The 68,167-nt window shown below is 51.7% G+C and overlaps 4 protein-coding genes across 8 annotated transcripts; 2 read left to right on the forward strand and 2 right to left on the reverse strand.

Annotated features, from left to right (window-relative positions):
* Positions 1-2,349: 2,349 nt before the first annotated feature.
* On the reverse strand, positions 2,350-5,934 carry AEN (apoptosis enhancing nuclease). Of its 4 annotated transcripts, none has more exons than XM_069026050.1 (4): positions 5,883-5,934; positions 4,735-5,405; positions 4,244-4,444; positions 2,350-3,864 (listed from the first exon to the last, which is right to left on the reverse strand). In XM_069026050.1, exons 1-4 carry the CDS (start codon positions 5,932-5,934, stop codon positions 3,661-3,663), a joined length of 1,128 nt encoding a protein of 375 aa, XP_068882151.1. In that variant the 3' UTR covers positions 2,350-3,660. The 4 variants fall into 4 exon arrangements, with proteins under 4 accessions (XP_068882151.1, XP_068882152.1, XP_068882153.1 ...); XM_069026051.1 differs by having other exon boundaries at positions 4,735-5,402; positions 5,883-5,910; XM_069026052.1 differs by lacking the exon at positions 5,883-5,934 and adding an exon at positions 5,701-5,767 and having other exon boundaries at positions 4,735-5,402.
* A 20,366-nt stretch (positions 5,935-26,300) lies between these two features.
* On the forward strand, positions 26,301-39,842 carry DET1 (DET1 partner of COP1 E3 ubiquitin ligase). Of its 2 annotated transcripts, none has more exons than XM_069025755.1 (5): positions 26,301-26,376; positions 27,044-28,152; positions 31,226-31,416; positions 33,049-33,240; positions 37,001-39,842. In XM_069025755.1, the coding sequence occupies exons 2-5, from the start codon at positions 27,070-27,072 to the stop codon at positions 37,188-37,190; spliced, it is 1,656 nt and encodes a 551-aa protein (XP_068881856.1). In that variant the 5' UTR covers positions 26,301-26,376; positions 27,044-27,069; the 3' UTR covers positions 37,191-39,842. The 2 variants fall into 2 exon arrangements, with proteins under 2 accessions (XP_068881856.1, XP_068881857.1); XM_069025756.1 differs by lacking the exon at positions 37,001-39,842 and adding an exon at positions 32,063-32,145 and having other exon boundaries at positions 33,049-33,105.
* A 7,967-nt stretch (positions 39,843-47,809) lies between these two features.
* MRPS11 (mitochondrial ribosomal protein S11) lies at positions 47,810-51,561 on the reverse strand. The gene is made up of 6 exons (XM_069025542.1): positions 51,481-51,561; positions 51,204-51,314; positions 50,878-50,967; positions 50,029-50,158; positions 48,619-48,684; positions 47,810-48,171 (listed from the first exon to the last, which is right to left on the reverse strand). Exons 1-6 carry the CDS (start codon positions 51,525-51,527, stop codon positions 48,064-48,066), a joined length of 552 nt encoding a protein of 183 aa, XP_068881643.1. The 5' UTR covers positions 51,528-51,561; the 3' UTR covers positions 47,810-48,063.
* A 4-nt stretch (positions 51,562-51,565) lies between these two features.
* Positions 51,566-54,062, forward strand: MRPL46 (mitochondrial ribosomal protein L46). Its single transcript, XM_069025541.1, has 4 exons — positions 51,566-51,787; positions 52,152-52,344; positions 52,872-53,045; positions 53,621-54,062. Exons 1-4 carry the CDS (start codon positions 51,593-51,595, stop codon positions 53,869-53,871), a joined length of 813 nt encoding a protein of 270 aa, XP_068881642.1. The 5' UTR covers positions 51,566-51,592; the 3' UTR covers positions 53,872-54,062.
* Positions 54,063-68,167: the final 14,105 nt, after the last annotated feature.

Here is a 68,167-nt window from a genome sequence, read left to right on the forward strand (position 1 = left end):
GGCTGGAAAAAACTCATTTGACAATGTTTTCCCTCTGATAAAAAAGCCCAATGCTGGATTCATGGGTTTGGGTTAATCATTGTTCAGGGGTTGTTGAGATAGCAGCTGAGTTTTCTGCAGATTCTTCAATTATCACAAAATTTAGTGTAAATGGCGAGCCAGCCCAGCTCTCCTTCTCCCTCCTAAAGATGCTCAGCCTCCTGACACAAGCTCCAGCAGGCTGCTCCTGAGATGAGCCGGAGCGTGTGATGAGCTGGAGTTTGTTCAGCCATGGCAACTCCGAGCTGGCATGGAGGTGAATATTCACAAACACCTGTGAAAATCCTGACTAGCTCTCAGAGGGTGAAAATGGGGCAAATGTTGCCATTTCAATTATTCAGAGCAAACACTGTTGGCAGGGAGCGGTTGCCGCCACCTCTAATCTTTTGCGTGGGGTTTGCTCAGCAGCAGCCCTATTTTGGGGGCCTGCAGTGCACAGTGTTGGGGTTTTCCAAGCCCTTCAAATCTGATGCAAATAGGGATTTACCCTCAAATTTGTTTCTCACCTTCCCCGAGAGCTGGAGATTGTGGCATAGAAGCAAAGCTTGCAGGGCACGTCATCATCAGAACAGCTGGCCTTTGGCTGCCTGTCTGCCTCCAAATTTGCCTCCAAAGCAGGGAGGGTATTTCAGCAGGAGAGTTAAATCAGTGGATGGCCAAGATTTCGGAAATGCTTTTTTTTTCTTTAATTATGCCTTAGGCTAATGGCAAGGCAGGCTGAGTCACAGCCTGATAAAGCCTTCTCCAGGTTCATCCCAACACACCCGTCTCACATCGACCACCACAGGGCTTAGCAAAAGGCAGTGAGACAGGGGAGCTGGAGGGGCAACAGGTTGGGGCTCAGGTGGACAAATAATTTGGGAGCCATGGGGTGCCCCATACACCCCAAGGGGATGTGGTTGCATGGGCCAGGTTATATGGTCGTGAGCAAAGCTCTGCTGTGTCCTTCCTCCAGGTCTGCTTTCCCAGGAGCAAAGACAGCACTGCTGCATCACCTTTGGAATGCCACCATCTACTGACAGTGGGATGCAGAGCTTTCACCTTTCCTACAGCTCCGCTTCCCTCCTGGCCACCCTGCAGGAGGTGGAGATGGCAGAGAGGAGGAAACAGAGCTGCACCAGCTGTGCTCCTCCTGCACCCCTCTGAGTGCCCCGTGGGGTTCAGTGCCCACCATGCTGTGCCAGGCCCTGCTGACACTGCACAGCTCAGCCAAGCTGCACCCTGAGGCTGGTACAGAGGGTGGTGCTGGCCCTGTTTTACAGCTTGCTGTGTCAGGAACACACCTGGAACAGACTGGAACAAGCAGGATTTAAAGGCCTACCATGGGGCCACGTTTCCTTTCCTTTCCTGTCCAGACCATGAGCCCACGGCAGAGCCCAGGTTATTGTATCTGTCGAAGGATGGTTTTGTTTGGGCCACTGTGAGGACAAAGATTTTTAGATGTGCCTGACACATTTCAAAGCATTTCTGAGCTGTTCCTGGCTTCCTCTGCCAGGCAGGGAGGAGTTAAGATGGGAAGTGCAAGATGCGTCTGGTAATGGCACTGATGTGTGCGTCAGGTGTGCCTACGTCACACGGCTGCCTTGGCCGCTTCCCAAGGCTGGGGCTGAGCTCTCCTTACCATCCACCAGCTGCTGGGAAAAGCCTGGGACAGTCTGGCCTGGCTGATGGGGTCACACACTCCGTTCCAGTGCTGGCTGTTGTACCCCACCGTGCTGCACGAGGCTCCCCAAAGCCCCCAGGGTGCTGGCAGCCCTCCAGCCCCATCTCATCTCACAGCCCAGGCAGTGGGACTGTGCTAAAGGGCTGCCCCCAAGAGCTGCCCTTGAGGCACATAGCAAAAAAAAAAAAAAAAAAAAAAAAAAAAAAAAAATCAGTTTTCTATAACCACGGCTGGTCAGTTCCCTGGGGAAACAGGCAACTCCCTGTGTCCAGCCCCAAACCCCTCTCTGGTGCTCACACCCCCATCTGGGGCATATCTCTGCAGCCACAGGTCACCTACATGTCACCTGCAGGCAGAGTCACTGCAGATGAGCAGCACCTTATTCCCACACCATGACAGCAGCCCATGCCACAGCTCACCAACATTCCCACAGCGAGCTTGCTCCCAGTCTCTGGGCTCTGGCTGAGCCCATCCCCTGCTCCTGCTGCCTTCACAGGGGTGTCCCCAGAGCAAAGGGGACAAGCCTGTACCCCAGAGGAGCTCCTTACTCCAGCCACTCAAAGCACCTTTTCCAGTTGCAGGTGGGTTTTAAGCCCTAGAACATGGCACGGTGCTTGGGCAGCTGTTTGCCAACCTCATCCCTGCCCTCTCACTCCTGGAGAACTGCCAGATCAAATCATGCAGAATATACACAAGGGTTTTAGCCAGAACAGTATTTAATTCAGATTTGGACAATTATGTGAATCATTTATTTGAAATGAAGTGCGTTCTATGCTCTTGTCCAGGCTGGACCCTGATTAGACCCAGACTTTCCTCTTGAACTTCATTGTGCAGTTGGATCCCTATAAATCTATGGGGCCTGGATGGGTCTAATCCCATCCTTGGATGGGATTCATCCAAGAATCTTTAAAGAGCTGCTGATGTCATTGCAAAGCTGCTCAACTATTTTTGAGCAGTCTTGGGAATCCAGAGAGGTCCCAGCTGACTGAAAGTTGGCAAATGTTGCCCTGATTTTGAAGAAGGGCAAGAAGGACCCTGGAAACTTCAGCCTGTCAGTCTCACTTCGCTGACAGGTAAAATCATGGAAAATATTTTTCTGGGAGCTGTTGAAGAACACCTGCAGGACAATGCAGTGATGGGTCATAGCCAGCATGGCTTCATGAGGGCAAAGTCCTGCTCATTGAACCTGATTTCCTTCTACAACAGGGTACCCACCTAACTCATCAAGGGACACCAGGTGATGCAATCTTTTTGGACTTTTAAGCGAAGCTTTTGATACCGTCTCTCACAGTATCCTTCTGGACAAGCTGTTCAGCACACAGCTGGAGCTGAGCCCTGGAACAGGCTCCCCAGGGAAGTGATCACAGCACCAAGCCTGTCTGAGCACAAGGTGTGTCTGGACAAAGCTCTCAGGCACATGGTGGGATCCTTTGGGTGTCCTGCGCAGGGCCAGGTGTTGGACTCAATGATCCTGATGGATCCCTTCCAACTCAGCATATTCTGTGATTCTATGAAAGAAAGTAGGGAGCAAACTGGTTGTTTACTGTTCCCAGATGGTTTGCAGCCTTTGGGCATCAGGGAAACACCTCAGTCCCTCCACAGGAAAGCTTGCCCCTTGCTGTCTGGGAGGAGGACAACCCCACAGAAGGCATGGAGGGTGTTGGTAGCCCCCATTACATGCCCACGGGGGCTCTTCCAGGCTGACACTGGACGCTGCTCATCCCCAAGTGGCAGATGAACACAGCACAGTCACAGCCCTGATTTCTGTGCAACAGCTCGAGGCTGCAGACAGCATTTTTGGGAGATTGCTGGTGTCCAGGTGTCACCATGTCTCCATCCCTGAGCAGGGCTGGGTACTGGGCACAAGCCCCAGGGAAGGAGGTCAGCAGTCACCTCCACCTTTAACAGCTGAAGGCACCAGGATGGCCCAAAACACGTGGAGGAGACGCTGTCCCCCATCACAGGCCGCTTGCCATCAGGTCTGTGGGCCAGTACTGGTCATCCAGGTACTGGCTGCTGTCTGCAGTGGGGTCTGTGACAGGGCTGGGGGGCCGAGGGGGCAGGCTGTGGGCCAGCTCCTTCTCCCACTGCACCTCCACCAGTCTGTACAGCTCCATGGCTGTCTGAGCGTCCTCCACTGATGAGTGTCCTCTGCAGCCAACCTGAGAAAAGGGGGAAAAGCCTCGTTAGATAAAAGGGGCAGCAAAAATCCCACAGGTCACGTTGTTTGCTTGCTTGGAAGGACACAAGTGCTGTGGGTTTTGGAGACAGCAAAGGTTTGATGTAGCCAAGGCCATACAGGTATCTCTTCAACACCTTCTGGAGGGCACAGATCCTGTCCCTGTGATTTTACTGAGATGCTTAATGGTCAGCTTGGGAGGTCCTGGGCTCTTCCAGCTTATTTATAGCTAGGAGCACTGGGTGAACAAGGTTCATCTCCACCTCACAGAGAACACACATGGAGGTGGGAGGACCAGGCTGACCACAGAGGTTCATAGCTAACCCAGGGTTGTTTCCCATCTCAGGGTTCCTGCTGCTTACCTGGATCTTTTTATGGAGCAGGTGCCTGGCCAAGTTCTTGAGGGAGACATTGGCTCTGACGGGCAACCCTGCCCTCTTCTTCAGGGCAGGGATCTGGCTGGTGTCTCGAGTCCTGTCTTTCGGGTGGAAGTACTTCAGGGCTTGGAAGTCATTGTGGATGGCGTGTCCTACCACAATCTTGTCTTTCAAGATCTTCAGGATCTGAAAGAGTCAGAGAGGGTTAGACAGACACCACAGCAGAAGAAACACCAATTAGGTATAAAATAAGCCATTCTGTATTAAATTCAGCTCCTTGACTTCTCATTTTTACGTTCCCAGAAAGAATAACAAGCAAGCAAATCAACCCACTGCACAGCTTCAGAAGCTCCCTATCCTGTTTTGTGTCTGCCTCAGAGCAGCCCAGCAAAGGCCACAAATAATCCCAATTTGTGTCTGACAGAAAACACAAAGGCTTTCTGGAATATTTTTTTAATCTCTTTTTATTTCCTCACCTCTGCCTGGGCAGTCTTGAAGGGAATTGCATTCTTCATGTGCTGCTTGGTGATGCCACTCCAGCGCGTCCGGTAGTCCACGATGGGGAGCTCGGGCTGGACATATTTGTCATAGATGACATCCCCCTCGTAGTTCACCACAGAACAACGTGCCAGCTCACTCAGCCTGCCCTGAGGACCGGTGCCCACCATCTCACAGTCGATGGCCACGTACTTGCCCGGGCGCAGGACTAGGGAGGACATCCGCACCCTCTTGGAGCTGCCATTCCCCTGCGACAGCAGCACGGAGTGGTGCCTGGCTATGCTGTCCGGAGAGGCAGATGGAGACGGGGATGCAGATACGATCCGTTTGGGCTTGGGGACCTTGTCACAGCGCGGTGCCGTGGTGCCATTTGCCTTGGTGAGTGCCTCCAGCCCCGCCTCGGGGCTCTGACTGCCCAGGCGCCCACGGGGGCTCAGCAGCCCCTTCTGCTCCAGCAGCGCCCGGCGCTCCATGAACCGCTGGTGCTTACGGCTCTTCTTCTTGCTGCGACCCTGCGGCGAGCTGGGACCCTTCGGGGCCTGAGCGCAGCCCCCCGCGGTGGGGCCATGGGTGCCCTGCAGGGTGGGCGCGGAGACCTTCGGGGCGGGCAGCAGCGGGGTCATCTGCCCTTTGCCTGGTGGCATTCCTGCTGGAGCGTGCACAGGGGGGCATGAGCGCCATGCGGACCCCATGCTCCCCTGTCAAAAAAGGTCGCACGTACCCCACGGCAACCCGCCCCCGCGGGGTGACACAGGCAGGGCAAGGAGGGGGGGGGGGGGGAAAGGGGACACGGACACACTGTCACACCCCATCCCCACACCTTTGCACCCTCATTGCCCGGTCCCACACCGCCCCATTCCCGGTCCCACGGCGCTGACCACCCCCTCGCCGATCCGCAGGCCCCCGCCCACCCCACTACCCCCTGTGTTCCCCCCATTACGTACCCCCTAGGGCCCTGTCTGCCCATTAGCCGGGCCCTCTCTAGCTCGCTCCAGGCCCCAGCCCCCTGCCCGCACCGTTACCCATCCCCAGGCCCCTGCCGACCCCTGGCGGCCCCTGTGGCCACCCCCGGCCCGCGGTAGCCCCGCGGTAGCCCCGCGGTAGCCCCGCTGTCCCCGCTGCTGACCGCTCCCGGCGCGGCTCACACGTGTCCGGCCCGGAAGCGGCCGCGCGCACATGCCCGGGCAAGTCCCACCGTGACCACGCCCCCCTGCTTCCCCATTGGCTGATACCGACTGTTAATTTGCATATGGGCGGGGCTTCGACCGCCCCCGAGGGCAGCGGTGTTGGGGGGTTTTTATGGGAATTCCGGAGCTCCACGTCTGGAGCTTCCAGCCCAGAATGGGCGATGCTCAGGGCTTCAAGCCCGTCCTACCTCTGCCCCTGGTGGAAAGGGATCCTCCGTGGTGGTGGGTTTGGGGTGGGATGCACGCTGTGGTGCCCAGCTCCACGCCCTGCAGCGCAGCCTGGCATTGGTGTGCTGCAGTTTTCCTGTGTGTTTGCTGACCCTGTGGGCATCCCTTTGTCCTGCAAGTGGGGTGGGCTGAAGCACGGCAGCTTGGGGTTTGCATTCTCCAGGCTGTCCTAGGGTGCTCCCCAGGGTTGTGGGGGGCAGCTCCGGCTGGGGCATGGTTGAAGGGGGAGTTTCAGACCGGCCTCTCGTTGCTTCACTCTTAAGGCTCACAAAAGCAATGTCCGAGGTGGTCAGAAGAGGAGAAGAGCCTCAGGCAGCCCCAGCCAGCAGCTTATCCCTATGCATTCAGCATCGCTGCAGAGGCCGTGTGCCCTAGGGCAGACTGTGACTTGTTGTGGTGGGATGAGCCATACAACAACAAAATCACTAGTCTTCCACAGGGAACCAGGCACCGTGTCCATCCTCATCCCTCTGGGCCTTGCTGGGAGCATTCCCTCTCCCTGCTACCGATGGGGCTCACAGGGATGCAGGACAAGTGCTTTTGCACTCCACTGTTCTCCCTTTCCACCACTCATTAGCTTCCCTAGCCTGGTCAGAAAGGAAGGGTTTAGATTACCCTGCGATTTATCTTTTCATATTTCTGTTCTGTTTTTCTTTTGGTCAGTACGCCTCTTCCTTAAATCAGTTGCTCTGTGTTCTGCATCTATTGCTTCCATCCCTGCTGTTCAGCTAATTAATCTCCCTTTAATGAGAGTCATTCAAGTGTCTCACAATATCTTGCTAGGGAGTCCTGTCAGGTCTCTATGTAGAAATTTATACTCTTTTCTGGTATTTTTGGTAAAACTGTGCATTACAGGTCTCAGGGATGGTTCATTTGGTATTCCTGGGCCTCTTCACTCTGTTTTTCTCCCCCTAAATGAGGTGTGAGCTGACCATCACCACACAAGTGGGAGCAAACTCGAGCCTTGCTGTGAGGGACATGGGCTTGCATTTCTGCTCCAGCTCTGGGTGGATAAGAAGGTGGTGTCACTGGCTGCTCTTCTCCCTCACACCCTGCATTATGATGAGAGATTCAAGTGCCTGGCTGAGAGCTTCTCCCTGGACACATTGCTGTTCCACTCATGGGGCTGATCACTCTTGGCTTGTCCACAACAAACCCATCCATCTTCCTTCCTTTCTTCCCAGGATGTAGTTTGCATTCTCTTTTAGAATGCAAGGTTTTAGCTGTACCCTCATGATTACAAAGAAACCTCGACAGAAGAAATTATTACATGTGGGGAGGAAGGAAAAAGCTTTTTCTGGCTTTCCAAAGTGACCAGGCTTGGGAAGCCAGATAGTCCAGGGTGCAAGGGAACAGTGCTATCATTTTTTTCCCCTACCCCATGTGCAAAGATGGGGGTGAAAGAAAGTCAAAATATCCTTGAAAGATAAGTCAAAATAACTTTGAAAGTCTGCTGTGGCCTCCTGTGATCCCACTGACCCCTGGGTCCTCAGTAGATGGTTCTCCCTTTGGTAAAAGCCTTGTGTTGAACACGGATTCTACTCACCTCCCCAAGGTGCTGGGGATGGAGGGTTGGGCACCAGATGGTAGAAATCCTGTTTCAGATGTGGCAGATGAGCTGAGATGAAGGCAGAGCGCGCCAGAGCCCAGGAGAGGTTTCTGTGGTGTTTGCACAATTTGAAATAATAACGAAATCTGTAAAACTCTGGAAAGAGCACGACTAGAATAACAGGCTAAATTTGTCAGATGAATAATTTACTAGAAGTGATTGGCTGTGCTCCAAGTGAGATGAGCACCAGCCTGGTTTCAGGCTGAGCAGCCTGGGTGTCTCTGTCCTCAGCTGGGAGCTGGTCCCTCTTCTGCCACCTGGTCATTGCTCTGCCATAAAAGCTGCTCTCTAGACAGGTGCCTTTCCCCAGGTCATCACTGCCCGAGGCTGTAGGGATTCCTGCAGAGCTCCTGGTGCCCTCCAGAAGGTGTCTGCTGATTATTTTCAAGGCGCTGCTTTGCAGAGCGGAGGCGGTGGAAGTGGGTGTCTGTCACTGGCTCCAGGCTCGTGGACTCACCCATCCTCTGCCTCTCTCCCTTCTCCAACCACTTCTCTGTCCTCGGCCATGGTGCTGAGCGGATGGAAGAACAGGCACATCTTGACATTTGGGATGGGAAGGGAGATGAAGTCCCAGTGCTGAGAGGAGACAGCGACTGCAGCCTCAGCAACCAATTAACGTGATCATGTTTATGGATGCGGATCAGTAATTCCAGGTAAACTCCCCAAGAGCAGTGCTGCAGGCGAACAAAGCCTCCTGCCCACTCGGGAGCCTGCCAGTGGGCCCTGCCAGTGCCAGCACATTCCTGCTGTGACTCTAAACTGCTTCATTTCCTCGTGCCAGCCTGGACACGCATCATTTTGTCTCATATTACCTCGATGCCAGAGCTCCTCTTTGCAGTGTTGGTTGCACCATGTCCTCCTGGGCCTCTCTGTTCCCTCCCTGCCAAGGAGGATGATTGGTGGGAATGGGATAGGTTAACTCAGAGAAGGCAGCAAGGACCCAGCTTTGCCTCCAGGGGTGATGAGGGATCACTTAATGATCCTGGGCTCTGCAGGCTGCCTGGTGCCTGCTCATCACCCAGCTGTGGTTGGGGAGCCTCACCAGGGCTCCCTGAGCTGCTCCCATCACTCTGAGCAGGCTTGTGGCAGGGCTGGTTTGCACCCACCAGCATCCAGGAGATCAAACAGAAGCTGGGAAGCTACAGAAATAGGTTGGGGCAGCTGACCAATTGCTGAACCTGATTTCCTTTAGAGAAAGAAAGTCTCATCATGATGGAGCACCTGGAAACACCAGCAGCATCCTTTGGTGCAAGGGACCAGCTGGGGCAGCCGGTGCCACCTGGCTGAGGTGTCACCAGCCAGCAGTCTGAGGTGTCACCAGCCAGCAGTCTGAGGCCACCAGCACGAGGATGTCAGAACAGACAGGCACCATGTCACTCCCTGGCCTTTGCTGCGATGCATCTCGGAGCACTGCAGCCCTCTTGGTCCCTAGCAGAGGCCCAGCACAGGGATTCCTGTGGGACCCCTCTGCTGCCATGCTGAGATCCCCATCCTGAGCAAAACCTCCGGGAGACTGTATCCCGGCTGGCTAAGGATGGGGATGGACTGTGTGTGAGAGCACCTGCTCAGCCTTGAAGACTACTCAGTGCTGGGAAGTTGTGCTTGGAAGGCAGAAAACCTTTTCCTTTCCCTTGGAGCACCAAGAGCCTCCCTATTCCTCTGACATCTCCTGCAACACTCCATGGGAATTGCCTGTATCCCTCCAGCATGGACAGATCTCCTCTTCAGGCATGTCCTGGAGGGTGTCAGTGCTCCAGGGATGCTGCCAGGGATAAGGAGGGATGGATGCTCCCAGAGCAGGAGGTGAGGGAGGATGATGCTGCCATCCATCTCCCCCCTCACTCCCCATTTTCTGGCTCGCCCCCAGGAGAGCAGTGAGCAATTACGGTCCATGCGGAAGCTTCATTATTGCCCTGTCGTGGCCTCGTTTGATGAGATGTTTTATTGCCAAACTTATTAAAAGTGAAACGTGCGGTTTCTGCGCAGCAATTTCCTGTCTGCAGTGATAAGCTGGGCTCTGCCCGCTGTGTAATAAACAGTTATTTTTATGTACAGCTCTGGCTGGGGTGACAAGGAAGGGAGAGGGCCTGGCTCGTGTTAATTGCGATGGTTAATGGGATCTATACTGGGAGCTATGTGTGAGGAGGTGCGTGCCCTTCCCTGCCACATTCTGTGACAGGGGTGGCCTCCGGCGGTTTTGTGCTCTGGGTGTTGGCAGTGGGGACTGTGCAGGGTCTCCTCCCCACAGTGCATGGGAACAAGAAGGATCAGTCTGAAAGCTCCTCACCTGCCTCCTCTCAGCCCTTCGTCGCAGCCTGAACAAACGAGGGACCTGCTGCCCACCCCCCTGGAGTGAGACCCCGTCCCCTGCAAGGGCTGCCCCTGAGCTCCATTGATTCCACCCCTGCAGGAGGCCAGAGGGAGCTCCAAAACCTGGGAGCTTCGTTTCATTTTCCCCAGATCCTCCCTCTGCCCGAGAACCTCTCTGTCTGCAGCGGCATTTGCAGGTGATGCTGGTGGCCAAAGCCTGGAGCACCCACCACAGCACCTCCCACCATCCCTCCTTGGATGCCCGCAGCAGACTGGTGCTGGAGACGAGACAGTAAATTCAGGAGCAGTAAATTTGACAGGCACACTAATGTCACAGAAAACCTGTACCACTGCTGAGCTTGGAGCAGCAAAACTCTGATAAATATCAGCCAAGCTGATAAATATCGTTTCATTTTGTCAGAAACAAAGTGTCCTTGTTAGGTGTGTGGTCTGTATTTTGGTTTAATTACATCTTTCAAATACGTTTTGAAACGAAGCAGGTTTTAAAAATGCAAGATGTCAAAACTGCATTTACAAAAATCCTGATTGCCTTTTTTTTTTTTATTTTCCAGACCTGGCCAAAGCTATTAGTTCGACTCAAGCTGAAAGTGCATAACTTTCCCCAATAAACAATTTGTCAGAAAAATTCCTCCTGGCTCTGGGAGATCTGTTTGTTATTTGTCAGCAGTCAAAACCCTGTTGGGTATTTCCCATCTGACTTCTTTTCTTAACAGCATCTTTATTGGTCTGGGAATTAACAGTGGAAGATGCGATACTTGCTATTCATTGCAGTCATCCCAAATGCCACTCATCTCATCAGGCCATGGCTCCACAAAGCAAAAGCCTCTCTCCTTTCTCCAATGCACCATTTCTGAGTAACCATAGGGCATTTTATCCCAAATTTCCTCCTTTCATCCTCCCGATCCTGCAGCGTGCAATGGTATCCCCAGGCTTGGAGTCACATCCCTATCTCCTGCATCCATCCCCATCCCTGCTGCCCATCTCGGCCTCTTGCTGGGCAAACTCCCTCCATTGCCAGCTCGGGCCCTCATTAATTTGTATTGCAGCGTGTGTCGCGGGCTGACGTGTAATTAGAGCTCCTGAAGCCTGTCTCATGCTGTAATTGCCATGACAGGGGCCACAGCATATCCGCTTGTTAATTAGTAAACCACAATATCCCGGGGGCTCATTGAGAGCTGCCTTAATTGTATTTCAGCTGGAACAGAGGGATAATTACCCTTTGCTAGCACTGCCACTTTTAAATTCTTAAAAAAAAAAAAAAAAAAGAAAAGGAAAACCCAAATTGAGCTCGTCTGCCACTTCTCCCCTTGGCTGCCCAGGGACCTGGTTTTGTCCCCAGGCTCAAGGGGAAGGGCTGTGGAGCTCAGCGGTGTGGGAGCAGGATGCCAAGAGATTTGCACAGGGACATACTCAAACTGGTGGTGACTGAGCTGCCCCTGCTCCGAGGGCACTTCTGTGTCCCTGCACGTGGGACCCCGCTGGGAACCCTGTTTGTGGCTGCAGGTGGGCTTGCTGGGCATACTGTTTGATGGGAATTCCATCCTGGACAGCAAGCAACCCCCTGGCATCACCACCAGGCACATCCAGTGGCTTGGAGGAACAGTCTATGTCCAGAGAGGAGCAAGCCAAGGTCTCCCTCCAGGCTTCCCATCAGACAGAGGGTGCTGCAGTCAGCTCGAAATGGGAGTGGGAGCTGCTGCAGGCCACAGGGAGCAGGCTGTGGACCTTGCAGGGCTCAGTGTAACCGTGTGTTGCTGGCAAGGGTGGGTTTGTGTTCCACATGCCCAGCACTGTTAGAGTACCGGCACTAAGAGGGACCTCAGAGGGCTCGGTGCTGGAAGTCTGTGCTCCTACAAACCCTGTGGCAGTGTGGGATCAGCCTGCTTGGCTTTAATGGACCCCAGAGGTGAATCATCTCCTGTCTCGATTCCTTTCTTGTCAAACTTCACCTCACCGGGCAACTGTGGGTCTTCTGGGAACCTGGTTAAAGCTTTTTGCTCCTCAGGAAGGATGTCTCTGCAGGGTACGTGTGTGTCTGTGTCTCTTGTAGTGGCCACGGGGGGACCACGGAGCTTTGGTGAGAGATGGAGGAGCTGAGGTGCAGCATCACCCTTCTGTGGCCACCAGAGCCCCTCTGCAGAGGAGCTGCTGTCTGATCAAAGATCTTTGGGGAAGGTTAACCTGGGAAGAGAACCTGACATGGCATCCATCCCTGTTCCTGTGCTTCTTCCTGAACCAACACAAAGAGGTCAGCCACCACCAGCCCTGCTGATGTTTCCTGCTGTTCAAAAAATCGTATAATGGACAACTAGCCTTTGGGACCTGGTTTGTGAATTGGCTTAAATAACAGTCCTGGCTCTCTCCTGGGAAGCTACACGGAGGTCAGCCTTGAAGAAAAGATCAGTACAGCGGCTCCAAGCATTAGTAAAAAGACATAACCGAGGCAAAGAGCCTTGAACATAATTACAGCCTAAGAGCTGTGATGGGAACTCAACGACCTGAAGCCATATCCTGGACTTGAGTGCAATCAACAGATTGACACTGCTGGGTCCTGAAGGCTGGTTTTTGGAAGTCGTGCACCAGGGTTGAATGCCAGAGCAGGCAGCGAAGCAGCGCAGGTGCCCGTTCCAAAGACCGGAGCTAGAAAAGGGTCTCAAATGCCATGGAAGAACCAGATGGAGGCAACCACTGGAACACTCTGTGCGTAATTGAGGGCACCTTCAAGGGTGAGCATGGGGTGGCTGCCCACCTCCAGGATGCTCTCCACTGCTGCCATGCAAGTCACTGTCATTAGAGCCGGGGATGGAGTTTATAGTTGAGTAAGCACAACAACTTTGCACAAATTAAACAACATACTTAGGGTTAATTAAATTTCTTACCACTGCCTCCATTAACCTAGCCCTGTCATCTGCTGTCAGAGCCCCTTCAAAATTCATATTCAAGGCCTTATCAGTGGGAGATGTGGATGGCTAAGTCTCTCATTGGGCAGCCTTACCAGTGTGGATGTGGGTGGCACATGCCACCTTCTCTTCTTGGAAACCCCTTGGTGCAACAGCTGGGACCAAGTGGAGAGGTAGTTGTCCTCCAGGAGTGCAGAGGCTGGGCTGGATATCCCAGCTGGCATTTCCCACCTGCTTCTCAGATGATCTTTAAGAAAAATAGGTGCTTTTTCAGCAGTCTGTCCCTCATTATGCACAGGGTGCCGTGTGAATGCAAATAAACAAATGAGACCCCTTCAACAACATCTGAGAATGTGGCTTCATATTTTTAAGCCAATTTCCTTAGACCGTGTCAGGGCCTGTTTTGTGTTTGCCAGACAATTATGTGGCTAATGAGGACAGCCACGGCTACATCAGGCGGGATTAGGAGGAATAAGGCATCAAATGTTGCAGTGCTTAAGGCAAGCGCTAACTAATGGGGGCTTGGAGGGCACGTCCCATGGGCAGGTGGTTCCTCACAGGAATTCTGGTTCTGTTTGGAAGGAGATGGAGCAGGCAGTGGGCAGCAGGCAGTGGGCAGGCTGGCCAGAAGGTGAGGAAGGCTTCTGGTCCCTGCATGGTGGCTGTGGCCATGGGAAATGAGAAAGTTGGAATATTTAGGGATGTAGCATCATGCACCTGACCCTGAGTTTGTCCCATGAAGGCAGAGACAGACATGAGTGTTCTGATGGAAAAGGAGGCACCAGCCAAGACCACCCCATAAACACAGCAAAAGGGGATCAAAAGCAACAGGGAAGCTGAACCTCACCACTGAGATCACTGAGAAATTGATATTTTAGCTGAAACCTTCCCATCCTGACTCTCTGACAATCAGCATGGGCTCTGTGCAGTGTTTCTGCAGGGCCCCTGAAGAGGGTGAAGAAGGAAAGCAGGGGTGATGCCTGGTGCTGCAGTTAGACCCCACTCTGAGTGACGTGGGGACACGTGCACAGCCAGCAGTACCTTTCAGATGCCTCCTCCCAGCCACCTCTCTGCCAGGTCTTCCACCAGTCTCCCATCAATCAGTGAACCAGGTTCTCCCTTGCATGCTGGGTGGCTGTGCCTCTGCTCCCAGCAGGCGCCCTTGGTCATGTTCAGTGAATTCCTACAACTGCAGCACCCTGGGAGAGCAGCCATGCTGTCCAGCAATGCAGCAATGCTGCCCAGAGGGGCTTTGTTTATTCTCCTTTGGACCCTCCTCCTCCTGAACTCTCATGCCACATTTCAGCTGTGTCTTCTACAAAAACCTCTCAGCTAAAGTGAACAAGGACAGCTTCATCTGCAGGTGGATGGATGCACAGCCACGCCCCTGGCAGAGGTGCCTCCACACATCCACCTGAAGACCTGAGCAGGAGACTGTCCAGACCCAACAGCCTCAAGATGTCAACCACCCTTAAACCACATTTCTGTGCCAACCCTCTGATGCACCCTCCGGTTGGATCCCATCACAGCAAGGCACAGACCTGAGCACCTCATCCTCACGTTCACCTCCCTTCCTTGTCAGTGCCAACAGGGAGCTTAATCTCAGAGTCCAGTGGTTCACCAAATCACCCTGAAGTCCAGGAGCCAAGGAGGAGCACACACAGCTCATGGAGACACCCTAAACCCTCTTGCTGACTCTGCTCCATGCCCGGTCCCGGAGTCTCAGCCCAGTCCCAAGCTGTTACCACAAACTGCAGGCCTCAGCACCCCAAGGACCCCTTCCCTGTCTGTGCCGTGGCCACCCCACCTGTGCTTGCCACCTGCCTTCCTGGAAGAAGGTGGCACGTGTGCCGAAGAGCTTCCCTTGAGCACAGCCACTGGATTGCTCTCCGGATGACTAATTTGCACCCTAATTGGTGTGGAAACGAATGCCAGAAAGCGCTGGAATACCGAGAAGTGAAGCTCTCCATCTTGGTTTCCTTCAGGGAAATGGTCTTAATTAAGTGTCTTGCAAACAGAGATAATTTCCAGCTACGTGTTGAAACAGGAGCTGGGGTGGAGGGTGTGGCTGAGACCAGCATCTTCTCCTGGCTGGTTCTGCTTGGCCATTGCAAAGCTGATTCCTCAGATGTCTGCATCTCCAGGGCTTAGCCAGCCCTGCCTGGACCTGCAGGACATCCCCATGGCTTTTGCACCTCCACTAGTGTTCCTTAGCTCCAAGAGTACCTTCCCATTTTACCAGCCCAGTCTGTACTGACTCCAGTGGTGTTGACACCATCCCTATGATTTCCACCAGTATTTACGTTATGGTTGTTCAAGCTTCATGTCACTCGTTAATCAACCTTGAGGCTCTTCCTGTATGAATTTGCCTTGGACGAGCAATTGCATCCCTGCTCCCCATGGTGGGTGGTCCCAGCCATCCCACACATCTGGCAGTCCTTCAAGCCCTGCCAAGGGGAACATGCCAGGAGGGGTTGCACACGCCAGACAAACTGGAGTGGCCTGGAGTTGCTTGGCTGGGCACACTGGAGCCCATGGCAACGTGCCAGAACCATGGGAGACACCCAGCAAGCCCTGGCACAGGTTGGAAGGGGACTCTGGGGATGCAGGCTGCCATGGAGAGCTGCTGGACCTGGCACTGCTGCCTTCAGAGCAGGGCTGGCATTGAGATGCCCCAGCCCCTTCCCCTTCCCCATGGCCTTGCTGTGCACAGCTGTTCCCTTAGAAATAGCTGTTGCCATGGTTTTCCCAAAGAAAACACATCTCTCCCCCCCTTCCCCACCACCACTCCCCACCGCCTTAACCTTGTGACAGCAGTGATGACGCGGCTCCCTAAGAAAGGCCACTTCACGTAACTATGGTAACAATTAGCTTTCTCTTGGTTTTGCCTCGGGGGTGACGCTGGGGAGAGGGATCCAGAGCTGCTCTCGTGGAGCAGGTGCTTCCCCTGGCCTTGCACCCAGAGCCAGGGCTGGCAAATGCCCGCTCGCCGCTGCAGCATCCCAGGCAGGTGCGTCACTCGGACGCAGGGATGTCTGCAGCCCCCCTTTATCTCAGGTGCTGGGGACAATCCCCCTGTTTCCTGTGTAGCTGGAGGAACCATGGGACCCTACACAAGCCCTAAGAATCTCAGCAAGGCTCTGCTGGCCTCCAGCAGTGGCCAGTGCAGGGAGATGGTGGGGAGCATCTCCCAAGGCACGGGAATGGTGAGAGCATCTGCATCGCCTGGGCTCACTCTAAAAGCGTGGGGAAAAGAAGGGTGGGAAGCAGCCGGTTGTGCCAGAGAAGGATTGGGAGCCAGCTGGAATTTTGGGGCTGGGAGCATGGCAGGAACATCCACAGCCTGAATGAGAGGTCTGCAATGGTGCCTCTGCTCCTGGCAGCGGGAGGGTAAACACGGTGCAAAGCCGCTCCTTAGGTACATACGAGTCACAGCTGTCGACTGCAGCAACTAAAATAAGCGTTTTCCTGCTTTTTATTCCTCTGAGCCCAGCAGAGCCCACTCAGCACCAGGAACAGAGCTGGAGTCTATTCTTAGCTCTGCAGGGAAGGGAGCAGGAGTCCCTGCACTGCTGTCATGCAGGCTTGGGGGCTGCCACGTCCCATCCCCTCATGGTCCCCAGGAGCCTGGCCTGACTCCAGGGTGGCATCGAGGCAGGAAGAACTGTCCCCAACAGGGACAAAGTCCTACTTTTTAGACAAAGAGGAGTTGGGGAGACAGTGGGAGGGAGGGAAGCCCCAGCACCTCCCTCAGCATCACTGCAGGATCCGGCATCCCTGAAGGAGAGGCTGCAATGCAGGTGGCTCTGGAAGGAGTCCCTGCTTTTGCAAAGCTGCTTTTCTGCCTGGGCATGGGGGCAGTGGGGGACCTCAAGTCACAGCTCCTGCTGCCTCCAGGGATGGGAGTTTTAAGTGGAGTTGAGGAGTCTGAGCTGAGAGTCGCTCTTCGACCCGTTCTGTGCCAGGGTCAGACTTGCTTTGCCCAGCTCTAGCCATGAGATGCTGGCACTGCCCACCCCAATAACTCCCACTGTTTTCTGGCTGCAGACCATGGTGGCCAGGGGGTCAGGGAGCTGCTGGCCACCAGCACCACACCATCCCCACATTGCACTGGGGGTCCTGCTTCAAAATGTGGGGAGATTGAGAGTGCCCTCCAAACCAGTCTGCAGGAGCAGCAGGCACGGTGCAAGGAGGAAAACACCCATACTGGTCACACTGTGGCCAGTCCAGCACTCAGCTCTGCCCTCCATCCCAGCTCCATGAGGACCAGGGTAGGATGGGGGGCGGGCAGGGATGCAGCTGTGTATGGGGAGCCATGGGGAAGAAGCCCCAGCTCCATAGCAACAGGTACTCTCCATGTAATGGAGTCCTTTCCGCTCGGCCTCCGCAGCCGCCAGCCTTATTCACATGGCCATAAATAATTCAATTTTCTCATTCACACACATGAATGCTGCGGGCCGGGGCTCCGGGTGTGCTCAGCCTCCATCTGTCTTGGGGGGAAGGGGGAGGCAGGGCCTGATAATAGACTCCAGCATTTGTTTAACATGGATGAGTGTGGCCAGATGGCCTGGGGACAGGAGGAGGGGATGGGGAGGTGGGAGGTGAGTGATGCTCCAGGGTACTGCTGCACCCTGAGCCTCCCCTGGATGAGAAGGGGAGGAGAGCAGGGGACTGTTGTGGGGATGAGCTGTGGTACCTGCAAATCAACTCTGGGACCTCCAAACCAGCTTTGGAGTTGTGGACTTTTGGGCTGAGAGGGGGTTAGGCAAGCTCAGGCAGGCCTTCCTCTCACTGTGCCTTTGTTGCATTTCCAACAGGGAAGAAGGAATGGGAGAAGAGCTGTGCTGGGCTGAGGATTGCCCCGATCCCTGGTGAGACTGGGAGCAGGGGCATCGATCCATGACTGAGATAATTTAGCGGGCAATGGTGAAGGGGAAGGGGCAAGGGATGCTGCCAGGCACCATCCTGTCCCACGCTGCCGGGCAAGGGCCAGCAGTCCCCAAAATAACACCAGAGAATAACAACCCCAGTGATGGAGACACGTGGCAGCTTGCTGGTGCAATTAGCAGGCTCCAGGCCATCCCCTGGCAGGGGGACAGTGGGCCTGCCAGGAGAACACAAGGGAATTAGCGGGGTTAAGAGGCTGTGCTGGAAAAGCCTTGGTGCCAAGGAGCCAGTGCCTGCTGCTTACATGAGCTGAGCCAGACTGGGAGGTGAGGGATGCTGGCTACTGCCTGGTGGCATCAGTTCCTCACCTTTCCTCCCTGTGGCTTGGGCACAGTTCAGCCTAAAGCATGCCAAGAGCAGCATCAAAGCTGGCACCTTCATCCCCTCTCGGTGTTTGACCAGAGGGAGCCGTCGCTCCAGCACACAGCAACATCCTGAGCCTTGGGTGGGCTCAGACCCTGACAGGGAAACACAGACCAGCGAGAAGCCTCGAAGGTGGGATTGGTCACTTCATCCTAACTCTCCCTTCCATGCCCAAAGGGTTGGGCTCCTCATCACCAGTGCAAGGTCCCAACTTCATTCCCCACCCAGAGAAATCCCTGTTGGAGATCCCATCCTTGTTTAAGACGGTGGCAAACAGACATTTAGCCTCAAGCTCCCGCACCATCTCAAACCGAAGCTGCCAAAGCTGGCAGAGGGAATTTGGATGATGCCAGAAGGAAGGTCAAGAAAGAAGCCCGTGCTCCGGCAGCGTTATCCATCAGCAGCGTTGGAAGAGTTTTCCCCGAGGGAATGGGGGAGGTGGAAGCGCTTGCCGGGGGGAGCTGGGAGCGTAACCAGCTCATGTGCTGGCATTCCCCAGCTCCGCCACGTATTGGGGTAGGACACGTGTGTGTATGTGTATATTTGGGTGCCCTCACACACAGGCAAGAGTTCCCTCCTGGTTACATCCTGCTCTCGCAGGATTTTGAAGCGGTAAAAGAAGGTTGGCTGCATGGTGCATCCCTGGATCATCGGGCACAGCCGGCAGCTACTCCACAACTCCTCCCGTGTGTTGTACAACCCCCGCCTGCTCCGTGTGTTCATTTGCATGAACCAGACCCCCCACCCCGTGCCTGGTCAGTTCTGCTCGCACCTTTTAAAGACACTGGAAAAAACAGGCAGCCCTCACCCGTGCACGTCTAATATTAAATTAGCTCCTGCTTTCCATGGCTGCTGCTCCAGCAGCCCCTGCCCCACACAACCTGCAGGAAGGGGGTGAGCCCGACTGCACACCTGGGAGCCGACCCCCCAACAGCTCTCTGCTACAGACCCTGCATCCTGCTCTGAGCATCTTCCAGGCAGCTGCCCACAGAGCAGCAGCCTCAGCTTCCCCAAAGCCCTCCAAAGCCAGGTGAGCGCACCCAGGGCTGCCCTGTGCCACACTGGGGTGCTGAGCACAGCCAGAGCTCCCCAATTTACCGGCTGCACCCATAGGGTGTGCCCATGGCAGCAGGGGGGCCAAAAGTGACAGAGCATCACAGGGGGCTGTGGGTGTTCCCCCCAACTCTCCCAGGCCATGTGCTGAGAGGTCCAGGCTGTGTCCAGCACTTCTGCTGCTGCCAGGTGGGCAAATGCCAAGGCCACCCAGGCAGAAATTTCCACCTGTCAGACAATTCATATTTTGCTTCTTCCACCCAAAAACCAGGCCCAGCCTGAGCCCTCTGCATCTTTTGAGGGATGGATGGCAGAAACATGCTACTGCTTATCCCTTCAGCTCGCAGCACTGTGGGAGAGGGATGTGGACAGCCCGACTCTGGCAGGATCCCAGGGGCAGCTGCATCGCTGGGTTTGCTCAGGTCCTCAAGGATGGACCACAGAGTCACCGGAGCATGGATCACTTCCCCACCTGCCCAGTGTTCCCATGCCATCTGTCCCTGGGAAGGCTGCAGAGGCAACTCAGGCTGCTTGCTGTGGGGTTTGTCCCGGTTGTTTTGCTCCCATGACAGCCGCCCCTGTGAGACCAGTGGCTCTGTAGTTGCTGGGAGTCCACACAGGCTCCAGTGGATCTGGATCTGCAGGCAGCTGTGGGCTCAGCAAGACCTTCCAGGACTGCTTGGTGGGAGCTACCGAGGAGTTTGGTCACCACCGGGATATGTCCGGTGGGAAGGGACACAGCCTTCCTCTCACTGGGAATACACCAATCCCTGCATGCACATCTCCACCCTGCTCTTCTCCAAGCCTCTCACAGGTCCCAGACTCTTCCTCTACCTTGCTCACTGCCTGCACATCCGAGTGACACTGAACAGAGGCACTTACCTGCTGCTTGCCCCATTGGAACTGAAATTACAGTGGGACAAAGCCCTTGGGACAGGGCAGAGTTGGTCCTTCTTTCCCCCCCCCGCCCCCAAGACAAGGAGGGCAGCTCCTCTCCTCTTTTCCTTGCCTGCTCCCTCAGCCCTTGCCAGCTCCCTGAGCATGCACCGTGGCTCCTGGCATCACCCGCGGCCCCTCAGGGCTTGGCCATGCTGGGTTTCGGGTGCACGACACGGCATCGGCTCTGAGGGTCCCCTTGATGAGGACCACGGCAGGGACAAGGTTTATTCCAGGGAGTTGGCATAGAAGGAAGACAGATGCCCGGTGGTGGGCATCTTCTGAGGTGGTCTGGGAATGCCGGCTGGCAAGGGATGAAGACGCTGTAGACCCCCACACCTCCCAGGCAGGAGCATCCCAGCCCCTTCACGCGAGGAGGGACTGCCACCTCGGGGGGTTTGTTGTCCCAGGGGTTCTGTTGTTCTGTCCAAGCTGGGGGCACCCATCCAGGCTTTGGATTCCCAGGGGTCCCTTCAGGCTGCAGCCCTGAATACTGCCAGCGGCATTGGGGGCTGCAGCCCGCCGGGGTCCCCAGTGGGACGGGGGTGCACGGAGCGCAGGCTTACCTTGGAGGAGCCGCTACAGGGAAGGGATACGGGACCCAGCTTGGGACGCCCCTGTCCCGGGAGAGCTGCAGTGGTGGAGGCAGGGGATGCAGGGATGAGGTGAGGCGGATGGGATGCGGTCGGTGGGTGGGTGGGTGGATGGATGGATGGATGGATGGATGGTCTGGGGGCTGCAGGTTTCCCCGCTCTCAGGTGCGGAGACAATAGCCAGGGCTCCTGTTGCAGCTGCAGACTGTCTCTTTAAACCCCTCATCAGCCCACAGGTGGCCCTGTCACCACCGTGGTCATCCATGACGTCATCGGGAGGGAGGGAAGGCGAGGAGGAGGAGGAGGGGGGAGAAACGCGATCCCCCTCCACAGCAAAAGTCCCCGAGCGCCCATGGCAACAGATTGCAAATGTCACTGCGCATCAGCCGGGAGGAGACTGCCGGGCTGCCCCCCCCCCCCACGGGGGACACGGCGGGGGGACGGGGCTGTCACGCCATGGGTGGCACGGGGGACACAGGGCTGTCACCCCCACGGTGGTGGGCAGGGCTGCCACCCTGTAAGGGGCGTACGGTAGGGGACGGGGCTGTCACCCGCGGTGGCACGGCGGGGACAGGATGGTTCTCCCGTGGTTGATGTATGGGAGGGGACGGAGCTGCCACCCACACAGGGAGCTGGCTGTGGGTTAAGCAGGTGGGCAGCTCCAGCTCTCACCGCGGCATGTGGAGCAGTTGGATGCCTTCCCAGCCAGGACACCCTGCAGCAGGGGTAGGTGCTGCTGTGCCCCTGCCCAGGAGGTGCTGGTCACCGCTTGTCCCCTGTGCTCCTGATCCCTGATCCCCAGCAGTGACACCCACCCCCAGCCGTCCCGGAGGTTGTTTCAAGCAGAGACAAGACAACTGGTGTTGTGGAGCAAGAAAAGGGGGCCCAGCCCTGAATCCATGGACCCCAGACTCATGGACCACATCCCAGTGGTGGTGATTCCACTAACAGCCTCTAAAACTTGTCCAGTTCCACTCCAAAATGAGCCTCTGACACCAGCTAAAACCAGAGCAAGGGACGTTTTGGTGGCAAAGAAAGATTTCCTTAGAGCTGTGGAGGTCCACCAGTGCTGCATCCTGCGAACTTGGCTTTGATGGAGCCCAACCCCAGTGAGACCTGCCCGGCGTGGGGAGAGGGGCTGCAGCTTCCATGGGCTGGGGAGCCCCAAGTCCTGGCTCTGGTGGACAGGACCTGTTCACCCCTTTATGAAAATGTGTGAATGTGTACATGGATCCCCGTGCAATGGGAGCCTCAAACTCTGCAAATGCAGATAAAGTCACTCCCCAGGCTTGGGGAAGAATCAAATATTTAATTGCATCCTTGCTTTTTTGGAAAGATGAAGTACACCCAAGGACACCCTTTGTTTCCTTTTGTTTTTTCTCACACCAACAAGAGTTTTCCCCCAGCTGGTTTGTTGTAATGATCTTTAGGATGCTTCACCCTAAAAAGGACCCCATGGAGGCAGCCAGTTCCCACAGAACAGCCTCACTCATCCCTGCATACCCGGGCTTTGGGGAGCACCTCAGGGCTGCAGCATTCCTTCCCCAGACGGACAAGGGAAGCTTCACCCTCGTATTTTACATATTAAAAAATAAAAAAGGGGTCATTTTCTTTTCCCCTGCCCTCAGCTTGATGAAGAAGTCGACAGCCACTGAGCCCAGCACCATGAGAGGAGGTTGGCTCAGGACCTGGAGGGTTTTTGTTCTCCACAAGCATCCCTGTGAGGACATGGTCCAGCTTTTTCCCACAGGGATTTTATGCTGGGGGCTGTATCTGGCTGGGGGCAGCCAGGATGGGAGCAGCCCATTCCTGTGACCTCCCCAGTGCTGTTCTCCTTACACACCCTCCCTAATCCTGGGAAAGCAGCTGCAGGATCCAGGGCCGGGAAGCTCTTGATAAACAGCCAAAGCATGAACAGCAGAAGGGTCCTTGCTTCAGGAACAGGAAAAAACATCCAAAGCAGCCCAAGTGAGCTGCATTATATTATTTTCTTTTTTTTTTAACCCATCTGTTGGCTCTGGAGAAACCAGCTGGAGGTGGATGTGGCAGTGGCAGGGCGCTGGTGAGGCTGGTGATGCCACAAAGGCACCGAGCATCCCTTTCCTTGGCACACTGCTGAAGGGACTTCCACCAAAACCAGCCCAGTGATACCCAAAGCCGCGGACCCACGGTGGCTCTGCAAGGCTGGAGGAGCCAAGCAGACCCCTGGGCCATCCCCCAGTAACCCCTGTATGAGTACCCAGTAACCCTCAATCCCCCAGTAACCCCCGTATGAGTACCCAGTAACCCTCAATCCCCCAGTAACCCCTGTATGAGTACCCAGTAACCCTCAATCCCCCAGTAACCCCTGTATGAGTACCCAGTAACCCTCAATCCCCAGTAACCCCCGTATGAGTACCCAGTAACCCTCAATCCCCCAGTAACCCCTGTATGAGTACCCAGTAACCCTCAATCCCCCAGTAACCCCCGTATGAGTACCCAGTAACCCTCAATCCCCCAGTAACCCTCAATCCCCCAGTAACCCCCGTATGAGTACCCAGTAACCCTCAATCCCCCAGTAACCCCTGTATGAGTACCCAGTAACCCTCAATCCCCCAGTAACCCCCGTATGAGTACCCAGTAACCCTCAATCCCCCAGTAACCCCTGTATGAGTACCCAGTAACCCTCAATCCCCCAGTAACCCCCGTATGAGTACCCAGTAACCCTCAATCCCCCAGTAACCCCTGTATGAGTACCCAGTAACCCTCAATCCCCCAGTAACCCCTGTATGAGTACCCAGTAACCCTCAATCCCCCAGTAACCCCTGTATGAGTACCCAGTAACCCTCAATCCCCAGTAACCCCCATATGAGTACCCAGTAACCCTCAATCCCCCAGTAACCCCCATATGAGTACCCAGTAACCCTCAATCCCCAGCAGCATGCACACCAGCCCTGGTATCAGAACTCTGGGCGTTAGACTGGGCCTTGCCCTGTTGCTCTGGCCTGGATGTGCAGAGGGACACCCCATCTGTGTCCCAGCAGATGAGGATGGGCACAGCCACACGACCCCCGTTGCTGGGCCCCAAAGGGGTGGCACGAAATGCTGTGGGAGGTGGCAAATGTCCCAGGAGTCCTGAGCCCTCAGCACCCACCTGGGTGGGAGGTCTGGCACTATGGCCCTGCACCTCCTGCCTACCCCCAGGCCAAGATAAGCCAGGACTAACTTCGTCCCCAGCCTCGTGCCTGCGCTGAGGTTTATCACACGTGATTCAAATCCCTGCCGATGGCTGAAACCGCCCTGGTGAGGGTCTTCCAACCTCTCCCCAGTAGCGGGGAGGGGGCTGCAGCTGTGAGCAGGCTGCTGGGATGAAGTTCTTAGCTCTGGGAGCGCCGATTGCTGCTGTATCAGCGGCTCTTTTGTCCGGTGAGCTGCCTTTCCTTTCGGTGGTGCCTGTGCACCGGGCGGTTGTTTTCATGCCAGCTGCTGTGTGGTTGGATGTTCTTCGGTATTTAGCTTGATCCTATTAAGGTGGATCTCAATTAATTAGGCAGGAGGCAGAGAGACAAAGAGGGACGCCAGGGCCATTCATTTTAGTCTTGTCATCGCGCCTTCTGCGGCCGGCAGGCAGTGGGAGAGCGGGAAGGGATGGGATACGGCTGCTGGGCACGAAACCACTGGGAGATGGGAACGGGGCAGGCAGGTGGGGTGGCAGTGGGGTCACCCAGAGGGTCCCCTAGGATCCCCTGCCCGCTGCTCAGGGGTGCCAGGCCGGCTGATGTCCCCCATCCCCACGGGAAGGCAGCTGCAGACACACAGGTCTTATCCCCTGGGGCAGTGAGGTCCTACTCTGCCCCACTGCTGGTGAGACCCTAAAGCATCCCATAAAACACACGAAGGATCCTTGGGGATTCAGCAGCGAGAGCTCTGCTGCAGCAAGAGCATCCCCCTTCCATCCAGGTGACACTGGCTGCATGCTGCTGTCGCACCCCTGTGGGTCCACCCGCCCCACAGGCAGAGGGAACACCTCAGTGGGCTCTCCAGCACCCCAGTTTGAGCATCCTGCCCTGTGCCCCCGCTCCCAGCTCCCACGCCTGCCGGTGGAGTGGCTCCAAGAGCTGGTGCGTCGGCTCAGCCTCGGCAAGAGGCTGGCAAATGGATCTCAAGAGCCCCCCGACGTTCCTCCTTCCTTCCCTTTGAAGGAGAAATGCCCCTCAGAGCTGCCGTCGACGCTAATGCATGGGGCGAGAGGGGGTGCTGCTAAAAGCCAAGGTGAGCAAAAGGCTTTCAAGCCCCTTGGAAAGGCCAGAGAGGTGTCCGGGGGTGACCCCAATCTCTGCTGTCGGTGTCGGGGCCGAGGTGTTGGGGTGCACTCCAGTATGCTGGAGGGAGATGTGATGTCCCCTGCAGTGTCCTTGTGCTGGGACTCGGGATACGGGGGGGGCAGGGAGTGATGGGGCCATGCCAGACCCTTCCTGGGGATGGAGGAGTCTGGGATGCTCCAGGCATGGAGGGGTTTAGGGGGCATTCAGGTGCAGGGAGGGGGTGAAGGTTAATGTAGGAGACTTGGCCATGGTTGAATGGGGTTGCAGAGCGTGCTGGGATGAGGTGGATGGGGTGCAGGAGGGGTACGGAGCGTCTAGGGTGGATCCAGGGTGGGTGCAGATTGGGTGCACAGGATGCAGGATGGGTGCAGTATGGGTGCAGGATGGGTGCAGAGGATGCCAGATGGGTGCAGTATGGGTGCAGAGGATGCAGGATGGGTGCAGGATGGGTGCAGAGGATGCCGGATGGGTGCAGGATGGATGCAGGATGGATGCAGGATGGGTGCAGGATGGGTGCAGAGGATGCAGGATGGGTGCAGGATGGGTGCAGGATGGGTGCAGGATGGATGCAGGATGGGTGCAGAGGATGCAGGATGGGTGCAGGATGGATGCAGGATGGGTGCAGGATGGGTGCAGAGGATGCAGGATGGGTGCAGGATGGATGCAGGATGGGTGCAGGATGGATGCAGGATGGATGCAGGATGGGTGCAGGATGGGTGCAGGATGGGTGCAGGATGGGTGCAGGATGGGTGCAGAGGATGCAGGATGGGTGCAGAGGATGGAGGATGGGTGCAGAGGATGCAGGATGGGTGCAGAGGATGCCGGATGGGTGCAGGATGGATGCAGGATGGGTGCAGGATGGATGCAGGATGGGTGCAGAGGATGGAGGATGGGTGCAGAGGATGCAGGATGGGTGCAGAGGATGCCGGATGGGTGCAGGATGGATGCAGGATGGGTGCAGGTTGGATTCTGGGGATCCACGATGTGCGGGGCTCCCTCCGGTCGCCAGGGGGCGCGCCCCGCCGCTCTCCGGCACTCTGGCCCGGCAGACCCCATCTCGCTGGTCCGGCGGCCGGAAGCGGAAGTACGGTGACTCCCTCCCGCCGCTGTGCGGTGGCGGAAAGATGGCGGCGGCCATGGCGTGAGCGGAACCCGGCGCAGCCCCGGCGGTGAGCGCGGTCGCGACCTCCTCCCAGTCCTGAAACGGCGCGGAGACCACCGCGGCCCCCGGTTCCCCGTGTCCCCTCACCCCTCAGGCCAGCGGGAGAGTATCTGGGATCCCCGATACCTTTGGCGGGCGGGCCCTCAGCTGTCCCCGGGCTTCCCTGGAGCTCAGTCCCTCCTCAGCCCTGGGGACTGGAGGTCCTTTCTTCCTTCTAGGCAGGTGGGCCCGGACACGTCGTGGGTGACCCCTCTGTGCTCCCTTGTCCCGAGCTTCCTCCGTTGTTTCCGAGCTGTACCCTGTTTCTCTTATTTGTCAGGTCTGCATTTATCCCTGCTTTCTAGACTCTCCCCGGTGTATGGATGCTGCCTCCATTCCTTTGGTGTCCACCTGTGTCTGTCCGCCTTCCTAGCTCTCTCTGTCCCCTTCTGGTGCCCCGCTGTCTGTCTCAACTCAGCAGGCAGGACTGCCCTTGTTCTCCTGGTGCCTCCCACCGAGATCTTTCTCCCAGTTTCTCCACCTGCTCCCTGCGTCCTTCCTCATTATCTTCCACCCTCCTGAAGCCAAGCCTGTACCTTTTAGCCAGCCCCTTCGGCTGCTGTGGGTCCATGTGAGCAGGTCCCCTGTACCCTGGGATTCCATGTGGTCCCAGGGCACGTGTGCTCTCCCCGCAGGGTGAAGATGAAGTAGAGCTCTGACCATGGACCATGAGGCCCCCACGATCAGGCCCCGGCGCATCCAGAACCAGAACGTCATCCATCGCCTGGAGCGCCGTCGGATCAGTTCGGGCAAGGCCGGCACCCACTGGCACCAAGTCCGTGTCTTCCACCAGAACGTCTTCCCCAACTTCACCGTGGTCAACGTGGAGAAGCCGCCCTGCTTCCTGCGCAAGTTCTCCCCCGATGGCCGCTACTTCATCGCCTTCTCCTCCGACCAGACCTCGCTGGAGATCTACGAGTACCAGGGCTGCCAGGCGGCCGAGGACCTCCTGCAGGGCTACGAGGGCGAGATCCTGGCCAATGGCAACGACCAAAGGTCTGTCAACATCCGGGGGCGGCTCTTCGAGCGCTTCTTCGTGCTGCTGCACATCACCAACGTGGCCTCCAACGGGGAGCACCTGAACCGGGAGTGCAGCCTGTTCACGGACGACTGCCGGTACGTGATCGTGGGCTCGGCCGCCTACCTGCCCGAGGAGCCGCACCCGCCCTTCTTCGAGGTGTACCGCAACAGCGAGTCCGTGACCCCCAACCCGCGCTCCCCGCTGGAGGACTACTCCCTGCACATCATCGACCTCCACACGGGCAGGCTGTGCGACACGCGGACTTTCAAGTGTGACAAAGTCATCCTGTCTCACAACCAGGGGCTGTACCTGTACAAGAACATCTTGGCCATTCTCTCCGTGCAGCAGCAGACCATTCACGTCTTTCAGGTGACGCCCGAGGGGACGTTCATCGACGTGCGGACCATCGGCCGCTTCTGCTACGAGGATGATCTCCTGACCCTGTCTGCGGTGTATCCCGAGGTGCAGCGGGACACTCAGACGGGAATGGCCAACCCCTACAAAGAGCCCTTCATAAACTCCCTGAAGCACAGGCTGCTGGTGTACCTGTGGAGGAGGGCCGAGCAGGACGGAAGTGCTATAGCAAAAAGAAGGTTCTTCCAGTACTTTGACCAGCTGAGGCAGCTCCGCATGTGGAAGATGCAGCTCTTGGATGAGAACCATCTGTTTATCAAATACACAAGTGAGGACGTGGTCACGCTGCGGGTGACGGATCCTTCCCAGGTATAGAACCACAGAATGGTTTGGGTTGGAAGAGACCTTAAATATCATCTGATTCCACCCTGCTAGGGATCCACTAGACCGGGTGGCTCAGATACTGCCTCCCTCTTCAGGCTGCTCATTGCTTTGGGGCAAGTGCTCAAGCACTGCAATGCTGGGAGCTGTTCCTTACTGAGCCTGTGAATGTTGTTTAGGATCCCCAGTACTTGATTCTTGTGTGAAAATGTGATGCCTCTGATACTGAATAACTTCTGTATCTTTTCTTTGCTTAATTTCATTGCTTCCATCTCACCTGCAAAATGAGAAAGATCCGATGTGTTAGCAAGTCCCTTTCTCAAAGGATTGTTCCCCATGCTCACAGATGCTGTACAATCCTCTTTCCCTCCCCAAATCCCCAACTGAAGTTATTTTTAGCTGATATTTTATATAGTCCATTTAAACTGTAGAGGTGGTCTCTCTCTTTCCTCGTGTATCTTCAAGCATGTTTTTCAAATATAATAGTCTTCATTTTCCCCGGTACAATTACCATTTCTGTTCTGCCTACATACTTAAGTCTTTCAAGCTTCAGTAAGAGGTAGTATTTATGATCTCTCCAAATTGGAGTAGCAGCTTTTATATCAGGCTAATGGGCCAATTGCTTCTCTTTTCAGTTTAGTACTAAAGTGGAATTAGAGCAAATGTAGCTCAGTCAGTGCTGGGTCCCTCCAGATGTTTCCCAACCCTGCACGTTGATCGTCTCTTTTTACTGATTTTAGAGTGGTTGGTCACATTTTGAGCCCTGTGAAACCAAGAGATTTTTTTTTTAGCTCGTTTTTATTCCTTTAATCAGCTTGTTTTTATTCTGTTGAAAGTATTCAGCAAGAATTTGTAATAAATCTCCAGTGCAGCATGTAGGTCTGATTGTTCCCCAGATGCTTGTTTTCTCTCATACACTTCTCTTCCCCGCATCTTTGCCAGATCCAGGACTTAGGTCCTAGAAGAAATAGACAGTAGCACTTTGTGTGTTGCCTTTGTTTTTCCTGGGAGATGACTCTTGGTTTGTTCTGTTTTATTTTTCTCTTCTGTGGCATTTTTTGTTTGGGGGAGTTTCTTTGGGAGGAAATAGGTAAGGCTTAATCTAATCCATTTTGCCCACTGGTGTAAAGCTGAATGTCTGTCTCAGAAATATGAAGGCTCTGTGGAAGTGGCCTGCAGGGTTCTGCTCGTTGCTGGTGTCTGGAATGAGCTCCTGACCATGATGTAAGTGTTTGTTGCAGGCTCAGCTCTGCACTCTGCTGTGGTTAGTAGGGCTTTTGTGCCTGGTTTGCTGCAGAGAGCTCTGGACTCTCTTCACCCCAGGGTTACTTAAAGATGCAGTTTGTGGTTTGTTTGCAGTGTGCTTCGGGCACTGGGATTTGTGCTGCTGGAAAAGCATCTCATTTCTCAGTTCTTCCAGGAGATAATTCCAGATGTGGAGCAGTCTTTGCACACCTGTCTGAGTGTAGGTGTTGTGTTAGGGCTTCCTGAATAAAACTTGGCTCACAAAATACCTACAGTTCCTATTTTTCTTCAGTCTGTCAGACAAGGAACACGAGGTTTCATCCAGTTTCTCTCTCTCCTCTGGCTTCTCTGCCAAGAAGGTTGAGGAGTAGCTGTTCATGGTTGTGGGTTGTGTGTTTTTTGTCTGGGTCTGCACTGGATCCTTTGACATCTTTAAGAGAGTGCCCTGCATATGTAGCTTGGGGGTTTGTTGCTGTTGTAGGCTTGTGTTGATAGGCTTGACAGCATTGGTGTGTGATTTTTGTGGCACTCAGCTGCTGCTTCCCATGCTGTGATGATGTTTTGGTGGTGTTACAGGTGCTGCAAAAGCAGTGAGGGTTTCCCTGCTCAGAGGCATCCTGCAGATGTGTCTCAGTGTTAACCTGGCAAAGGAACTTTTTTTATTTAAAGCTGGAGGGTACTCTCTGCAGTCTTCAGTGATTTAAATAGTTTTTCCTTCTGCTGTCTTCTCTTATTTTCTCTCTACTCCAACCCTTTATTTCAGAATGGCTTCCCTTTCCTCAGGCAGTAGTCTAGTGAGTAACCTCATCTAATGTGCTTCCTTTGGACATGTGGGGGCTGGATTGTATTATCACAGTTTATTTTGGGGCTGTAAAACAAACAAACCTTGTGATATTTGCAGGTGGGTGGGGTAGGCAGAGTGCCTGCCATCATCCCTGAGCATTGTTTGGGAGCAGGAGGTGAAGAATTTAGGAATTGCCTCTATTGACAGAAGATTTAATCAGATACTTGTCTATACCACGGGAATTAGTTCCCTTTGACGTGCAGACTGGTTCTTACTTTGGGGTGCCAGCACTCCTGTCTCTAATGAAAGCTACTTTTAATGTCCAAGAATTAAATATGCCCTTTCCCAATGGGATGGGAATGTCATCTCCCTTTGATGTAGCTTCGTTGACACAATGTCACCTTTTTTCCCAATTTCTTACTCATTCGTGCCAGGATACAATGCCATTGCCAATCCACAGCATGATACAAGGGCCTTCTTGCACAAGAACGTCACCATTAAAAAGAAGTCATTAATGTCATTCAGATTTTCATTTCTTTGTTGGCAGGGTACCTGGAGGGTACAGCTTTTTGTGGGCAATGATGTAGTGTGCAGTACACTAAAAAGGCTCATCTCTGTGTGATGCAGATATTAAGGAGGGGAAGAAAATAATATATCTACGCAGAGGTAAAGGTAATTTATGGTCAGCTATCACTGGATCTGAAATCATTTTGTCAGCAGGAATGAAAATTAAATTTGGCACTTGAGAAGGTGTTTTGGATTGGTGGAGGACAGAGAAGAAGAGAAAACCGTTGCATCCAGTTCGAGCTGAAAAATTGGAAGCTCATTAAGTTTTCTTAAATAATGATAGCTGAGAGGTGGATAATTTGGTACATGTTGAGGCATTCCAATAGGAGAATGGATTAGTGTGAGGATGTAGGATTCTCCTGTGCTGTGGAGGAATTTGGATGGGGTCTGTGGTGAGATGTGGGGAGAAGGAAGGGACAGCTTCCCCACCCATGCTCTTCTGGTAACCTCTGCCTCTCTCCCCAGCCCTCGTTCTTCGTCGTGTACAACATGGTGACCACGGAGGTCATTGCTGTGTTTGAGAACACGTCTGATGAGCTGCTGGAGCTGTTTGAGAACTTCTGTGACCTCTTCAGGAATGCCACCCTGCACAGTGAGGCTGTCCAGTTCCCCTGCTCAGCTTCCAGCAACAACTTTGCGAGGCAGATCCAGCGCCGGTGAGCCATTCGGAGCATGCTTTATTCCGTATAGACACACGCTCGCCCCCGTCCGCTGAAGGCCAGTATCAAATACCAACCCTGAGAAAACCAGTTCCTTTGGTCCCCTTTGCCAGGTGGTGCAAGGGTCAGGACTGTACATGGTTCATCTTGCAGCCTGATGCATCTGATTTTATATTCCACAGCATTCGCCTTGTTAGAGGAAGGAACAAAGCAGGGGCAAACCGGTGCTTAGAAAGGAAAGGAATTTTGAGGGAAAGATGTTTCTGTCTCTCCTTGAGCAGTAACTCTTCTGGAGGTTGTTAAGGTGTTACTGCCCAGTAGCTTTGGTCCCTGAAGATATGGTTTGTCAAGATGCTGGCATGATCGAGTTGGGTGTATTTTGTGATGTTCTCTGAATTTAGTGTGTATCAAACTGTGTTCTGTAGCATTTCCTCGACATCAGTCACCAGCTCGTGGTTCTCATCACTGTGCTAGGAGAAAAGAAACTCATCCGCTTAGTTCTGTTGTGAAAGCTGAGCAAAATACCAAAATAACCTGGGTTTCTAGAATATGCTTTAGCAGTCAGATGTGGTTTTAATGAGGCAGAGTGTGTTATTTCTCTTGGAATAATTTTGTTGTGACTCAGGGTGTTTTGTTCTTCCAGTGACTTGTTTCACATCATCCAAAGTACTCGGCATCCACTTATGGGCATCAAGCTTCTGTTGACTTCAGGCTGATGTCACACAAGTATGATGAAGTTGACTATGTCTGTAACTTTCTAGAGCTGCCTGTCAGGAAATCCATAATGCTTAATGGAAGAGAGAATGAGAGAACTCACCAAAGACTTATGAAGAACAACTCCTGCCTTTTGTTAAAGTAGGAAGGAGAATCTTTTCATCTCCTTGCTGCAAGGGCCAGTAACAAGAGTGTTGTAACTTCCACAGCAGAGTACCATAGAGCATAATCCACAGTGAGCTGGCTTTTGGCTGAGTGTTTACCCTCCTTGATGTTATGACGTCCCTGCAGCCAATCTGACTGTTCTCGCACATGGAAAGCTTCAAATTTTACTTGGAAAGAGAAAATCCAGCCTCTGTTAATCTCTCCACCAGGAAGAACTTTCAGCTCACTGTAGTTTCTGGAGAGCTTTATGCTTCTCATCAAGGTTCTTCTTCATCTAAGGTTTCTTCCTGTATGCATTTAATACAGTGGCTGGAGAGAGGAGGAGTCTCAAGTCAATGTTAAGGGCTCAGTTGTTACTGTGAAAGCCCCCTGGCTTTTGCTCTGGCTGTTTCCTGGCTTCATGGTAAAACTTGGATTGACTGTAAGATGCTAATCCATCTCTCCCTGTTTCTGATCCTGTTCATTTCCTGTACTGCAGAGCAGCTGGGTCCAGACCTTGTGGGTAGGCACATTCTTCTCCTTCTGTCACTTAGGACATTCTGAGCGAAACAGTAACGATGAAGGAGGATGAAAAGGTCAGCAGAACTGGTTGATGCTTGAATCACTTTGATACATCTTCGGAAATGAGCTGTTTCAGTTCTTACACTGCTGCTGTTTTCTTTCCCTGTCAGTTTTCCTGCTTAGTTTATTTAAGCTGTGCTGTTCACCTGTGGCTTTTGTGAACAAAAGGTGTCTCTTGGTTTGCTGCAGGTTCAAAGACACGATTGTGAACGCCAAGTACGGAGGGCACACGGAGGCCGTGCGGCGGCTGCTGGGGCAGCTCCCCATCAGCGCCCAGTCCTACAGCGGCAGCCCCTACCTCGACCTGTCCCTTTTCAGCTATGATGACAAGTGGGTGTCAGTCATGGAGCGGCCCAAGACCTGTGGTGATCACCCCATAAGGTATGGGACAGGCCAGGGAGCTGTATGTGAGGAGAGAGTGCAAGGAGTCACTCTAAAGCATCTCTGCCATGTGGCGTCAAGTGTGCAGGAAAGGGAATAGATGGGAGCCTTTCTCTTAGGAAATCCTTTCACCAGGGGATTTATTTCAGCAGTTCCACAAAAGTTGGCCTCTCTCCTTTACAGTAATGTCGATGTGTGGGAGGGCTCTTCATGTTTTCTTGCTGAGCTGCTCTGCTCTGGGGAAGGTTTGGGTGGTGAAGTCTCAGCCTTTTCCATATGAATGGTCTTGTTCCTCCTCCTCTTCTTGCAGTGCTGCCGTTGTGTTTGGGTTGCAGAGTGATACAGCTCTGATGTCTGCTTTCTTATGCTGGAAGGATCCTCTCTGAGCATGTGGGTTTAGTTGGCAAGGATTGTCTAGTTTGTCCTGTGAATAAAATAGTATCTGGGCTAGGTGTTACTCAGAAAGCTTGTGGTATTGATTGAACTGTTTTCAGACTTGCCTTGTTTACTGTTCTCACCCTGGGAACTGTATGCCTTTTCATACTCCCTTCTCTCTGTGATCTGTAAGAAATTTCTGTCTGTAGTAGGAATTTTAGCCAGGTGTCAGGGCCGTTCTGTGCCTCTTCTGTCTGAGTTTCCAATGCCAGCAGAAGGAGTAAGTCTGACCTTGAGAATAAGGAGGTTTGCAATGCTTCTTGAAGAAACATCAGGACTATTTCTTTCTTTCTGTTGCTTGCAGCCATGGCTGCAAGAGGTAGTGGTTAAAAATCCAACATCTGTCTGGCTTGAAAGGCTCAAAGAACCCGAGTTATCCAGGCAGAATAGTCTTTCTGCTCATGGTACTGCAGAAGCAAACCTATGCTCTGAAAACAAAGAGAGCCTTCAGTGTCTGAGTGCTTTGTTTAGTGACTGCACACGTTGGGGGCTCAGGCAGCCTAGGGAGATCATTCTGGACCGCTTCCCAACTTTATTTTCATCAATGCATTCTCAAAAACTGGTTTCATATCCCCCCTGGCCCTGACTCAGGTGATGGGGAACTTCTGATTATTCCTGCGCTCTCAATTCCCAAATTATGTATATTTAATTGATTCTTCTGCCTGTATGATTTAGTTTGATCTCCAGCTTCCATGTTATCTGCAAAGAAAGCCTGCCCTTTTCCCCCTTGTCGTGCTTGGGAAAACTTGCAGGGTGGCAGTTGTCTGCCAGCGCCAACCTGCGCCCCTCTCCCGCCGACAAAAGGCAGCAGAACTGCAGTCATTTGCTGCGGTGGAGTCTTTGTAGTAAACAAAGCCAAGTGCCACCTTCCCTCCCTCCCCTGAGCAAAGCAGCGTTTTAGAGCCAGGGCTTTTAAAGCTCAAAGCTGTGCAGAGTCAATTAGGACTTGAATAGAGCCTCGGAGCAGTGGGGCTCCTGGTTTTTGGAAAGTAAGCAGAAGATGAGGCGCTAACCTTAACCATTCAGTAGCTGAAATGGTGCTGCTGTGGTTCTCACATGCAAAACAAAGGGATTAATAAAATAATGCTAGCTGCCTCTTGGGGTTAGAGGGCTTGGAAATGAGGGACCACAGGATTTGTAATGTAAGTCCTATAATTGTCTGGAATGGAAAACCCTTCAGCAGCTAAGGGTGTTATAGTCTGTCTGCAGTTTCCTGGCATGATGTGTGAGCTAGGAAGGCTTCCAGACCTTTTCCACATCAATTCAATATTTCTGTGCACTGATTCCCTTTAACCCTTAGTGCTTTTCTGCATCCCAGAAGGTTCAACTCTGCCTACTTAAGAGACCAGTGGTGGTTTGCTGTCAGGTGGGAAGGACTTTAGGTTGCCCATCACCACCGCCTTCCTGTCTCTTTTCAGGAGGCTTGAAGAGATATTCAGTGCGTGAAATGATGGCACTTGAGGGAAGAGGCTCTAACACAGCTCTACCTATAGCAGGGGGTCTCTAAAATCCATCTAGATGGCTAATAAGAAGCCATTTAACAAAAGAATTGGTCTGCAGATAAATCTTCCATTTTCCTAGGGTTTGAAAAGGCTGGTCTTGCTGTTTCTGTTGACATACAATTTTATATTGCAGTGCCTAATTTATCCCCAGAATGAGAGCCCATGGAAATGGCCTCTGATTGCAGAGCACTTTTAAAAATACATTTAAAAATACCAAACTGAGCACATCTTTAAGATTACAGGGAGCTTCATCTTGAGTAGTAAATTGTTGTGAATTGGGGGAGAGAGAGGAACAGACGGGGGACTGTGCTTTATTTAAAGAATGACCCTCTGCATACCCAGCCTTGTGTAGGAGGGAAAGGGCTTTTTGAAAAGCCAAATACCAAGATTGTGACTCTCTTGCTGGGTTCTTGTGTGCAATTTTCAGGCAGGGCTGGCTGGCACTTTGATTCAGAAGAAGAGAGAGGAGAGTGGCCCTCCAGGAAGAACATGAGGTTCTCAATAGGCTGTGTTGTTAAAATGTGGAGTATGTCTGCTCCTGACACAGCATCGCTCGTGTCTGTCATCATCCGTTCTTCCAGGCTGAGAGCTGAGTGCATCGTATTGCTGGCGGGGGGGAGATGTGCTCCGACATTAAAAGCATTCTTGGAGTTAAAATCAGAGGAAAATGCAAAATACCTGCATGCACTAAGTGTTGGTGGAAAAGGAAACAGCTGGGAGGCATAATGGCATTTCTGTGCCTGAAGCTGGAAGAAGTCTAATGAAAATGGTCTAACAGAGACAACTTCAGGGTGAGGACTTGAGTTGGAGCCCAGCTACTTGGTGAAGGTACCACATCCAGAAACCTCCACCACTACATCCCAGAAACCTTCTCCAAAGTCTTGGGGAGGGTGGGATCCTTGCAGAGGGTCCTGTGTTGTGACAGCAGCAGAGGACAGTGGTGTTACCTGGGCTTATGCCAGTTACACAGAGTGTGCAGAGGAGGTTCAAGAAGCAAAGAGCTTCCATGGACTCACCTGTCTCTTTAGCACTGTTTGCCTCATCCCCCTGACAGCGTTCCCTCTGTGCTGGAGCTGTGTTCCAGAGCTCACCTGTTTGGAGATGCACATGAGCTTGACCCACAGGCAGGTCCGTGGTTGACAGCAGAAGGGCATAAGGTTGTCCTTGACCTCTGTCCATGCTGTGATTGTTGAGTCCAGTTCATCAGGTACCTCCTGCCCAGCCTATCTCATTAATGCTTTTTTGATGGAAATCTAAAAGGAACTGCAAAGCCCTGCTTGAACTGTACAGTACAACATGGCATCCTTGAGCAGGATTGGATTGACTTCCTTGGCTGAAGAGGGAAGTAGCAGGCACAAGGACAGCAGTGTAAAGCCTTCCCTGGCAGGACCAGGGGGAGGAAAGGATGGTCTGACACTCTCTGTGAAGGCCATTGCTGAGGGAAGGGAGCTCAGTTCTGTATGGTATATCTGCCTTAGCGATCAAGGGAAGCAGCTTGCAATAAGAGAGGATGGAGAGCCAGCACAGGTGGGGTCTGAACCAAACTGACTCCCTCTTGTGAAGTCAGCTTTGTCCATCAAAGTGACAGGCAGAGTTCTTTCACTGCTAATAATAAAATGAAGTGATGCTTTTCTAGACAGTGGAAAACAACTGCCCCGAGAGGGACTTTCCTTCAAAGCCAAGAGCCAGACACCCAGCTGAGCACCTTCTGCCCCTCAGGGAGCACCAGAGCTTGAACAAGGCACTTGTCTCTGTGTGCAAAGAGCCCAGATGGCAAAGTCAATAGTCGGGAACAGCCATAATTGACTTTCTCTTCCTTTCAGATTTTACGCTCGTGATTCTGGCCTGCTGAAGTTTGAGATCCAGGCGGGACTCCTGGGGCGCCCCATCAATCACACAGTGCGGCGCCTGGTCGCCTTCACCTTCCACCCCTTCGAGCCCTTCGCCATCTCGGTGCAGCGCACCAACGCCGAGTACGTGGTGAACTTCCACATGAGGCACAGCTGCACCTAGAGGCACCCGGGGCTGCTCTCCTCGGCTCCTTGGCGTGCCACAGCCAGACACTCTGGGAAACCCAGCCATCGCCTGTGGCAAGAAGCCTCACCTGGGAGCTCCTACCAGCGGCATCTCGCAGGGCCCTCAGCCTCAGCTGTGGAAAGCTGAGCCACCCCAGTTATGGGGGTGGATGTTTCTTCTGACCCTGTATGTACTGCGGAGATCCTGCTGCATTAAGTGCTGCTGGCCTTCCCTGTTCCTGTTGATGAACAAAGCATAGCTGAGGTCCCTTTCCTGGTTTCCCAGAGGCATGTCTGTTGTTTATCCTGCTGTAGGTCTTAGGATGGCAGAGATGGAGCTTTGCATCACACTTGTGGAGAGCTCCCCTTCTGCACTGGTGCTCTCCTACCTGTCACAGAGGGAAGGGATGGGAGCCATGGGGAAGGGCTTGGATACAAACAGCTACCCCTGTTTGTATCTTCAGAATTGTGGGGGAAATGAGATCCTGCTCTCATCCAGACGACCTGCTCTTGTTATTTTAATACGCAAGAAGTCTGGAAAAAAAAGTGTGAGAAGTCACTACAGTTGAGAGATGTGAGGTGTGTTCCTGACTCTTATGCAAGTCACTTAATCTTTGTGCCTTAGTATTGTAGAAGCTCCTAAGTGAGAGGTGGTGCTACACCAGCAGGCCAGGGCAGCTGGTTGTGTCTGTAATGCACGAGGAGGTGGGTGCAGGAGGAAGATTGGTGTCCGGGAAGGGTGTGGGGAGCAACAGCAGCTCCTTGGTCGTGTCAGAAGGACTTTTCTGCAGTATGGGGGTGAATCCTCATGGCCACCTGCAGGTTCTGCTGCTGAGAAGAGGGGAGACCTAGCTGCTGGCACCCTCCTGTGTGTTGGAGTACCAGCGTGGTAAATTAGTAGGGTTTGCCCAGGAAGGAGGGTAGGTGGAGACCTGAATTCATGTTCAGTGCTGCAGGCAGGCAGTTTGGAGATGAACTTGTTGACTTAGGTTGCTTACCTCTCTCTGATACACTGTTCTCTGTGAGAACCCAGATGCTGTTTTCAGGCTTCAGAGCACAGCTGGCCAGTGTGTCAGTGTTGGCTGGACCACAGCAGTGTTTGTGCTGCTGATAAATTAAGCTCCTGGGTGTAATTACCTGCCACTGTGGGCTGGTGAGGCTGCTGGCCTGCCCTTCTCTTAAAAATGGAGTTTTTGGTTGTAGGTCAGCATTTAGGGGTTTTTACACGAGGGCTGGTTTATGACTGTGTGCTGCCAGGCAGCACAACCATCCCAGCATCATGATTTGCTCCATCAGAAGCTGGAGCCTGTTCTTGTCCTGTTCCTATAGGAGGTACAGCAGGGGCATTAGAAAATTGGTGCTAATACACAGGAGACCCTCTACATTAAAGGACCCTGTGGGTGTCTTGTTTGGACCAAAATGAGCTGTGGATGATGTGTTGTGGCCACATGCCTGTGAAGAGGAGTGTTGGGAGTCATGCATTCATTCTGCTGGTGATGCAGGGGAGAAGAACTGCATGGTGGTGGTGCCTGCTCATGGCATGAGTGGTGGACCTCAGAATTAAGGGTATCTTGGGGTCCTTGAATCAGCCTTTGCTCTCTGCCTCATGGTACTTCTCTCCTGGCCTTGCTAAACATATTTCTAGGGAAGACATTGCATTTCACTGCTCTTTTCCTGGTGTTGGCACTGTTGGTATCTCAGGTCTGTCAGGAGTGCTGGCGGGTCAGGAGACTGCTAACAGAGGAGGTGTCAGTGCTTTAGCTGCGGATTCCTCTCATCTAATAACACTATCTGTCAAGGTTTTAGGGTTTTATCCTGTGATCTGTTCCTCAAACATTCAATTAAAGCTCCAAGTGGAGAATTGTTTGCACACTGTAGATCATGGGTTTACCTCCCTCTGCACCCCTCTCACAGCTGTTCACACTTCAGTATGAGACTCTTTTTTTTCCCCCTGCCCCAAGCTTGCAGCAGCTCCATCTGCATTCACTCCTTGGTGTCACAGCCTCGGGAGGTCAGTGCCTACTAAATTAACTGTCAGATCTCCATTTAGACTTTTTTTCAGTGGAAAAAATATAAACTTCAGCATTTCTGTAGTTGGGGCTTTTGCCAAGTTCAGGCTGCCCTGTGTGAAGCAGAGAGCGTGGCACGGATTGTTGGACTTGGGGCTGAGAAACCAGAGATCTGTTCTTAGCTCTGCTATTAAATTCTGAGGCTGGGGGCAAATCTCTTCCTGCTCCAGCTGGTGTTTTCTTCTCCGTAAATGAGGCCAAAAACATATTTTCAGCTTTTGTAAAACACTTGAGATTCATGGATAAAAAGTGCTGGATAAATGCTAAGTATTTTCTTATTATGTGTGCAGACAAACTGATCATTCTGGGTACTAATTGCCTTGGAGTAGCATAGCAGATCCTCTGGTCTTGGCTGCTGTATTTTATATCAACAACAGAGTTAATTTTATTACAGAAATGTATGGAAAGAAAAGTCTCTCATGCTTGAAATTTTGATGCTTTTATTTAAGAAACAAAAAGTGTGTGTGGTGGGGAGGGTGGGAGAAAAGGGGAGATATTTTCTACCTGATATTTTTCCTAGGTTAGGGTAAAGATTTGTTAACAACACAAGACAAAATCAGAATAAACAAAATTTGCTTTAAGAGTCTGATTTATTGTCTTTGTCTTCCAAAAATCTGAATGATGTAGATGGGAATTCCTTCACTAAGAAGAGATGGCAGGGGTATGCCTTGGACTATGCAGGCATCTCACATGGGAGTTTGCTGCCTCTTCCTGGCACTTGGAGTGCAAGTGTGCTCAAGAATGTTCCCACCTGAGGCATTTCTGTAGTTCCTGCAGATTTCTCAAATTCTTGTCTACATGAACTAATGCTGGGAGAGGAATTCTTGGTTACGTTTTTCCCTTTGTACATTGTTACTAGCCCGACTTGTATTCAGGGATTCTTCCTTTATTCCATTTACAGCATTTGTCTAACCTTTTGGTCATTTTCTGCATGATCAAGGGATGAAAGGTGGCAGGTGCTCAGCCATATCCAGGAAAGCAGAGTTCCATCCCCTGTGACTGCCCCAGCCAACAGCAGCACAAAGCTGAACACACCTTGTCTGGCAGAGCAGCCTGTCCACTGCTTTTAGGTTGGACTAAGGCACTCAGGTTTTCCCTGTGCTGCTCCCTGCCTCTTTGCAGAACAGTGTGGCTGAGCCCTCAGCAGCATCCCTGTCTGTGTTAGTTCCTCTAACCATCTGCATCTTGAGCATGAAAAGTGATTTCCCTTTGAACCTTTCCTCTGTTTTCCTGTGTGCAGTTCCCAGATGCTTTCCTGTGCAGACCTTGAGCACACCAGAAAGCTCTTGAGCCCGTGGCTTTTCAGATAGGCACTGAGTGACAAGGAGATGCTTGAGCTGGAAACTGTTTGGCAGCAAAATCTCATCTTTTGTTACTTCTTGTGCTGCCTTTGCTTTAAGAAAAAAAGTAGTGAAAGCAGGACAGTTGCATTATTTCTTATATAAAAGGCGATAGACAGCAAGGCACAGAAATCCCTTTAGAGTCAAATGGATGGATATGTTTAAGATGTGTCCCTGCTAAAGACTCTTATCAATTAACCTTCCAGTGCTTGTGGCTGGCCCTGATTGAGCTGCCTGTGTGTACTGACAGGACGTTCCTTTTGCTCAGGTGCTGCATCTATTAAGCTCTTCCCTTGGTCATTTTGACCCAGCTAAAAGAATCAGATTTCTGATGCTTTAAAAAATCTCTTTGTTTTTCTTGTTTATGATCTCTGTCTTGCTGCTTTTCTGCCAGCTTTTCCTGCCAAGGAGCTCTCAGGGCTGTGGGCAGAGAGGTGGTAAAGGGATAGCAGTGAGACATTTGGCCCTCTGACAGCTGTTGTCCTTCTGTGAGCAGATTGGTGCACACTGCAGAGCAAACTGATGTCCTGTGGGCAACGGGACAGGATTTTGTGGGTTTACTTTGGCCTTGCTGTCCAAGTTCCAGAGTCTGTGTCATTGATGTGCCTGAATGTTGTGCTTCCCTGTCTTGTTACACGGTTGTAAAAGCTTTTCTGGTCAAATACTCCTCAGGAGGAGGGAATGGTGAAATGGCTTTTTATTTTTTCTATTGTTTTCCTTGTTCCAGGGCTGTGGGGGCTGTGGGCAGTGCAGTTCCAGCCTGGCGCTGGCTCAGGCAGCCCCAGCCCCTGCTAGAGCTGTTTGCTGGCCAAGGTCTGATTTGACTTTGTTTCTCTTGGGGAAGAGCTGGGCTTGTGTAAGGAAATGAGTTCTCAGAAAAATACTGATGTGGGAAAAAAACCTGAATGGCACCTTTTTTTTTTTTTTTTTAAATGACGTTTTTACATAAAAATACTGCAGTTTTAAACTAGCAATCTGGAAACTGGTAATTCATGGGCGACTGCTGTGGTCCTGCATGTGAGGAGAACTGGAAAGAGGCACAGTGCCCCTGGTTCTGGCCACTCAAGGCTGTGCTGCAGCATCTGGGTAACATGTGGGTCCTCACTTGGTTAATGAGTTGAGGACAGTTACAGAGGAATGTGATGGGATGGCTCATGGATGCCCTTGAATAACATTACCAAGTCCCCAGCATTTGCTGCATTCTGCTTTGTCCAGGTATGAACTGGAGCCTTTGGAGGAGTTTATTTTCTGTGGATGACAGAACTAGTTTGAGTTCAGTCTTTTTAAAGCCAGGAACATGTTACTTCTACTTTCCATGGCTGTCTTCTTTCCTTCTACCCAGCAGCTTTGCAAAATGCCAAATGTAGTCCAGAGCAGCCCTGGCTTTGCCCAGATGACTCCCTAAGCCCCTGTTTTTGGCAGTGAATCATTCCCTCTGAAAGCTACTCTTACACAAGTTCATCCTTCCCTCTGCCAGTGTCCTTCCTCTATCCAGGTGTGTTGCAGCAGCATCAGGTGGGGAGGCAGAAGGGTATGAGAGAGAGTTGGGTGGCTGAGCACACTGTCTCTGTCCCAGTGCCTGCCTGGGCAGCAGCTTCTGGTTACCTTGGATGGGGCAGGTGAGGATGCACTGGCAGCGCTGACATCCAGCCCTGGGCCTGAGCCCTGCCAGCCTGGGGGTGCTGGAGCTGGGATGTGTGGGACCAATGGCTTAAGGGGCTTGGAGGGGTGAGAACCAGGCAGGTGGCAGGGAATCCCTGCCAGGGCCATCTGGCTGCTGCTGGACGTGATTTTAGGGTGTTGTTAAGAGCAGTTGGCAGCACAGCGTCCCTGTGAGTGCCTGCTCGCTGCCGCTGAGTTGGTCATTTGATAGCTCCTCGGTGCTCCTCGGAGGCCTAAAATGGAGCAGTGCCGGATTAGATGTACCCAGTGCCCTTGGTGAGCTCTGGGGAGATACGATCCTCGCCCTCCCGCCTCCGACCTGCTGGCGCCCAGTGCCGTCGCCACAGCAACGGGGAGAAACAGCCCATCCGCATGGAAACGGCCTTGCTGTGCCCGGCAACCGGCTGGGGAAAGCGGTTCAAATGGCAGGTGTGGAAAGGTGAGGGGCACCAGCACCTCTGTGGCGACCAGCAGGGAGCCTTGGCCCGAGCTGCTGGGGTGAACACACATCCTGTGGGTTACTGCAGCGCTGGCACTGTCCCTGCATGTGGGACTGCCATCCCAAAACATCGGCATTGCCCCCAGTGCAGAGCCAGCATGTGCTCCTGTGTCTCTGACTGTGAGGGATAGTTTTTATTGCTGCTGCCCTATTTTTTTGGGGCTGGTCCTGAATTCAGTGTAAGGTCCAGATTATCTGTGCTGATACCTGCAGCAGCGTGGGTAGGTCACTGGTTCACCCCTGACTGGTTAGTACTTAATGCTTGTAAAATCCCTCTTTGTAAGGAAGAAGGAGCAACTGGCAGCCAAACAGGGTCTCTTGTAACATAGGACAGACAAATGTCATCTCCACAGTGCAATTGTGCAGTGCAGCCTGTCTGGCTTTGGGCAGGAAAGGCAGTTAATCTCTCCTCATCCTGCCTCCTACCCCTTAAATCCCCCATCGGCTGCTTCCCCAGCGAGGGCTCAGATATGAAGGTGATGTTGGTGCTGACCTGCTGGCTCTGATAAGGGCTGGACAGAGTCGCTCTGCTGTGCAGCTGCTTGTGGCCAAGCAGGGCTTGTTCCAGTTTTATGCTGGCCCTTAGGTGACTGTGTCTCTTGGCTGCAGGATCACTGGGAAGGGGATCTCCCCAGCCAGCAGCACTTCTCTTGGAGGGATTTTGGTAAATGGGGCTGGTTTTACAACCATGTCCAAGGACAGATTGTCCCAGACCATCTCCCAGTGCTGGAGAAAGCTGCTTCCCAGCCACTGGCATTACTAAGAAGTCCACAGGCTGGCCAGTCTGAAGTAATTTGCATTTCTTGGTCAGTCTGACCCTGGCAACTCAGGAAATTGCTGTTTCTGTGGATTTGTCAGGAGCAAATGAAAGGCAGCACCCAGGTCTTGCCAAGGGGCTGGGTGAGAGCCTGGCTGGCAGTTAGGAGAGCAAGTTGTGTGCCTGCAGGCTGGGTGCATGAAGAGGTAAGAGTTCTATTTCACCTCACCTTGGAACCTGCAGAAGAGGCAGAGGATGGGAGAATGGGGGGTGAAATACGTCATTCTCCTGCCTGGGGCCCCAATTTTATTTGTTGCCTGGAGCCCTGTGTAGGTGGGAAGCCTGGCCTGCTGCTGTTCAGAGGAGAGCCCCTTGAGCCCAATCCTTTCTCCTTTCTGCTTGCTTTTTTTTAGAAAAACAAGTGGTGAAGCTGCTGCTGGAAGCAGCTCTCCCAAGCAATGGCTGTTAGGGCTCGGGAGCTGCTGAGAGGTTTGGGTCCAGGTGCACAGCCCCGACTCTCAGTGGATGTGGGCATAGGAGGAGGGTTATGGACTCTGGAGAGGACCCTGCCAAGTGGCACTAGTGCAGGGGAAGCTTGGAGAGCTCAGCAGAGGAGGTGTGAGTGGTTTCAAACAAAACAAAAATCGAGGCTTGGCTCCCCTCTGCATCTCCCCAAGAGGATCCTGCAACCCTGCTTCACCATCAGTGTGGGGACTTGGATGCTCTTAAGGCTGTTCATTAGTAAAACCTCTGAGCAGTTCCTACTGCCATCGAATAGCCATTAATGCCTCTTCAGGGGAGAGGAGAGCATTGGGAAAACACAAAAACAATCCAAGGGCCCTTTATCTCTTTTTGGTCTGAGAGGTGGTGGGCTGAGGTTGAAGGGGAAGAGGGGCCGGGTAGGGATGCCAGCCGTGAAAGCAGCACCGTGATTACCTGCTGAAATCTGAGTGCAAAAACATAACCTGATTTAAACTGTTACTTCTTCAAGGCTCCCAGGGGTGCTTTAGGGTTATAAACACCTACTCAGCGACCTGCTTTGTGCACATCTCGAGCCAGGTATTCCCACACCAGAGGGAAAGCCAGCAAAACCTGCACAGATGTCTCTAACAGCTGCAGCTGGGCTGCTGTAAGCCACCCCTGCTGCTACAGTTCATTAGCATTGCAGGGTCTGTCCCCTTCTCCTCCTTCTCCTTTCCTGCTTGTGTGTACAGTCAGCTGTTAAAGGACACTGACATCACTTAATGGTTTAATTGAATCTCACAAAGGGATCGAAATTGGCTGCCTGGCTTGTCACTGAGATGCTCATGGAAGAAATAGTCAATCACCAATTCAGCAGGTAAAACTGCAGATCTGGGTAGAAAGTCCTTGTTGTTGGGGATAGGGAAGTAATTCCTCTTTGCAGAATAATACACTATTAGGGAGATGGCTGAGAGCTGTTTTTCCAGGCTGACAGGTGCCATCCCTGTCCAAGGGAAGGGTAACTGAGTTAGACTAACTCCCCAAGGTGGTGTGGCACTCTGTAAGGGGTAAACAGACCTGAGGCAGCATTTTATCTGTAAGTCAGGAGACTGTTCTGTGTTTTACACAGGGATTTACAGGGATACAATGGAGAGAGGTCCATGTGATCGTTTATTTAGAATGGAAGGCAAAATCCCAGAAAAGGCCAGGGTTGAGCCAGGATGAAGCTTTGCAGCCAGCAGCAATTTCTGAGATTGTTTCACAGAAAAAGTCATCTTTGAGTGTAGGGAATCAAAAGTGAGGAGGGAACAAAGAGAAATATGTCCAAAAGCAATAGGGAAGCCCAGAGGGAGAGGATATGACCCTAATGAGGGTGCTAATGCTGTGGCCATGCTACTGACAAGTAAAGTAATTGCTGCTCAGGAGGAATGTGAGCCAGTAGAAAACAGCTTTCCACCCAGATGCCAAGAAAAGCAATTAGAACTCGTAAACACCAGTGGCTGACTAAACCCGGGCCCTTAATTAATAGTTTCATTTGAAGGGTGAGGAAATCGTTAAGCTCTATTGGTGTCTATTAATTCCCTGCAACACGAACCAGAATAGAGTTTTAAGCCTTCTTTCACTGTACAGTGTGTGCAGGAAGGAGCACCCGAGCCCTTGCTGTGTGCAGCTGTGCTCTCTCACCTCACTGACTGCCCCAGAGCCCCAGGATGTGCTGCAGGATAAAGAGCTCAGACTGTGCACTAAGTTAGGACATGGCTTTGGGAGTGCTCCATCAGGGCAGGAGAGGTGGATGGAAAATGTGACTTCAATAAAAAGCTGTACAACTGAAGTACTGTGTCGGGGAGCTCACAGGGAGCTGGGGGTCTGGAAGATTTGCATCATACTGTACAGATGCCAGCCACTGAGCCACGGAGAACAGTGTCAGCCTCTTCTGTCCAGCACAGAGGGTGCTACAGGAATGCCAGTCAGAGGAAGAAGTAGGGGTAGCTACCAGAAGTAGGCAGAGCAAGGAGGGACATAAAGCTTCCCACTGTATAAGCAGTGGTGATGCAGTGGCAGACTTCCTACAACCTTCACAAACAGCCAGGAACCAAGAGTGTTAAGGAGTGGCCTTTACAGAGGACACAGCCTTGATTCCAAGTCTGGGTAAGACAAAGGTTTATTCTTGCTGCTTTCTGACTCTCCATTCACCCACACACTCTTCCCTGAATTTCAGAAGGACCACAGATCTCTTCACAATCTTATTTTTCAATTTGTTCTATCAACTTCATGTGATGTGGGCACTTCTGCCTTGATGCAATGAACAGGCTGTAGTACAGAACAGCAGTGTTTGGTTCTCTGTGTGTTAGACAAGCCTGCCAGCACAGCCTGGTGCCCCTCCTTTGTCAGGCTGGTTGCTGTGCTCAGCACACACACCAGCCCAGCCCTGCTGTAAGCACATCACACACCCGTTCCCCAGCCAGCTGCCTGCGTACCCAGAGAGTTCATCTTGGCACTTTATAGCTGACCTGCTGTCTTCTTAAAAGGCAGAATATAAAGTCACTAGTGCAGCCATATTTCTGGAGTGAGGGGGAAGCTCTTCTAGTGTGTCAAACATCTATAGAAGAGCCTCTCTTACTCGCTGTCAAATCTGTGACAGCTCAAGGAACTTCCCTTTAAGATCACCTACCCTCACTTCAAATTCAGAGTTGGACTAAAGTAGGGGATTTGTGTGAATCTTGTTTTCTCCTGTCAAATGCAACTCAACAGGCTTTTCTAAGCAAAGTGATTTCTTTCAAAACCTGCCGTATGCCATTCAGCCCCATGAAGGAGGTTCACTGCCTTGTTGCTATGGTACCCTTTCTCTAAAGAGGAAGAAAATAGTTAATTATGCAATTTAAGAAACTACAGAAGAATGACAGAATGAGAAATAATAGAAAGGAAGACTCTGCATTTGCAATAGAACTGCTGGCTGCTCTAAAATACACCATGTTTACAGGTGAAATACTTGCCCAGTGCATGTTGTGTAGGGCCAGGGCTTCTCTGGCAGCAGGGATTTCAATGAGATGCCCTTGGCTAGGCACTGTGCCTTTGCCATCCAGGAAATCAATCCTGTAGTCAGTTACTGCTATTACCTTCCCTGCTTAATGCTCCAGACATATTTCCTTGGCAGAAATTCTGGATGGAGCTGGGACAGCAATAATACATCACAGACCCACAACAAGCTCCTGCTGCTTGTGGATACACAGAGATACAGTTCAAGACTTAAGTGCTTTGTATCTCCTTGGCAGAATTTCATTGCTCCTTGGGTCTACTAAACCCGGCTTGCTTTGCCCAGGACCCTGGAAAATCCAGTTTGTGGTGCACAAGGCAGGGCCAAAGAGACTGCAAGCATCAAACCTGCCAAGATCCCAGCCGCCCTTTAGAAAGAATGGTGCTTTCCTTTGCCAAGAGCAGTGGCAGGTCAGTACAGCTTGGGTGAAACAAAGCACTACAACAGATCTTTGCCAGGAATGGATCTAGGCTGGTGCTCTGTGCTCTGTGAACAGGGGGAGCTGCTTCTTGGAGGGCACATGTAGCTCTGTGAGCCAGGGGGAAGGAAAGAGTTACCCCATGCCTTGTTTCCCAATGGGAGCAGTGAGAGAAAGAGGGAAGGAAGATGACCTGACCCCGTGCAGTTGTTTACTACAGATGACTAAAAGGAGATGGAGATCTCAGGCTCTCCTTCTGCCTGACAAGGGCACTAATGGCATGAAGGGCTAGACAAGAGCCACAGATGGTGGTAAGAGGAAGAGAGCAGTCGAGAGGCAATAATAAGCCAAAATACTTCTGGGAACACAGCAGGAATGGCTGTCAAAAGACCAACATTTTAATCAACAAACTTTGTAGCCAAGAGGCTTCCCACTAAGGGAATACACAGACTCCTGCTTTCACCAGCAGATTCTACCTCCTGCATTTTTAAGGCTCAGGATGTTCTCTCCAAGCTTCCCTCAACAAGTATTTCCAGGGAGGGTGGCTTTCCAGAATCTGTCACAGGAGCAACACTCAACTCAGTCCCTGATGAACTGATGTTGAAAGCTGTGTGTCCCTTGCACTGCCCCTCACAGTCTCCTGGCCTTCCGTGGGCGGCAGCCGTTGTGGGGGACCGGGCTGTTGTCGGTGATGGAGATGACCTCCAAACCTCCCATGGTCAACCCCTTGATGGCAGCCTGCAACAGGACAGCAGATGAGTTACCAACACACGGAACAGCAGAGAAGGGAAAAAGTTCAGGGCAAAATACTTTCATCCCCCATCTGAAAATCAACTTGTTCCAATGGTTCTCGCTTTGTAATTCTTAAAAATAAGTAACTCATATTGGAAAACCCAGTTTAAACATATCTGCTCTAGTCCTTTCTTGAGCATTCCCATCAATTTTCCTACTTTATCCATAAGAAGTACCAAAAAAGCTTTTATTCTACCTCCAAAATAGTATTACTCTAAAATTCTAATAACTCTAAAAATTCAAATGACTAAAAATTCATTACTGGGCACTTGGGTGAAGAATCCTTTACATCAGCTTCAGAAAAACCAAGTTAATTGAGACCAGCCTGAGTTTAGAAAACATGCATGATGCCTGAGAAAATAAAAGTATGGAAAAGAAACTCCCAACACCTACTTTGCGTCCTGGTCCCAGTCCTTTCACCATGACTCGCACGTGCAGTACACCCTTCCCACGTGCTTTCTGTGAAAAGAACAACTGGTTAGTGTTCTCTGACATAAACTCGGGCTCCCCTGCTGTCTTTCATTATCATAATAGTATTTAAGTAAAAATAAAGATTAGGTAGTAAGGGATACAGAAGACATATATGGGGATTGTTGCAGAGACATTAGGAGCAAAGGAGGCTGGGGTATGACCATGGCAGTTCAAGAAAACTTCTGTGCTAGACTGTCATCTCTGCACACAGAGAAAGCTCTCAAATCAAACTATCTGTGACCTAAAGCCAGGGCAGAAAAGGACATATCCATAGATACGTGACTGAAGTGGCAAGGGACTAACAAGGACTAACTCCAAGCTGTTTTCCCTTCTCTAATGTGGTGACTTCTCCCCTGTGAGCAGTGCATTCTTTCTGGAGGGTAAATGAAAAGAGCAGGCAAGCTTTAGATTTGCTGTGCAGGAGTCCACACCTCCAGTACAAAAATTCTAGGGGCTTGCAAATTGGAAATGAAGAACTGCTGTAGAGCACAGCCCTGCTGCCACCACGTGGAGGGAGCTCCTCTGGCTCTCTTTCTCATTGTGTTCTGGTGCAATTAACATACTAACAACTTCAACAGTGACAGAATAAATCAGTCCAAGCACAGCTACGCAGCTATTATGAGGCTCCAACGAGCACAGATTAATAGTGAAGATGTTCTTATATCCCTCTGAGTCAACCACAATAAGCTGTTGGCCAGCAGTGGCACCAAACTCCTCTGGCATGAAAGGCTGGAGCGAGTTCTACTTAATTTAGGATAAGGATTTTCAGTTTAACCTTGCCTCATTCTGCTGTAATGAGGACCGTGACACAGCCAGCCCCATCTCCTCCACCTGGACACCCACGTGGTTTTTAGAAAGATTTACAATAAACCATATGCAGCTGGAAACTACAGGTGCAAGGACATCACCTTCTCTGACTGGAACTGCTGGCTAGAGCTCAGTTCTCCTGTGGCAGAGAGCAAATATGAAACATCCAGACAGTAACTACAGCTATTTCTCAGTCCCCTATGGTGCAAAACTTGAACTGCTGCTGATTCAGGGGCTACATTCCCGAAATGGCTGAGAAATGTTCACTTAGGAAAAAGGGAGGCTGTGCAGACTGGCGCTAGGAAAGGACGGGCTCCAAGTTACATTTCCAATCACAACATGCGCAGCTCAGCTCACTCTCGGGGCATTTCTAACAGCTCTTTCAAACACGCTTTGTGTGCAAATGAAACTTGGGATGCTGTGGAAGAGCTCGGGAGTGCTGCCTGTGAGCCAGGCCAGTGCCCAGGTCTGGGCCAGGCAGTCAGTGCTCCCCTCTGGAGGCGGGAATCACGGGTGCGGACTCACCACTGCCGCTGCCATGGCCGCGGTCTGTGCCGCGATGGCAGTTCCCTTCTTGGCGTTCTGGAAGCCTTCGGTGCCGCAGGATGTGCGGGCAAACGGCTGGTTGTCAAAGCTGACCACCTGGATGTGGGTGCTGCGGAAAGACGGGGGCAGAGGGAAGAAGCAAACTAACAAAGCTTTGTTCTGCAGTTTTTCGCTCACCTTACTGGCATGGCTGACTGCAGGACTTCTGCCTCCCTTTCAAAGTATCCCACTTACTCAAACCTGCTGCGGAGAGCACCCAGCAGTGACCTTCTGGTCACCTTACAGACCCAGACAGGACGTTTCTGGACAAGATGTGTTTTATCTAAGTATACCTCAGACCCCACTCAGCCCTTTCAGACCCACCTCTCACTGCATTTTACCTCTTCTACTAAAAAAAAAAAAAAAAGCACAAAACACTTCTAGAACTTGAAAGAGCCTTGAACAGTAACGTATCACAGGAGGAATCACTGATGAAACACAACTGTCTCTCATGGAGAATATGATAATTTTTTCAACAGCTGTACAGAAATAGTGCTAGAGCAGAGGGCTGGAAGTAAGCTGCTGTTAAAACTGTCACCATCTGATTATTCAAATCAGAATGTAATCAAAATGTATAAAAACAATCTTACTGCTTTAAAAGCTCTGCAAGAACAGTTATGCTCCCTGAACAGCACTGAGGATTGAATCATGGTCATCTTCCCAGTCACGAACACCACTTCCCTTGCAGTTTTATTGTGAGCCTTTAGATCAAAAGGATGGCAGGCCAAACCCCGGGTTCTAGGCTTTTATTTCACATGAGAGCAGGAATGGAGCAGCTCATTTACTTACTTGTTGTATGTTGCTTTAATGTGAGCTATCGGGACCTCTTCATAAACCTTGCCATCCCACCTCATGGAGTTCCTCTGCAGGATTGAAGAGCTGATGAAGAAAACAAGAGTTACCAGGCCTCGCTCTTTAAATATTACAAAGTTTTATTTCATACCGGGAAATAAAGAAAGAAGGGATCAAGCCTCCGAAAAACACAAGCTGCGTTTCTGATTGACTCAAGTCGCTCCCTCCCCTTCCTCGGCTGAAAACCCACCGAAGGCGATAAAACCTCGCAGCAAGCGGCAGATGGCAGCGCCCTCCCGGCGCGGCCTGGCCTCGGCTCTCACCTCTGCTCGGTCGCGCTCTGCTTCTCCGTCTCCTTGGCAGCCGCCCCCGCGATGTCCTGCAGCCTCGGGGGGCCGGTGCGGAGCCCGCGGCACAGGGCGGCGGCGCGGCCCCTGAGGGAGAGAACCGCCGGTGAGCGCTGGGGAGGGGAGGGGGGGGTGGGAGGCGGCGGGATACGATCTAGCGATAGCGGGAAGCCCCCAGCGGCCACCCCGCAGCGAGGGGCCCCTCCCCGCTGTCCCCCCGCTGCCCACAGCCCGTCCCGCCCGCTCCGCTCACCCCCAGCCCAGCACCCGTTGCCCGGCGACCGCCACGGCCGCGCTCATGGCGGCGGCTCCGACCCGCGCCGGGGAGCGGCCGCCGCGGAGCACGACGGGAGCGAGGAGGGGACATGGCGGGGCATTGTGGGGCGCGGGCCATGGCGGCGCCCCTGGCGCAGCGGGCGGCGGGCCGCGCTCGCTGGGTTTGTAGCGCTGCCCCGCGGCGCCCGTGGAGGCTTTTTGGGGCGATGTGCTTGTTGAGGCTTCCCCGAATCACGCAGCCTCTGGAAAAGGAGGAGGAAGAGATGGCGGCTCTCATGGAGCAGGTAGAGGGGGATGTGGGGGTGTGTGGGGGGGTGCGTGGGGGTGTTGATGGGGAAATGGCGCCCTCAGGCATGAGGGGAGAGGGACATCAGGCGCTGCTGGCCTTGCACACACCGTCTGTGATGTTGCTGCCCGAGTGCTGTGTGTGCGGTTCGCACCACATTTCTTGGGTGGTGGTGGTGTTTCCATGGTCTTCCTCCATGGTGTTGGTGTCCTTGTCACACACTCTTGCTGCAAACAGGGAAATCATGCTCAGCCTCAGGAAGTTCCCATTACCTTATGTTTGCTGAGCTGGAAATAATTTAATTCTGCTTGCTAATACCTATAGTGCTTGTGGCTTAAGAATTCTTTATGTTGCCCTTCTAGATAGAGCTGGAGAAGAGCCACTATTCAGATCATGAAATCCGTAAGCTGGAGGAGGAGGAGCAGCTCAAGAGGAAAAAGGAAAGCTTGTATGATGAGGATGAAGCACAAGGCAAGACTGTCATCATGGTTCAAGACCTGGAGGAGAAGTGGGAACAGAAGTTTCTGCAGTTCAAAGCTGCCCCACGGATAACAGGTACAGCCTGGAGCCTGTGGTGGGTGAGAACACCCACATTGTTTGCCAGAGTGCAATTCAGTAGAATGAAGGCATTTTTGGATCTTTTTTTTTGCTTGTTTTAAAGAGAGTCTTGACTCTGTGGTAGCACTTGTGCAGTTAACTGTCTGACAGGGAAATCAGTGTTCCTATGCAGCAAAAATGTGTGTGTTCACTAGGGCAAAATGATGAAACTAGATGTGGTTTCCAGACAAGAGGAATGTTTGGTCATTTGGTTCCCAAGCTCTGCTTAGTGCTCCTGTTGATTTTTGTCAAGGTAGAGATCCAGGCTGCTTATTATAGATTCCTTCTGGAACTGAAAACAGCAGCTGAATCCTGCAATGACTTCCAGAGTGACTGACAGCATTCCTGTCTGGGTTCTTCTCTTATTCTATGTATCCACATTCATGTATTGTTGCTGGGCATGAGGCACAGAGGGTTGATGAATCAAGGGGATCAGAGTGTGCTGCCAGGAGCCTTTGTTTGCAGCGTGTGTTGGTTTTTGGCAGATGCTGATAAAAGCAACGATCGGACGTCGTTGAACAGGAAGCTGGACAGTAACCTGATGCTTCTGGTGAAGCAGAAAATTGGTAACCAGGAGCTGTGGCTCCTGCCTCAAGCGGAGTGGCAGCCTGGAGAGACGCTACGAAGCACAGCTGAGCGAGCCATGGCTACATTTTTGGGTGTGTAGCTTGACCCTCCCTCTTGTTTGTCCCAGTGGTTTTCTTCCAATGCCCTCTCTGAGGGATATTTGCCATCTGCTGTAGTAAAAAGGCATTTCACGGCAGGGGGCTGGCAGGCTGGGAGTTGGTTCTCTGGCTGCCAGCAGCAGCAGCGCCGTGTCTGGCCATCGTAGTCTGATGTTGGGGCATCACCAGACACCCCCTGAATTTCTGGGCTTGCTCTGGGCTTCTCTTTCCCTCTTATTGCTCTGTATTAGCTTTTGTGGCAGATGGGCGATGATGGCAAACGTGTGTCCTTGCTTTTCACTCAAGATTGGCAAAGCTGGATACCCTGTCCTTCCCTTCCTCCTTCTCCCACTCTGAGAGGACTTGCTGGTCTTCAGACGAGCTGTTTTTTCATGAGAAAAACCAGTTTTTTCACAGTTGTCAGTATTTCTGCTAAAGAGGAAACAGTCAGTCTGAACCACATACAAGGAATGGCTTATGCTGCCTTTTTGTTATACAGGGGAGCAGTTATTGTTGCTCTGTGTTCTTATGTCTTACTGTCTTTCTCTTGCATTGCTGACATCTTGCAGGAGAGCACATTCAAGCCAAAGTCCTGGGGAATGCACCATATGGGATTTACAAGTATAAATTCCCCAGGGCCATCAGAACTGAGGATAACGTGGGAGCCAAAGTCTTCTTCTTCAAAGCCTTCCTCCAGAGCAGTGATTTGTCCCAGGCAGAGCTGAAGGCAGATTACCTGTGGGTCACAAAGAAGGAGCTGGGAGATTACCTGAAGTCGGAATACCTGAAAAAAGTCAATCGATTCCTCCTGGACTTGTAAGCAATGGGCTGTGCTCCAGCAGATGGGGAAGATGTGGGACGTGGCTCCAGAGAGGAGCACGGCTGCTGCTTTGCATGGTCTGTGTGTATGAGATGTTCACTTGGGCTCTGGAGGATAATTTGCCTTTGCCTTATTTCCCAGTTCTCTTCACTGGTCCTGTACTGAATAAACATTAAAATTTATACTCGGAAGTGAAGCTTTCCTGAGGGAGTTCTTTGCTCTTGTTGAATTCTCCTCCTCCACCTCTTCTGGAAATGCATGCTGTGATCCTTTCCTCTCCCAAGAGTGTGGTTCCCTGGGGCTGTGGTACCCAGAAGGTTTGCTTTGCTCTCCAGGCTCCTGTCACAGGCTCAGTCTCAAAGGGTATCTCCTTGCAATGGCTGATGCTTATCTCTGGTACGTGCTCTCTGATAAGAGCAGCACTGGGGGGTTATCTGTATGTCCTGGTGGGAACAGACCCTCTTGAACACCAGCCAGGACAAGGTGGATTTCTGAGGAGATGTAAGCAGGGATATTCACAGCTTACTAACTTTTAGTGTTAGCTGCTTCTGGCCTCGAGTCTGTGATGCACAGTGGCTGTGGAGGACACGTGTCCATGAGGAAGAAGCAGCTGCTCTCCCACCCACACTGCCTCCCCTTGAGCCTCAGGTTACAGCAGCAGACACTGAAGGAGGATAGCAGCAGCAGCTCTCTGTCTGGGCTGGGAGGGGAAGGTGCTTTAGCATTGCTGCCTTGAGGGAGCAGCCTCAAAGGTGTCTCTAGGGAGTTCTTGGCTCCCATTCCCACTGCATTAGGCCAGCACTGCTAACCCAGCACAGCTGGGTCTGCCTCAGGTAGCCTGACCCTGTTACCCCAATTTCTTTATTAGAAGATCTATCCTGGGCTTATGTGGTGCTGCCTTGGCCCTCTGGGGCTGGTTCTGTTGTTGGAGGTTTTTTTCTGGTTGTAAATGTTGCTGTTCAGTAGTCAAGAGTGCTGCTGGACTTTGCAGGGAATCAGCTTCCTCCAGCAGCAGGGAGAGAGGAGGAAATAACTGTCGTTAATCATCCGGAGAGAGTTCAGCCTCCAGAGGTGGAATTGGAGATTGCTGTATGTATTTTATCAATCCTTTGGGAGCTGTTGAGCTGCAGGCCTCAAATTAAAGTTATCCTTAATCACTATGCAAGCCATTGGGGTGGAGGGTAGCACAGCAACCTTCTATTTTCTAATGCTGGATGGTTTGGGAGCTGCAGGTTTGCCATAAATTACCGACAACACTGGGTTCCTGGAAGCATCCTCACAGGCCTGGCAAGGAGGCTGAGTCTGCAGCAGAGAGCTGTGGCTCTCTGAGAGGAAATAAATGTGGAGCAGAATATGTGCCTGAAAGACTGCAGGTTTTTGGTTGCCCTCAGGTCAGCACTGCTGAAGTGGGGCCTGTTGCCTTCTCCAGGACTGGAAGCTCCTGCAGCACGGGGAGGTGAGTCCTTCCCTTCAGGCTGTGCCCCACCTTCAGGGAGCATGGGTGCAGTCAGCACAGGTTTAGGCTTTTCTCTGCCACTCTTGTTTCAGGCTGTCACTGGCTCCAGAAGATGCAGCAGAGCCCTGTGGCCACAAGCTTAAGGCATGCCCTTAGCCAAAGAATCTGCCCTGTTTCCCACACCAAGGCAGGTTTTGTATTGCTGGGGCAAAGCTTTCAAAGCATAGAAAATGCTGTTTAATCTGTGCTTGTTCCCAAAAGCAAGAGCACAAATGAAAGAAAAGGCTGTATTGAAACCTTGCTGATCTTCAAACCCAGGCAGTTCTTATTTCTGGATTACTCAAACTGCAAGTCTTTGGGTGTTGTCTGTGCTGAGAGACGTGTAGCTCCTTCAGCAGTGGAAAGGTCAGAATCAACAGCATCCTTCATTTTTAAGTATTTTTTCCTTGTCCTCAGACCTTCTTACAGGTAGCAGGTCTGTGAGAGGCTTGGTCTTTTATGGAAGCTGAAATTGTTTTCTCATCACCTGAAACACAAATTCCTGCTTGCAGCATGTGTGGGAACAGCACCTTTTATTATTATTATTATTTTTTTTATTATTATTTTTTTTTTTATTTTCCCTGTAGTTGATTTAATTTAAATCTGCCAGTTGCTGCAAACAATTGCAGATCCTGCAGCTTGGGTGCTTTTGCTCAGTTCTCCTGTGTGGACTGTTTTCTTCCCCAGCCTCAGTGAGAGGGAAGGCAGGAGGATCCTAGAGGATGGTTTGAGTCTTCCCATTTCCTCTACTCCCAGACTCCTGCAGTAAGTCACTGAGGCTGTTCTTTTCCTTTGGGAGCTTGGTGGCTGCAGGCTGTCTTTCCACTCAGTGTGAACCTATTCCCATATTCAGAGCTGCAGAAGTCTGAGCAGGCAGGCTGGTGGGATATCTTTTGCTGGTAACTGCTGAAAGGGCAGCACAAAGCCTGAGAGCCTTTTCTGAGAGAGCAGAAGAAACCTGTGGAGTCGTGTGTGCTGCCAGGTGTGCCTCCTGCAGTCCAGCACAAAGAGCAGGGGGAGTACTTTACTTTTGCTGAACATGAAACACAAAACTCCCCTTGGAAGCGTGATGAAGAACCTCCAGAGTGTTTGTCTGGGTGTTGAGGGAGGCTGGAGCTTGTTTGCATCCAAACCCTAGAGGGTTTTTCTCACCTTGACAAAGGCCCCTTCACATGAGTTCTCTGCCAGAACCTGAAACCACAGCAAGTGCCTGGGAAAGAAACTGAATTTGCTGTGGCTCTTAAGTGCAAGGCACTGTGAGATCAGGAAGAGCTCTCCTGTGAAGTGTGCACTGGAGAGAGGAGTTTTGGAAAGGGCCTGTAACGCCTTGCTTTGAGAGCAGCAATGTGGGACTTATCTAAGAAGTCCAAGGTAAGATCAGTGCTGCTGGTACCCACTCCTGACTGCACACACCAGAGAGGAAGCTGGAGAGGGTCAGGCTGCTCAGGCTTTCTGCTCCTCAAAGCCATTTTTGGCACAGGATGCTTCTATTCTTGAGAGTCATACACAAAAAGCCTCATCCTTTCCCTCGCCAAGAGGGAAGGAAGCATCTCAAGATGTCCTGACCCTGGTGTGATGCAGTCCAGCAGCTGTTGCTAAAAGTCTGCAGTAGCAGACACAAATTGAAGGAGCAGTTGCATTCTAAAGCACTGGCATCTAAGCCATTGCTTGAGCCACCATGTTAGAAAAGGCACCTGAAGGTTTTCTTTGTGGCAAATTGATACCTTCATTCCCCTCCAGTGGAGGAGAGATAACAAGTCCTAATAAAAACACTTTTCAGCTTCACAGATAGATTTCCTTTCCTTTTACAAATATGTTCCCTAGCTGTGTGAGTTTTGGGGGTTGGTGCTCTCTAAGCAGAGCCCTGCTCATATGTTTTGTGATACAGTGTGAACTGTTCAGAACCTTTCTCTTTCTCACATAATGGGAAGCTGCTGTTTGTTGATCCTTCTGGCTGGCCCTAAGCAATCAAAGGCTTCAAAATTGAAAGATAAATACCTGCGGAGCCAGGAGAAGCCTTTGGAGACACAGGCTACACTCTTCCTGCTCTCTGAAAACCTGTATGAGGAGAGATGCTATTCTCCCAAATACAGCCATGGGCAGGGAGAACTGCTGGGGTGCAGGTAGCATCCTGAGGCATCCCTGACTGCAGGGGCAAGGGATGGGCTGGCTCAGGGAAGATGGGAATTGTGCTGTCTCTGCTGGTGCAGCCTTTGGGCTCACTCCCTGTCCTGGAGGATGAAGCATCTCCAGGAGCATCAGTCCCTTTGCCTTTGTCCTGTTCAAGCCCCCATTCTCGTGTTGGAAGGGATCTGTCTCTTTGGAAGGAATTTTTCTGCAGGTGCTGCCCTTTCCTGCTGTGCTCTGCTGCCTGCAGGGGATGCAGCGTGGGCTGCTCTTCTCATGGCAACCCAGAGACTCAGCAGAAAATTGTGTGGGAAATCTGCTTGAGGTCACCAGTGACACGAATGGACTAGATCCCATCCTTTGTTTTTCAGGACACCTTTTTCCTCCCTTTTCTTGTGAAACCCCTGTGGGTTGGTTTAATCAGCATGTTGGAAAGACACAGAGTGGGGCAGTCAGGAGGCAAGGCTTGAGTGAATCTCTGCAAAGGTAAAAATGGATATAAAAGAAGGGGTGCTGCTGGGGAACTTGTACTCAGGGTCAAATTTCCCCAGAAGCTTTGTTGATACTACCCAATCCTTGACACCAATCCCTCAAAAAGGAAAGCCAGGAATTTGTGAGGTGAGTATGAAATGCTGACAGCAGGACCTCCCTTCAGGTAGTTCCAGCTACAGCTTTGCTCTCAAGGCTATTTTTCCCTAACAGATCTTGTGGGGTATAAAATCCTTTGTCAGGACTTCATAGGCAATGCTTGGAGACCCAGGGGCATTTCTCAATTGAATTATGAAGGGTCTTTCAGCAATATTAAAATGAAGCTTCAAAACTGAGCAAGGGCAACAAAGCCTTTATGGAGCGAATGTGAGGCTTTAGGACTCACCATCACAGCCCACTCTGGGAGCAGGACTGTGTGCTGCCAGCAGCTGGCCCTTTATCTGGCTACCGTGAACATCCAATCTCATCATTAACTGAGGCAAAACTTAAGGAAAAGATTTTTCAGTTAACAGTTTGAAGTTTAAGCTGAACTCTGTTGGAGCTTAAGGTGAGAGCTGATGTTGAAGGCAGATCATCTTCTGAGGGGCTGCTCACTCTCTTAGGCATGTGGGCAGAGGGAGACTGGGAACGTCAGGACATGAGGCATGGGCCAGCACTACTGCTGCCTGCCTGCTTTCTGCTCTCTCTCATCTATCAAAGTAATTATGCCCATTAGATTTCTCCTTTCAGGTTTTACCCTCCCAAAAGTTATTCCACAGCATTAAACCTGTGGGGTGAGTGAATTATTGGGGAAAAAAACTAGATAAAAACCAGGCTTAATGGGCACATAGAAAAAAAGCATGCTGGGTTTGGAGGGTGGCTCAGCCAGCGTTCTGCTTCTACAGGCAAATAGAAATTTATCTTGATGTGTGTATATATCTAGTTTCGTGATCTGTGAGCTCTTAATAATTGGTTTGGTGACCTGCCGGCAGTGTTCTCTCTCTGTAGAGCTTTCCCCAGTCCCCAGTTAATATAATGGGTCACAAATCCCATTTGCTTTTGAATTCTAAGTAATCCTTTAGTTAATGTCGCCTATTGCTTTCTGGAAGCATTGGAGGAAATCGGAGCCATGTGCTAATCAGGAAATCTGGTTCTGTGTGTTCAGAAGCCGCTGCCCTGCCCCGCCTGCCCTTTCCAAATGCCCGGCGAGGCCCATTTGTGTCAGACCCACAGCCCCCCTCTGCAGAACAGCAATTGCTTCCCAAGCTGTGCTACTACCAAGTGGCACAGGCTGCAAGTGTTGGATGAGCTTGAGGAAAGCAGCGGGATCTGATGGGGAGTGGGCAGCCAAGCCATAAGGGGTTTGGAGGGGAGGGAAACACGGCGTTCAGGGTGCCTGATCCTACCAGTGCCCTCTCTGGAGGGGCAGAGAGTTCAGGGGGTGGGACAGGTGACTGCTGGGGCTGGCACCCATGGGGACCCACTTTTCAGGGGCAGGAGGTGGTGAGCAAGATGGACATTAGCTGTCCCAGATCCTTCTGCGTTTCATATCCCTTAATTTTCTCTGCCTGAATACAGGACTGAGGTGAGCTGTAGCTGTCTTGCCTGCTCTCTCCTCCCTTTGTGGGTAGGTAGTTATCTGAGCCCTTTCAGAGGAACAACAAGCTGCCAGACACTCCCTAAGATGACACCAGGTACATCCCTGCTGAAGGAAGGGGAGGGAGAGCATCAGCTCCTGAGATTGCCTGAAGACACATAAAACACTCAAAATCACCAGCTACGAGGGGCTGGTAGGGACTGTGTTCTGCTGCAGCGGTTGCCCATGGATTGAACTGGGTGGGAAACTTCAGAGGTGTGTCCCAGTGCCAGAATATTCCAAGTCACAAAGCCAGTGTTTCTTTATTACTTTGTTACTTTTGTTTGTTTCCCGATTTTCTCTAAAAAATCAGCTGATAAGCTTCACCCTTCACCCCTTTCCCTCATGCTTCCATTTGTCTCCCTATTTTTAGCCTGTCTGTGGCACTCTTCACACAGTGCCTGTGTGCACTGCTTTGATCAGAGCTGCTGACGACGATGACATGACCTTGAAGGCAGCAGCTTGCAGCAAGTCAAGCTGTGTTGTATTCAGTTAGCTTCTTGTAGCTGGGCATCGTGTCACAACCCAGGCAAGCACACAGCATCGCCTCTCCTCACTCCCATGCTGTTTTCCCTGATAGGTCCCACCAGGATTTGGGCTATTTAACTCCAAACCCATTCCCTGGCTCTGGCCCAGAGTGAGGAGCATGGCGGGGAATTATCAGTGCTGGGAGCTTGATACTCAAATGTTGCTGGCTCTAATCTAAGAGCTAAATTCCCCCGAGGATGGAGGTGGATGCTGCTTGCTGCCCGTGAAACAGCTCAGTGCTAGGCACTAGATGGCAGGCAGTGACTGGGAAATCCTATCAGTGGTGTTTTATTTCCCTTTCCCCTTAAAACAACTTCCTGCTCTAGCTCTCCCATGCTCCAGCGTGGGAACCTGGAGCATGGAATAAGGATCAACAATTTTTAACTGCTGTGTTCAAGCTTGTAGCTCACATGTTGAAGGATCCCAGTGATTGGCAGAGGGTTGTCTTTGCTCCACTGGGGCTTTACAAGTAGCAGGAGAGTTGAAGGAGCTTCTAGTGCAGGGAAAAGAGGCAGGGAGCAGGCAGGCAGCATCCGAGGATAGAGGGTGGATGGAGGGCAGGTGCTGGGGTCTGCCCAGGACACTGTGCAGGGGTTAGGGAGGGATAGGGGTGCATCCATATGGAATAGGGATAGGGGCAAAAAAATGACTGTGTGTGTTTGCCATAAACAAGGAGGAGTCAAGAAATCCCTAAGGATGAATTTCCTATAAGCTTGATTGTGCAGCAGTTGCTTTGGAGAGGGCAGTGTTGAGGTTTCAGCCACATGCTGTGTGAGAGGGAGGGTGGTCACCAGACTCTGTCTGTGGGGCTCAGTCACTAGGGAGGGCCTGATCCTCTCCAGATTGGCACAGCATGCCTTTGATTTACTTGCATTGGGCTTTGGGGGTTTATCCCCAAAAGTGCACATAAAAGTGGACTCACCTAGAAGAATACATGTATACCCTACTCTACCCCAGCGATGCAGCATGTGCTCCCATGCACTGTTAGGAAGCAGGAGTGGCAAAATCCCTTCCTTATTGGCCAGGGGTCTGAGTTCAGCATGTCCCTGGACCCTGCTGCGTGCTGCTCCCACCTGTGCAAAGCTCAGGACAAGACATCCCCCAGGGTGCTGGGTTCCCAGGCATCAGCACAGAGCCACAGCCCCTGTGCCACACTTTGGGTGTTGTAGGTCCTCTGTAAGCACCTTCCAACAAAAAGGGGATTATCTTTAGCTTGTTAGAGTCCTTGCAGGGAGGGAGAATAAGGCTCTTTGCTCTGAAACGTTCTCTTCCCTGGGATTACAAGATAATGCATATGAAACGACATTAGCTCAGCCAGGTTTATGGATTATTTGAAAATCAAATTCTTTTAATCTCATCCACCATCTGGCACCAGCGTAACAGCCAGCAGCCAGCTCGCTGCCGCTTCCACCCTGACTGTGTCGGAGTGACTGAAGTATCACAGCCAGTGAGGGGACACCAGCATCCCTGGCTGTCACCGTGCATGCTGGCACCAGCACCCAGGTGCCCGCCTTGTCCTGATTTCTTCCCAAGACAGTGTGGAGGTAGCGTGTCTCTGAGGAACTGGAGGCTGTCCTTGGCACGCACTGGGAATGAACAGATGGACGAGGAACGTTTCACTGCTTGTGCCTGTGTGACCATGAGACTCAAAGCCAGAGGGGTTCCCTGGCCTTGGATAAAGGTGAAGATCAGAGCAGGGGGACTGCCAGTCTCACTGACGTGATTTACAGTGATCTCCTGGCTGGGCAGGGAGGGGTGAGGGTGCAGGATGCTGATGCAGAGATTTTTGCAGGGAGGTTGTGTTTCCCCGTGAATATTAACTGGGAGCTGCCAGGGTGCATCTGTGCTCAGTGGTGGGGCTGGAGGCTCTGTGGGTACCAGAGAGCCAGTGAGCACTTGTGCTGTTTGCCAGGTGCAGTACAAGCAGGAATGCTGTCCCCGAGGGGCAGGGCAGGGTGGGACAGCTCGTCAGAGGTGCAGGATGGAGGCATTGCCGTGGACAGCACCACAGAGCCCAGCCTGGCTCCCTCTCCCTGGCTCACAGGTCACGGAACAGATGGGACTGGAGGGTGGTGAGGGATCCCTATGGGAAGTTGGAGCTACCAGAACTGGGGGTGAGTGAGTGAGTGAGTGAGTGAGTGAGTGATGTGTGCTGGGCACTGTTGCCCCCACTCCAACCCCACATCTGGTTTTTCAGATGCCAAGCCAGCTGGGCTGTAGAGCTGCTTGCTTCTCCTGTTTTTGGTTTCTATGCTGAGCCTCAGTACAACCATCCATCTTCTCCTGTCTCCTCCAGAACACTTCTGTACCTACTACCAAGGAGCGCTCTGATCTCAGTACCCATTTAACATGAATAAAAAGCCTTCTGGGACAATAGGTCACGGTTATACAATTTAGCTCAAGTAGAGAAAAGGCCTTTATAGCTGTGAATACATGAATACTTAAAATATATATATAACGTTGGTTAACATCAGGACTTATAAGCATAATATATAAATATAGCACTGGGCTAACAGTCTGTGCCTTGACTCCCTCCACGGAAGGCTGTAGCTGTTCTGTCTTTCAGCTTTGGCCCCGTGGTTCTTCATGGCTGGAGACACAATTTGCCCTGCTGCCCATTTTTTGCAGGGCTCTTGGTGTGGAGAGTAGTTGTTACAGGCAGAGGGAAACTGGGGAGGGAGTTCTGTGGCTGCTGCTCAGTGGGGAGCAGGATGGGAGAGGTGAGGATACAGCAGCTCTGCCCACAGGTAAGAATGCACACAGAACCAGGCTAGTAGCTGCTGTGCCATGCAGCAATTTGCTCCCATGATTTGTGTGCCCTGAAGACAGTTGCATGCAAATAAAAAAAAAAAAACAAACAAAAAACCCAAAACAACAAGAAGAAAAATTAATAGCTTTAAAGAAAAGAAAGTGTCATTTCTGTAGGTAATTAATTACTAATTACACAATCACAGTGTTGTCTGTATCATTAGAATTACTTGGTTTTTCAATACATCGTAGCTTTAATTAAACAAATCCTTAGATTCTTCTTTTTTTCTCTTCCTTCGTAACACAAAGACTTTTTTTTAATAGTGCCAAAGAATAAATTAATAGTGTAATTAGTGACTATTAATTTGTCACTCCTAGAAGGGTTATTTCCAGGTTATTTGTATGAAGTGGCTGCAGAATGGTTGGTTGATACCAAGGCTCCCAGGAAGCAGCTGTCTGTGACTGGGGATGCTGGTGGAGGTGGGGATTTGGCAGTGCTGGGACACAAATGGCAAGAGGGGAGGATGCTAGGACTGGATGGAGGAAGCTGTCAAGCACTGCTGGTTATCCTCTTGCTTATTTGCATGCCTGTGAATAAATATTTTTCATTTTGATGCAGAAATGCCCTCTAGAAGGCATCCTCAGACCCTCCAGAAAAGAGGTGAAGTGGCAGTGAAGCTGTGGCTGCTTCCATGTGCTCCCCCTGGTACAGATGAGGGGGCTGTGAGCTGGTGGCGATGGCATGTCACCCCCTGCCCCATCACGTGCAGGGGACACTGCAGACTCCAGGCAGGGAGAGGGGAATTTAGCATGCAGCTAGTGATAGGGTCTTAATAGATCTGCACTTATTATTTGGGAAAGAAAATCAGGATTACAGGCTTATGAAGGATTAGCAAGCATGAATGCATATTTCTGCATATACTGCTCCTTTTGTAAACCCATTGTGCCATTAGGCTGATATAGAGTTATACCATTACCAGCATGACATCAGTGTATCAGATAGTCTTGATTAGAAGATCCAGCAGCTGTACAAAGGAAAACAGGGCATTCCCACAAGCCTGCTGATCCTCTCCTGTTTGTACCTCGTGGCTTGTCTCAAAAACACATTGATTTTCAGACAGCATCAACACCACCTGTATGACAGACACCTTGTGAGCGCTGGCCTGCATCTTGGGCCTGTCAAAGTGACCACATTGAGGCTTTTAGTGTTTCAGCTGTCCTGTCCTGTGGGTTTTAGAGTAGCAGCAGGAAAGGGGATGCATGAGGATCCTCAGGTGTCTGTGCAGTCAGTTATAGGGTGGAGAGGGATCTTGAACTGCTCAGAAGAGCTTGGGTCACTCATGGTGTATGTGCAGGGGTCTTTCAGTGTGGCTGAAACTGCATTTCTGGTTTTGGCTGAAATACAAAAAGATCCTCATAAAGGTGGTGTGTTGCTGGCTTCAAGTACTGCGTGTCCTCAGGGCAGTAGCTGCCAGGTCTTAGCTCTGGGAGCCCTGGAGGTGTGTGAGCTACCTGGAGATGTAAAGAATTTGATTCAAATGTAGAAAGCTTCAAGAGCCTGCCTGTATTTTATAGCCTGCAAGTGTTGGCCCCACATGACTGTCAATGTGGGAAACCTTAGCAAACCCAAGCTCTTGGCTGTAAGCTTCCCTAGTGGTGGTCTTTGTAAGCAGAGTTGTGCTGAGCAGGAAACTTGGATGGAGGAGCAGGGAATTGAGTGGTTATGAAATGTCAGAGCCTCTATGTGTGTGAGTACAAGTTTTGATTTTTACTAAATATTTTCCTCTTTAGTTTAAACCATTGTTGTTTTTTTTTTTTTCCAGGGAAACATAATAAGACCCCATGTGTTTCTAACTAAATGGCAGCCTGTGCTTAGTAAACAACACAGGGTCCAGTTTGGATGGGATCCTTGCATTGATGTTTCTGGAAATCAAATAACAATTGAACTAAGACAGCTTGTTCCTGGAGCTGCCCAGAGCTGTTTGTTTATTGGGCCAGAGGGAGTGAAGAGCCCCTGGAGCATCCAGGTCTGCACGAAGCTCTGTGGGACAGCAGGAGCTCCCCGTGCTGCTCAGGGCTGGTCCTTTCCCTGCTCTCTGTCAGTCAGCTGTCAGTGTACCAGACAGCATCCCAGGAATGATCCCAGTGCCGGGGGCAGCCAGCTCCATCCGTGGGCTCCCCTTAGCACTGCTGCTCTCATACCTCCTGCCTCTCCCTTTGAGGGTGATTTCAGCAAGAAAATTTGACTTTTCCTTCCTCTGTGGTGCACAGCATGCATCCACCTAGGGGCATCCCACCTCTGTGCTGGGATGGAGAGCATCCCTTCAGAGTGGGTAACCCGCTGTTGCCAGATGTGCTGGTCCCTTGGGCAGCCACTTCCATTTTGCCTCTTCTTCTTGCTGCAGGTTCCCTCCCCTCCCATTCACTGATCTCCTGCAACACCACTTCACTGACACTTTGGGCTTGAACTGGGACCAGCTTCCCATTTGTCCTGTCAGGGTTCTGGTGCCTTTAGAGCTCAGATCACTTCTGAGTGTGAGATTCCAAAATATTTTGAAATATTTGAAAAACAGCGTCCATTTTTTTCTCTCCACTGGAGTGTATGTCTGTGGGGGTTTTGTTATTTTTTCCCTTGAACATGTCTAAAGTTTCTTTTGGCCATAATTTCTTCTTGTGATGTAAGTGTTCTGACAAATTTGACCCTATGCTGCAAAGCAGTTCTGCATGAATGATCCAAGTAGGTCAAGCAATCTTCCTCTCTGCTTCCTTCCCCTGAAGTAAAAAATGACCCTACAACCACAAACCCAGTGCGTGGAACCCAGTGCACACCAGAGACCCTACAATAACAAACCAGTGTGCACACAGCCTGCTGTTGATGAGCGCTGACACGGTTTCAAAGGTACTGATGCTCCTGCTGATGTGTCCTTTCTGAGGGCATCAGCGTCAGCAGCCCTGTTAGCTGTGAAATGAGGAGGGTGACTCATGAACCGCACCGAAGCCGGCGGTGTCAGTACCTCGATGGGCCATCGGGTTTGTAACCTGCGTCAGCAAAATAAGGGGCGAAGAAAGGAAATGAGAATGACAACCGAACCTGAATCTGAGGGGCAGGGAGCAAGTGAGATGGAAAATGCCTCTCCCTCTGAGCCTGTGTCCCCACACCTTAGCAGACACAAGCTGCAGGGAGACCCAGCCCTACAGCCTGTGAGGTGTGAACTGCTGCTGTTATTTATAGGTGCTGGAAACACTCTGGACATGTTCTCCAATGGGCTCCAGCTTTCTTACTGTGCCGAGAGCCTTGGAGCATCTTCCTCACCTCTCTCTGCAGAGGCTTTTGAGGGGCTGATTCCTGTGGGTTGGCACCTCTGTCCTCCTGGTTTTGCCATGAATATTTTGTTTGCTGGTGCAACGCACCCTCCTTAGGTCAAAACTGCAGCGGAAAGCAGATGAGAAGTGCTTAACAGTCCTGAAGCTGAGCAAGCAGCTGAGAAGGCTGGTCAAAGTGAGATTAAGATGCTGTGAACCTCATTGCAATGATTAATGGCTCTTTTTATATGAAGATGTTCAGAAACTGACATTTACTGAAGAAATGAGAATGAGGTCTTTGGAATAAACTAGGAAGGGTTGTTTAGGTTTTTTTTTTAATATAAAGGGGCGTTTCAGCCCATACAAGCAATTAACACTCCTAGGTGTTTCTCCCTGCTTGCAATCTGTAATGGAAGAAAAAACATGGAGAGACAAATAGCTTGGTTTGGATCATAGGACAACCAGATTGGAGCATCACCTGCAGCTCACGTGTGGCTTTCAGGAAGGGCTGAATGGGGGTGATGAACCAGCCCATCCTCACCTCAGGGTACTGCCCTATGTGCCCTTGACAGCTCTCTGAGCTTCCCACAGCTGCAGGGGCAGGAGATGCTGAGATGGCAAGAGGCAATCTCAGTGACCACCCCTACCATCATCCTGGCAGCAGCTCCCAGTCCAGCCCACCCTCACCAGCAAGCAGAGCAGTCAGCAGCAGCATCCTCAGCACTCATCTCCATACCTGCATTCTTTGAGCCTTCCCCCATCACCACCCAAAGCATGGAAAGCAGCCTGGAAAGCTGGGGGGTCATATCTCCCTAGATGCTCTCAACAGTGCTACCCCAAGAGCAAATCTGATATCACAAGTCAGAAATGAATTGGAGCTGGGTTGTAATGATTTTTAAAAATGTTTTCTAAGGCTGGCTGTCGATGCCACAGCTCAATCTTAAAAAGGATTTCACTGTTCCTACAGCGAGAAATCCAAGAGAGCACTCTGCATCTGTTTACCATGCAGAAGAGTCAAAAATGGCTCTCCTCCCTCCTGCGTCCCTGCAGCTTCTCTGGCAGAATTAAAAGGCACATGTGGAGCTTCAGCGCCGGGGTGAAGAAGAGTGGGAACAGAAAAGAAGAATCCTCTGTTTCATCCCACCTGCTCTGTGATGGTGACTTGCCCCGAAGAGTCTCAGGAAAATCCTGTGTAAATGGAACATAAATATTTTATGAATTCTGCCCTGGTGGAGTAAATTAAAGGGTCATTAATGGCCTCATTAAAAAGCTTTGCACTTTGTTCTGAATTATGAAAGCTATCATGCAATGTTAAACTAAATGGAGTTTTCAGTGAGATTTTAAAACTCTTTAACTAGTTCCCTCTCCCCCTCTGTCTCTCTCTATTATTTTCTTCCCCCCTTTTTTTTGGTCTCTGAGAAATGTCTTTCGAGGGAGCCGCCTGTAGTGCTACAAACTAGATTTCAATTATAAATCTTCTTATGCTCCACTAATTGCCCAGAATTTTTCTCGAGAGCTGCCTGAGGTTAATGCTGATGAAGAAAAAGCCCTTTTGTCTTTTCTTGAAATGGTGCCTCCCTCCCCCACCGCTGACGAGATGTCAAGCAGGGAATTACCTATAATGACACCCAAACAGGATGTAGAGACCTGCCATGGGGGAAGAAAGACAAGTTTGCTGTGGCTTTGCCTTGGACAGCAGGGGAAAACCCTTTGGCTCCTCCAGTATCTCCCAGTGTGGCTCTTTTTGTAGCCTTCTCTGTCTCTGACTCCATCAGCAGCTCAGCACTGGCCCTTGCCCTTGGTAGGATATCAGCTGGTGCTCAGAGGGGTCAAGGGAGTGTAAGAGCTCACCCTCAACAAAATCCAGCAGAAACCAGGGCTGTGAGGACATTCCTGAGAGCTATAACTGCTGCAGCATCCTGGCTGCCACCACAGGGCCCTCATCCCCTGCCCCAGGCTTGGGAGTGAGGAGCGCTGAAGCCTCCTCTGCA

Source organism: Aphelocoma coerulescens, chromosome 10 (assembly GCF_041296385.1).
Source record: "Aphelocoma coerulescens isolate FSJ_1873_10779 chromosome 10, UR_Acoe_1.0, whole genome shotgun sequence".
Lineage (NCBI taxonomy): Eukaryota > Metazoa > Chordata > Aves > Passeriformes > Corvidae > Aphelocoma > Aphelocoma coerulescens.

Bases quoted from the DNA above. Each gene is read 5' to 3' on its own strand.
- AEN (XM_069026050.1), bottom strand. From the start codon at position 5,934: ATGTGCGCGCGGCCGCTTCCGGGCCGGACACGTGTGAGCCGCGCCGGG. The intron at 4,445-4,734 runs GTGAGGAAATAA...TGACTCTTTCAG, and splicing joins TCAAGACTGCCCAGGCAGAG to ATCCTGAAGATCTTGAAAGA. The intron at 3,865-4,243 runs GTAAGCAGCAGG...CCCTTTTCTCAG, and splicing joins TGCTCCATAAAAAGATCCAG to GTTGGCTGCAGAGGACACTC.
- DET1 (XM_069025755.1), top strand. From the start codon at position 27,070: ATGGACCATGAGGCCCCCACGATCAGGCCCCGGCGCATCCAGAACCAG. The intron at 28,153-31,225 runs GTATAGAACCAC...CTCTCTCCCCAG, and splicing joins GGGTGACGGATCCTTCCCAG to CCCTCGTTCTTCGTCGTGTA. The intron at 31,417-33,048 runs GTGAGCCATTCG...GGTTTGCTGCAG, and splicing joins GCGAGGCAGATCCAGCGCCG to GTTCAAAGACACGATTGTGA.
- MRPS11 (XM_069025542.1), bottom strand. From the start codon at position 51,527: ATGAGCGCGGCCGTGGCGGTCGCCGGGCAACGGGTGCTGGGCTGGGG. The intron at 50,159-50,877 runs GTAAGTAAATGA...GTCTTTCCGCAG, and splicing joins ATTAAAGCAACATACAACAA to CACCCACATCCAGGTGGTCA. The intron at 48,172-48,618 runs GTAGGTGTTGGG...GTCCTGTTGCAG, and splicing joins GACTGGGACCAGGACGCAAA to GCTGCCATCAAGGGGTTGAC.
- MRPL46 (XM_069025541.1), top strand. From the start codon at position 51,593: ATGGCGGGGCATTGTGGGGCGCGGGCCATGGCGGCGCCCCTGGCGCAG. The intron at 51,788-52,151 runs GTAGAGGGGGAT...TTGCCCTTCTAG, and splicing joins TGGCGGCTCTCATGGAGCAG to ATAGAGCTGGAGAAGAGCCA. The intron at 52,345-52,871 runs GTACAGCCTGGA...GGTTTTTGGCAG, and splicing joins AGCTGCCCCACGGATAACAG to ATGCTGATAAAAGCAACGAT.